Below are 71,818 nucleotides of genomic sequence, written 5' to 3' on the forward strand. Positions count from 1 at the left end.
AGTTACACAATCGGTAGTTAGAATCGTCTTGCTCAGTGTTATTAAAAGTATTATAAGAACGTGCCCTTCCAGTAGCTTTCGATCGAGTTGTGGCACTCCACGGTACCACAAACTTAGAACAACATTGTACAGCATGATAAACAGCACCACGAGAAAGTACTGCTCAGTAGCTTTCATTTGAATGATCACACTTTAGGATTTCATCCGCTGTCTCAAAAGTTAGAACCACCTTGTACAGCATACTAAACAGCATCACAGGAAAGTAAGGTAGCTTTCATTTGAATATCACAGTCGTGATTTCTTCAACAAATGTTATGAAGTGCAAATAGTTGTGTTCATGTAATAATCATTGTCTTTTTCTTTCAGTTTTCAAAGAGGCGATCTTTTTCGTCCCCACACTCCAGCTAGCTATGTGCCGCCCTTTCGGTCATACTCAGGTCCCCCTCAGAATTATCCCAGGCATGGTTACCCTGCTCATCAACGATCCAATTCGGGCACTCCTTTATCGTCACGTGATTATAATGATGCGAGGCGACCAAACTATGACAGAAGTCGCGCTCCACAGTACAACTCTGGCGGTTACCAAGGAAACCGACCACAGCACCACTCGGGTGGTTACCAGGGCAACCGACCAAGTGCCTGGTCTCATACTTCGCCCTCCTCTCGGGGACCTGGGTCAAGTCAATCCCAGTACTCGCGCGGTAACTATCAACACTCGTCACGTGACCAATGGCATCAGCAGCCCAATCGACAGCAAGGACCACCCGCGAGAGTAAGTCAACATTGACTAATATCTAATTCCACCTTACAGTATCAATTCAATCTCAAACAGGCGGGTAAAGAGAATTCACAAATTTATCAGCAGTGGAGCAGTCTCGATTTAACGCCAAAACAGTGCGAGGCAGTTTTGTAGACGTGTAAAGAAGCTTTGTTCATTATGGGGTCCAGGGGTCCGTTTCTCAAGACTTTCCAAGAGCCAAGAACTTCTTTTCAAATCTTATTTTTATCTATTTGCGGTAGATGCAAACTAGCCCAAAATACTTTTTAATATTGTATCTTTTCTGTATTTCAGCTTTCAAAAATGATTGCAAATCAAATTTCTGGCAAAAAACATGTAAAATAGTTTTTAAAATGGATTCAAGGGCCCGAAGTTCCAAGAAAATCACGCCTGATTACAAACACAACACAAGAGTTGTGCTCTAGTCACCAAACCACCGCGTTCCCAATCTCGTTCCCAGGTTCTCTCCTCTTCCCGTAGAAAGGGACGGAAGAGGAGGATCGTGGGAACGAGGCTGCCTCGTTTCCACTGTTTTAGAATCATCTGATGGCATTTGTTCGACTTTTCGATTTCAGGATGATCGTCGCCATTCGTACCCGCTTTCGAACTACCGCTACAGGCCTTACTAAGAGATCAGAGCCACATTCACTTCTAACGAACCACTTGATGTACCGCGACAGAACAGCAAATACCACAGTCCTTCATCTTCAAGGAAAGAGAACTGTACGAGGAGTGAAATTCACGAAGATGTCGCGTGTTCTCGTTAAGCTGTCTTTATGGTTTAAGACTGTTAAATGGGTTCCATGAATGTAGCCACGTGACCGTTAGACTTATCGACTGATCAGTTGATATCGTTTTTATGTTTGACCTGGAGTCAAGTATTTGTCCTTTTCGAAGAAAGATATTAGCATACATGGGCCAAGACTCAAGAATTGCTGGACAATTTGTTTTGAAAGTGAAGAATATCCCTTTGACCACAATGTTTGTATGAACTCCGAGGAGTAAGAAATGACAATTGGACAAATGTTCTAACCTCTCCATTTCTAAACAAAAAATCCCAAAAAGGAAACCACGCACACACAAACAAACACAGGAAAGTAGTGCAGATTCACACAATATTCAAATCAGGGTTTAAGAGTCATTAGAATTGTTGAACTTCCGAGCAATTCGGAAGAGTAATTATGGAAAAGATTTGAATCAACGAAAACTGCGTGTAAGATTTGAGAACACGCGCGAGATTCAAGAACGCGCGCGCGAAGGGTGGTTAGGAAAAGGTCATCCCCGCGCGCTCAAAACTCCTTTCATAAATTTGTTCTTTCGCCTTTTCTCTATCGCGAAATAATGATCATGTTTGACAGAAATTCCAGAATCGTGAAACCAGTTTTGTTCTGTTTTTTTCGACTTATAACCAATTTATTTTATTAAATTGTTTGGGCGGTATTTTTAGTCCAGAAAATTGTATTACAAGTGTAATTGGCGGGAATAAGAGTAACTTACATGAAAGCTATTCCACCTTTTTGCTTTGGGATAGTCGAGCGAGAACAACACGTGAGCACACGCAAAAGTTGTCTCACGCGTGGAGACTTATCCACGCGATCACGTGTTCTTCTCCATCGGGACTTGACATCCCTGAACGAAGAGAGGCATTTTTCGACGTCTAGATTTCGAGTTTCTTTGTAAATTATTTATCGTCAGGTTTATCTGCTGCTTTATCGTTCGTAATAAAACACTCTATTCTTCTTTACGTAATAAAACTGTGTTGTCTAACTGTAGTTAAGCGGGAGAGCGTTCTTGCACTTTAGCTAATATGACCACAGACAGCCCAACTGAGTAGGTAACTGTGGTATGAAATATCCAAGGCTCAAAAATGAACTTTTTGACGTTTTGCGTTCCGTTTACACTGAAACGTCGTTTTTCGTCACCGGAAAGGAACGTTTGACAATTTCCTTGCCAAAAAACTTTTTGGTTTGTTTAAGATCGCTATTTGCTAGGTATGATGTGTACGACTTGATGGGGGAAAAGTGAGCTTTTCGAAAACGCTGACGCCATTTGGTACTATCGATCCTTTCGACGGAAAACGCCCTTTAAGTGTGGAGGAAAGGTTAGAACGGGCAAAAAAAGTTGTTGGCAAATCTCTTCTCTTGGCAAGGCGAAAATGAATCGCAAACGCTAGTGTTGACAATCAATTTGCAAAGTGTTTGTTGAGAAGAAACTCTGTTCTTAAAAATTTCTTGATTAGTGTGGACGGGATTCTAATACATCACAGGGTCACCAACGGTATTTTGTAAGGGTTTCTTCAAGAGTCCACAGGATACCCATTTACGCGCCTGCCCCCATTTGTTCAAAGAGCGGGTTGCTTTATTCAGTGACTCAGCGGAGCTAATGAACTCCTACATAATCTCTTGACTCCCACCAATGGATTTGGAAAGATTTTTGCACAGCCTTATAATTAGTCGCGTTCGGAGAACACCATCCTAATTTCGTGTTTGTTGCCCTCTATCTTTTAAACAACAACAAAAAAATTAAATTAAACTTTTGGTGTCGGGAGCCGCCCCTATTGCTTTTTTGAAGGGCTCATTCAGGGGTTTTGTTTCTGCCGGAACTGGAACATCTTCGTGGCCTTGTTTTCGTGAAGGAAAAACAACCTCCGAACGCGTCTCAATAATCCCCTTTTACTATACTACAAGTATAGTTCGCATATGTATACATCGTTTTATTCAAGATTCGTTGTGCTTCACGAAAAATATTCCACACACTTCCCGAATAGGGACTTATCCAGGGGATAACATTATTCGCTCTCTTAACAACCAAGGCTTAGGGTTGGAGAACGAATTAAGTCTCTGCGACTGGCTTTTTGGCTAGACAAACTGGCTCAGTGAAGGCGCACAATTCACAAAGACATAACGCCAGGGGAAAGAGGGAAACGTGGTTTTCAGCTGACAGCGTGAAGCAAACGTTTCAGCAAGCTCAGAATTCGCGACCGCGATTGAGCTTCAGTTGCTGTTGGAACCATGTTGAGTTCCTGGTTTGAGGGGCATTTAGAAATCGTCGCAATTTTGAAATTCCGGCGTTTAGTACGGCTAACCAATAGCTATTCAGCTCCATTCCTGCGCCACCATTTTAAATTCACCTAACTTCCTTCCGTCGAATGTTCCTTCCGCTATCCCTCCCGTCCCATCTTTCCTTCTTTTCCTCCCTCCCTCCCAGCTTCCTTCTTTCCTTCCCTCGTTCGTTCCCTCCCTCGTCCTTCCCCCTTCCCTCCCCTCCCTCATTTCTTTCTTTCTTTTCACAAGCAGGGGGATACAGGAACAGAATTGTCCAAAACTTGATCTAAAAGAAAAATTCCAAGCGACCTGGCTCTATTTTCATTTCACAGGTTGATTGAACAACTGACACTGCATAAAATTATCGGTATATGGTCCCTTACTCAGGTGATACACAGTCTGCACACAGAATCGAATATGGAAAGATTTGGCATGAAGTATAAGGTCTGTATAATGATAACACTGCACGAAAAAACGCCTCTGCGCAACATTAAGGTGGGGGTAAACGTGAATTTGAATGGGATTTTTAGAGGTTTGAAGAAGAGATAAAAGAAAGAAAATGATTTTTAAAACACCAACAGACAGTCGATAACCACGCAAGAGCACCCCAGGTTGCTAGTGGACTAACTGGGTATCCGTCTATTAATTATTAACTACAAATTCTAATTTTAAAACCTCACTAAATCTTCAATATTTCTTATTTCTCTTAATTTTACCAATCCTTCAAGAAAAACTATCTCCTCCCAAATATACCCAAAATTCACCTAAAAATTCACAAAACACCCAACAACATAGATTTACGGGATAAGCGGAGAGTTTTTGGATTGCTTGAAACGTGAACGAGATATTTCCATGAAACCGATTTTAATCGGCATGAAAACGGCTTTAAGGTTTACCCCCGCCTTAAGACGAACATTTTCAAGAAATTCTTTGATGTAATCGACATCAACCTAAAAGATGTCAAGAAATCCACGAGTTTAGGACTTCTATCAGAGTTGGGAACGAAAACAGTAATTCTATGACGTTATAGGACGAAAATAAGCTTCGCACCAAAACGAGGCCATGCCTCGTGCACGTCTAGGAAAATGTGTCCCACATGGGAGGGAAAGACGCTGTCGCGTCTTATATAATGTTTTCAGCATCATCAGGCTATTGGAGCTCCCTCGGCGGGTGGACCGGTGAGGGTGGGACTCTGCAGAGACTCTGCGCCCAGTAACTCTACCCCAATGAGGGGGTAGGGGGGAGCAGAGACGGGGGAGCATTTTGCTCAAATTATTTTTCATTTTTTTTATTGTTATATTAACATGTTAAAAGGCGCGTTTTCACTTGTAACTACTTCAAATGGATGTATCTGGCACTATAAATTCGATTTAAATGTTAAGAAAGCTATGTTCTTGTCTTCCTTTAAGGTGGGGGTAAACGTGAATTTGAATGGGATTTTTAGAGGTTTGAAGAAGAGATAAAAGAAAGAAAATGATTTTTAAAACACCAACAGACAGTCGATAACCACGCAAGAGCACCCCAGGTTGCTAGTGGACTAACTGGGTATCCGTCTATTAATTATTAACTACAAATTCTAATTTTAAAACCTCACTAAATCTTCAATATTTCTTATTTCTCTTAATTTTACCAATCCTTCAAGAAAAACTATCTCCTCCCAAATATACCCAAAATTCACCTAAAAATTCACAAAACACCCAACAACATAGATTTACGGGATAAGCAGAGAGTTTTTGGATTGCTTGAAACGTGAACGAGATATTTCCATGAAACCGATTTTAATCGGCATGAAAACGGCTTTAAGGTTTACCCCCGCCTTAAGACGAACATTTTCAAGAAATTCTTTGATGTAATCGACATCAACCTAAAAGATGTCAAGAAATCCACGAGTTTAGGACTTCTATCAGAGTTGGGAACGAAAACAGTAATTCTATGACGTTATAGGACGAAAATAAGCTTCGCACCAAAACGAGGCCATGCCTCGTGCACGTCTAGGAAAATGTGTCCCACATGGGAGGGAAAGACGCTGTCGCGTCTTATATAATGTTTTCAGCATCATCAGGCTATTGGAGCTCCCTCGGCGGGTGGACCGGTGAGGGTGGGACTCTGCAGAGACTCTGCGCCCAGTAACTCTACCCCAATGAGGGGGTAGGGGGGAGCAGAGACGGGGGAGCATTTTGCTCAAATTATTTTTCATTTTTTTTATTGTTATATTAACATGTTAAAAGGCGCGTTTTCACTTGTAACTACTTCAAATGGATGTATCTGGCACTATAAATTCGATTTAAATGTTAAGAAAGCTATGTTCTTGTCTTCCTTTAAGGTGGGGGTAAACGTGAATTTGAATGGGATTTTTAGAGGTTTGAAGAAGAGATAAAAGAAAGAAAATGATTTTTAAAACACCAACAGACAGTCGATAACCACGCAAGAGCACCCCAGGTTGCTAGTGGACTAACTGGGTATCCGTCTATTAATTATTAACTACAAATTCTAATTTTAAAACCTCACTAAATCTTCAATATTTCTTATTTCTCTTAATTTTACCAATCCTTCAAGAAAAACTATCTCCTCCCAAATATACCCAAAATTCACCTAAAAATTCACAAAACACCCAACAACATAGATTTACGGGATAAGCGGAGAGTTTTTGGATTGCTTGAAACGTGAACGAGATATTTCCATGAAACCGATTTTAATCGGCATGAAAACGGCTTTAAGGTTTACCCCCGCCTTAAGACGAACATTTTCAAGAAATTCTTTGATGTAATCGACATCAACCTAAAAGATGTCAAGAAATCCACGAGTTTAGGACTTCTATCAGAGTTGGGAACGAAAACAGTAATTCTATGACGTTATAGGACGAAAATAAGCTTCGCACCAAAACGAGGCCATGCCTCGTGCACGTCTAGGAAAATGTGTCCCACATGGGAGGGAAAGACGCTGTCGCGTCTTATATAATGTTTTCAGCATCATCAGGCTATTGGAGCTCCCTCGGCGGGTGGACCGGTGAGGGTGGGACTCTGCAGAGACTCTGCGCCCAGTAACTCTACCCCAATGAGGGGGTAGGGGGGAGCAGAGACGGGGGAGCATTTTGCTCAAATTATTTTTCATTTTTTTTATTGTTATATTAACATGTTAAAAGGCGCGTTTTCACTTGTAACTACTTCAAATGGATGTATCTGGCACTATAAATTCGATTTAAATGTTAAGAAAGCTATGTTCTTGTCTTCCTTTAAGGTGGGGGTAAACGTGAATTTGAATGGGATTTTTAGAGGTTTGAAGAAGAGATAAAAGAAAGAAAATGATTTTTAAAACACCAACAGACAGTCGATAACCACGCAAGAGCACCCCAGGTTGCTAGTGGACTAACTGGGTATCCGTCTATTAATTATTAACTACAAATTCTAATTTTAAAACCTCACTAAATCTTCAATATTTCTTATTTCTCTTAATTTTACCAATCCTTCAAGAAAAACTATCTCCTCCCAAATATACCCAAAATTCACCTAAAAATTCACAAAACACCCAACAACATAGATTTACGGGATAAGCGGAGAGTTTTTGGATTGCTTGAAACGTGAACGAGATATTTCCATGAAACCGATTTTAATCGGCATGAAAACGGCTTTAAGGTTTACCCCCGCCTTAAGACGAACATTTTCAAGAAATTCTTTGATGTAATCGACATCAACCTAAAAGATGTCAAGAAATCCACGAGTTTAGGACTTCTATCAGAGTTGGGAACGAAAACAGTAATTCTATGACGTTATAGGACGAAAATAAGCTTCGCACCAAAACGAGGCCATGCCTCGTGCACGTCTAGGAAAATGTGTCCCACATGGGAGGGAAAGACGCTGTCGCGTCTTATATAATGTTTTCAGCATCATCAGGCTATTGGAGCTCCCTCGGCGGGTGGACCGGTGAGGGTGGGACTCTGCAGAGACTCTGCGCCCAGTAACTCTACCCCAATGAGGGGGTAGGGGGGAGCAGAGACGGGGGAGCATTTTGCTCAAATTATTTTTCATTTTTTTTATTGTTATATTAACATGTTAAAAGGCGCGTTTTCACTTGTAACTACTTCAAATGGATGTATCTGGCACTATAAATTCGATTTAAATGTTAAGAAAGCTATGTTCTTGTCTTCCTTTAAGGTGGGGGTAAACGTGAATTTGAATGGGATTTTTAGAGGTTTGAAGAAGAGATAAAAGAAAGAAAATGATTTTTAAAACACCAACAGACAGTCGATAACCACGCAAGAGCACCCCAGGTTGCTAGTGGACTAACTGGGTATCCGTCTATTAATTATTAACTACAAATTCTAATTTTAAAACCTCACTAAATCTTCAATATTTCTTATTTCTCTTAATTTTACCAATCCTTCAAGAAAAACTATCTCCTCCCAAATATACCCAAAATTCACCTAAAAATTCACAAAACACCCAACAACATAGATTTACGGGATAAGCGGAGAGTTTTTGGATTGCTTGAAACGTGAACGAGATATTTCCATGAAACCGATTTTAATCGGCATGAAAACGGCTTTAAGGTTTACCCCCGCCTTAAGACGAACATTTTCAAGAAATTCTTTGATGTAATCGACATCAACCTAAAAGATGTCAAGAAATCCACGAGTTTAGGACTTCTATCAGAGTTGGGAACGAAAACAGTAATTCTATGACGTTATAGGACGAAAATAAGCTTCGCACCAAAACGAGGCCATGCCTCGTGCACGTCTAGGAAAATGTGTCCCACATGGGAGGGAAAGACGCTGTCGCGTCTTATATAATGTTTTCAGCATCATCAGGCTATTGGAGCTCCCTCGGCGGGTGGACCGGTGAGGGTGGGACTCTGCAGAGACTCTGCGCCCAGTAACTCTACCCCAATGAGGGGGTAGGGGGGAGCAGAGACGGGGGAGCATTTTGCTCAAATTATTTTTCATTTTTTTTATTGTTATATTAACATGTTAAAAGGCGCGTTTTCACTTGTAACTACTTCAAATGGATGTATCTGGCACTATAAATTCGATTTAAATGTTAAGAAAGCTATGTTCTTGTCTTCCTTTAAGGTGGGGGTAAACGTGAATTTGAATGGGATTTTTAGAGGTTTGAAGAAGAGATAAAAGAAAGAAAATGATTTTTAAAACACCAACAGACAGTCGATAACCACGCAAGAGCACCCCAGGTTGCTAGTGGACTAACTGGGTATCCGTCTATTAATTATTAACTACAAATTCTAATTTTAAAACCTCACTAAATCTTCAATATTTCTTATTTCTCTTAATTTTACCAATCCTTCAAGAAAAACTATCTCCTCCCAAATATACCCAAAATTCACCTAAAAATTCACAAAACACCCAACAACATAGATTTACGGGATAAGCGGAGAGTTTTTGGATTGCTTGAAACGTGAACGAGATATTTCCATGAAACCGATTTTAATCGGCATGAAAACGGCTTTAAGGTTTACCCCCGCCTTAAGACGAACATTTTCAAGAAATTCTTTGATGTAATCGACATCAACCTAAAAGATGTCAAGAAATCCACGAGTTTAGGACTTCTATCAGAGTTGGGAACGAAAACAGTAATTCTATGACGTTATAGGACGAAAATAAGCTTCGCACCAAAACGAGGCCATGCCTCGTGCACGTCTAGGAAAATGTGTCCCACATGGGAGGGAAAGACGCTGTCGCGTCTTATATAATGTTTTCAGCATCATCAGGCTATTGGAGCTCCCTCGGCGGGTGGACCGGTGAGGGTGGGACTCTGCAGAGACTCTGCGCCCAGTAACTCTACCCCAATGAGGGGGTAGGGGGGAGCAGAGACGGGGGAGCATTTTGCTCAAATTATTTTTCATTTTTTTTATTGTTATATTAACATGTTAAAAGGCGCGTTTTCACTTGTAACTACTTCAAATGGATGTATCTGGCACTATAAATTCGATTTAAATGTTAAGAAAGCTATGTTCTTGTCTTCCTTTAAGGTGGGGGTAAACGTGAATTTGAATGGGATTTTTAGAGGTTTGAAGAAGAGATAAAAGAAAGAAAATGATTTTTAAAACACCAACAGACAGTCGATAACCACGCAAGAGCACCCCAGGTTGCTAGTGGACTAACTGGGTATCCGTCTATTAATTATTAACTACAAATTCTAATTTTAAAACCTCACTAAATCTTCAATATTTCTTATTTCTCTTAATTTTACCAATCTTTCAAGAAAAACTATCTCCTCCCAAATATACCCAAAATTCACCTAAAAATTCACAAAACACCCAACAACATAGATTTACGGGATAAGCAGAGAGTTTTTGGATTGCTTGAAACGTGAACGAGATATTTCCATGAAACCGATTTTAATCGGCATGAAAACGGCTTTAAGGTTTACCCCCGCCTTAAGACGAACATTTTCAAGAAATTCTTTGATGTAATCGACATCAACCTAAAAGATGTCAAGAAATCCACGAGTTTAGGACTTCTATCAGAGTTGGGAACGAAAACAGTAATTCTATGACGTTATAGGACGAAAATAAGCTTCGCACCAAAACGAGGCCATGCCTCGTGCACGTCTAGGAAAATGTGTCCCACATGGGAGGGAAAGACGCTGTCGCGTCTTATATAATGTTTTCAGCATCATCAGGCTATTGGAGCTCCCTCGGCGGGTGGACCGGTGAGGGTGGGACTCTGCAGAGACTCTGCGCCCAGTAACTCTACCCCAATGAGGGGGTAGGGGGGAGCAGAGACGGGGGAGCATTTTGCTCAAATTATTTTTCATTTTTTTTATTGTTATATTAACATGTTAAAAGGCGCGTTTTCACTTGTAACTACTTCAAATGGATGTATCTGGCACTATAAATTCGATTTAAATGTTAAGAAAGCTATGTTCTTGTCTTCCTTTAAGGTGGGGGTAAACGTGAATTTGAATGGGATTTTTAGAGGTTTGAAGAAGAGATAAAAGAAAGAAAATGATTTTTAAAACACCAACAGACAGTCGATAACCACGCAAGAGCACCCCAGGTTGCTAGTGGACTAACTGGGTATCCGTCTATTAATTATTAACTACAAATTCTAATTTTAAAACCTCACTAAATCTTCAATATTTCTTATTTCTCTTAATTTTACCAATCCTTCAAGAAAAACTATCTCCTCCCAAATATACCCAAAATTCACCTAAAAATTCACAAAACACCCAACAACATAGATTTACGGGATAAGCGGAGAGTTTTTGGATTGCTTGAAACGTGAACGAGATATTTCCATGAAACCGATTTTAATCGGCATGAAAACGGCTTTAAGGTTTACCCCCGCCTTAAGACGAACATTTTCAAGAAATTCTTTGATGTAATCGACATCAACCTAAAAGATGTCAAGAAATCCACGAGTTTAGGACTTCTATCAGAGTTGGGAACGAAAACAGTAATTCTATGACGTTATAGGACGAAAATAAGCTTCGCACCAAAACGAGGCCATGCCTCGTGCACGTCTAGGAAAATGTGTCCCACATGGGAGGGAAAGACGCTGTCGCGTCTTATATAATGTTTTCAGCATCATCAGGCTATTGGAGCTCCCTCGGCGGGTGGACCGGTGAGGGTGGGACTCTGCAGAGACTCTGCGCCCAGTAACTCTACCCCAATGAGGGGGTAGGGGGGAGCAGAGACGGGGGAGCATTTTGCTCAAATTATTTTTCATTTTTTTTATTGTTATATTAACATGTTAAAAGGCGCGTTTTCACTTGTAACTACTTCAAATGGATGTATCTGGCACTATAAATTCGATTTAAATGTTAAGAAAGCTATGTTCTTGTCTTCCTTTAAGGTGGGGGTAAACGTGAATTTGAATGGGATTTTTAGAGGTTTGAAGAAGAGATAAAAGAAAGAAAATGATTTTTAAAACACCAACAGACAGTCGATAACCACGCAAGAGCACCCCAGGTTGCTAGTGGACTAACTGGGTATCCGTCTATTAATTATTAACTACAAATTCTAATTTTAAAACCTCACTAAATCTTCAATATTTCTTATTTCTCTTAATTTTACCAATCCTTCAAGAAAAACTATCTCCTCCCAAATATACCCAAAATTCACCTAAAAATTCACAAAACACCCAACAACATAGATTTACGGGATAAGCGGAGAGTTTTTGGATTGCTTGAAACGTGAACGAGATATTTCCATGAAACCGATTTTAATCGGCATGAAAACGGCTTTAAGGTTTACCCCCGCCTTAAGACGAACATTTTCAAGAAATTCTTTGATGTAATCGACATCAACCTAAAAGATGTCAAGAAATCCACGAGTTTAGGACTTCTATCAGAGTTGGGAACGAAAACAGTAATTCTATGACGTTATAGGACGAAAATAAGCTTCGCACCAAAACGAGGCCATGCCTCGTGCACGTCTAGGAAAATGTGTCCCACATGGGAGGGAAAGACGCTGTCGCGTCTTATATAATGTTTTCAGCATCATCAGGCTATTGGAGCTCCCTCGGCGGGTGGACCGGTGAGGGTGGGACTCTGCAGAGACTCTGCGCCCAGTAACTCTACCCCAATGAGGGGGTAGGGGGGAGCAGAGACGGGGGAGCATTTTGCTCAAATTATTTTTCATTTTTTTTATTGTTATATTAACATGTTAAAAGGCGCGTTTTCACTTGTAACTACTTCAAATGGATGTATCTGGCACTATAAATTCGATTTAAATGTTAAGAAAGCTATGTTCTTGTCTTCCTTTAAGGTGGGGGTAAACGTGAATTTGAATGGGATTTTTAGAGGTTTGAAGAAGAGATAAAAGAAAGAAAATGATTTTTAAAACACCAACAGACAGTCGATAACCACGCAAGAGCACCCCAGGTTGCTAGTGGACTAACTGGGTATCCGTCTATTAATTATTAACTACAAATTCTAATTTTAAAACCTCACTAAATCTTCAATATTTCTTATTTCTCTTAATTTTACCAATCCTTCAAGAAAAACTATCTCCTCCCAAATATACCCAAAATTCACCTAAAAATTCACAAAACACCCAACAACATAGATTTACGGGATAAGCGGAGAGTTTTTGGATTGCTTGAAACGTGAACGAGATATTTCCATGAAACCGATTTTAATCGGCATGAAAACGGCTTTAAGGTTTACCCCCGCCTTAAGACGAACATTTTCAAGAAATTCTTTGATGTAATCGACATCAACCTAAAAGATGTCAAGAAATCCACGAGTTTAGGACTTCTATCAGAGTTGGGAACGAAAACAGTAATTCTATGACGTTATAGGACGAAAATAAGCTTCGCACCAAAACGAGGCCATGCCTCGTGCACGTCTAGGAAAATGTGTCCCACATGGGAGGGAAAGACGCTGTCGCGTCTTATATAATGTTTTCAGCATCATCAGGCTATTGGAGCTCCCTCGGCGGGTGGACCGGTGAGGGTGGGACTCTGCAGAGACTCTGCGCCCAGTAACTCTACCCCAATGAGGGGGTAGGGGGGAGCAGAGACGGGGGAGCATTTTGCTCAAATTATTTTTCATTTTTTTTATTGTTATATTAACATGTTAAAAGGCGCGTTTTCACTTGTAACTACTTCAAATGGATGTATCTGGCACTATAAATTCGATTTAAATGTTAAGAAAGCTATGTTCTTGTCTTCCTTTAAGGTGGGGGTAAACGTGAATTTGAATGGGATTTTTAGAGGTTTGAAGAAGAGATAAAAGAAAGAAAATGATTTTTAAAACACCAACAGACAGTCGATAACCACGCAAGAGCACCCCAGGTTGCTAGTGGACTAACTGGGTATCCGTCTATTAATTATTAACTACAAATTCTAATTTTAAAACCTCACTAAATCTTCAATATTTCTTATTTCTCTTAATTTTACCAATCCTTCAAGAAAAACTATCTCCTCCCAAATATACCCAAAATTCACCTAAAAATTCACAAAACACCCAACAACATAGATTTACGGGATAAGCGGAGAGTTTTTGGATTGCTTGAAACGTGAACGAGATATTTCCATGAAACCGATTTTAATCGGCATGAAAACGGCTTTAAGGTTTACCCCCGCCTTAAGACGAACATTTTCAAGAAATTCTTTGATGTAATCGACATCAACCTAAAAGATGTCAAGAAATCCACGAGTTTAGGACTTCTATCAGAGTTGGGAACGAAAACAGTAATTCTATGACGTTATAGGACGAAAATAAGCTTCGCACCAAAACGAGGCCATGCCTCGTGCACGTCTAGGAAAATGTGTCCCACATGGGAGGGAAAGACGCTGTCGCGTCTTATATAATGTTTTCAGCATCATCAGGCTATTGGAGCTCCCTCGGCGGGTGGACCGGTGAGGGTGGGACTCTGCAGAGACTCTGCGCCCAGTAACTCTACCCCAATGAGGGGGTAGGGGGGAGCAGAGACGGGGGAGCATTTTGCTCAAATTATTTTTCATTTTTTTTATTGTTATATTAACATGTTAAAAGGCGCGTTTTCACTTGTAACTACTTCAAATGGATGTATCTGGCACTATAAATTCGATTTAAATGTTAAGAAAGCTATGTTCTTGTCTTCCTTTAAGGTGGGGGTAAACGTGAATTTGAATGGGATTTTTAGAGGTTTGAAGAAGAGATAAAAGAAAGAAAATGATTTTTAAAACACCAACAGACAGTCGATAACCACGCAAGAGCACCCCAGGTTGCTAGTGGACTAACTGGGTATCCGTCTATTAATTATTAACTACAAATTCTAATTTTAAAACCTCACTAAATCTTCAATATTTCTTATTTCTCTTAATTTTACCAATCCTTCAAGAAAAACTATCTCCTCCCAAATATACCCAAAATTCACCTAAAAATTCACAAAACACCCAACAACATAGATTTACGGGATAAGCGGAGAGTTTTTGGATTGCTTGAAACGTGAACGAGATATTTCCATGAAACCGATTTTAATCGGCATGAAAACGGCTTTAAGGTTTACCCCCGCCTTAAGACGAACATTTTCAAGAAATTCTTTGATGTAATCGACATCAACCTAAAAGATGTCAAGAAATCCACGAGTTTAGGACTTCTATCAGAGTTGGGAACGAAAACAGTAATTCTATGACGTTATAGGACGAAAATAAGCTTCGCACCAAAACGAGGCCATGCCTCGTGCACGTCTAGGAAAATGTGTCCCACATGGGAGGGAAAGACGCTGTCGCGTCTTATATAATGTTTTCAGCATCATCAGGCTATTGGAGCTCCCTCGGCGGGTGGACCGGTGAGGGTGGGACTCTGCAGAGACTCTGCGCCCAGTAACTCTACCCCAATGAGGGGGTAGGGGGGAGCAGAGACGGGGGAGCATTTTGCTCAAATTATTTTTCATTTTTTTTATTGTTATATTAACATGTTAAAAGGCGCGTTTTCACTTGTAACTACTTCAAATGGATGTATCTGGCACTATAAATTCGATTTAAATGTTAAGAAAGCTATGTTCTTGTCTTCCTTTAAGGTGGGGGTAAACGTGAATTTGAATGGGATTTTTAGAGGTTTGAAGAAGAGATAAAAGAAAGAAAATGATTTTTAAAACACCAACAGACAGTCGATAACCACGCAAGAGCACCCCAGGTTGCTAGTGGACTAACTGGGTATCCGTCTATTAATTATTAACTACAAATTCTAATTTTAAAACCTCACTAAATCTTCAATATTTCTTATTTCTCTTAATTTTACCAATCCTTCAAGAAAAACTATCTCCTCCCAAATATACCCAAAATTCACCTAAAAATTCACAAAACACCCAACAACATAGATTTACGGGATAAGCGGAGAGTTTTTGGATTGCTTGAAACGTGAACGAGATATTTCCATGAAACCGATTTTAATCGGCATGAAAACGGCTTTAAGGTTTACCCCCGCCTTAAGACGAACATTTTCAAGAAATTCTTTGATGTAATCGACATCAACCTAAAAGATGTCAAGAAATCCACGAGTTTAGGACTTCTATCAGAGTTGGGAACGAAAACAGTAATTCTATGACGTTATAGGACGAAAATAAGCTTCGCACCAAAACGAGGCCATGCCTCGTGCACGTCTAGGAAAATGTGTCCCACATGGGAGGGAAAGACGCTGTCGCGTCTTATATAATGTTTTCAGCATCATCAGGCTATTGGAGCTCCCTCGGCGGGTGGACCGGTGAGGGTGGGACTCTGCAGAGACTCTGCGCCCAGTAACTCTACCCCAATGAGGGGGTAGGGGGGAGCAGAGACGGGGGAGCATTTTGCTCAAATTATTTTTCATTTTTTTTATTGTTATATTAACATGTTAAAAGGCGCGTTTTCACTTGTAACTACTTCAAATGGATGTATCTGGCACTATAAATTCGATTTAAATGTTAAGAAAGCTATGTTCTTGTCTTCCTTTAAGGTGGGGGTAAACGTGAATTTGAATGGGATTTTTAGAGGTTTGAAGAAGAGATAAAAGAAAGAAAATGATTTTTAAAACACCAACAGACAGTCGATAACCACGCAAGAGCACCCCAGGTTGCTAGTGGACTAACTGGGTATCCGTCTATTAATTATTAACTACAAATTCTAATTTTAAAACCTCACTAAATCTTCAATATTTCTTATTTCTCTTAATTTTACCAATCCTTCAAGAAAAACTATCTCCTCCCAAATATACCCAAAATTCACCTAAAAATTCACAAAACACCCAACAACATAGATTTACGGGATAAGCGGAGAGTTTTTGGATTGCTTGAAACGTGAACGAGATATTTCCATGAAACCGATTTTAATCGGCATGAAAACGGCTTTAAGGTTTACCCCCGCCTTAAGACGAACATTTTCAAGAAATTCTTTGATGTAATCGACATCAACCTAAAAGATGTCAAGAAATCCACGAGTTTAGGACTTCTATCAGAGTTGGGAACGAAAACAGTAATTCTATGACGTTATAGGACGAAAATAAGCTTCGCACCAAAACGAGGCCATGCCTCGTGCACGTCTAGGAAAATGTGTCCCACATGGGAGGGAAAGACGCTGTCGCGTCTTATATAATGTTTTCAGCATCATCAGGCTATTGGAGCTCCCTCGGCGGGTGGACCGGTGAGGGTGGGACTCTGCAGAGACTCTGCGCCCAGTAACTCTACCCCAATGAGGGGGTAGGGGGGAGCAGAGACGGGGGAGCATTTTGCTCAAATTATTTTTCATTTTTTTTATTGTTATATTAACATGTTAAAAGGCGCGTTTTCACTTGTAACTACTTCAAATGGATGTATCTGGCACTATAAATTCGATTTAAATGTTAAGAAAGCTATGTTCTTGTCTTCCTTTAAGGTGGGGGTAAACGTGAATTTGAATGGGATTTTTAGAGGTTTGAAGAAGAGATAAAAGAAAGAAAATGATTTTTAAAACACCAACAGACAGTCGATAACCACGCAAGAGCACCCCAGGTTGCTAGTGGACTAACTGGGTATCCGTCTATTAATTATTAACTACAAATTCTAATTTTAAAACCTCACTAAATCTTCAATATTTCTTATTTCTCTTAATTTTACCAATCCTTCAAGAAAAACTATCTCCTCCCAAATATACCCAAAATTCACCTAAAAATTCACAAAACACCCAACAACATAGATTTACGGGATAAGCAGAGAGTTTTTGGATTGCTTGAAACGTGAACGAGATATTTCCATGAAACCGATTTTAATCGGCATGAAAACGGCTTTAAGGTTTACCCCCGCCTTAAGACGAACATTTTCAAGAAATTCTTTGATGTAATCGACATCAACCTAAAAGATGTCAAGAAATCCACGAGTTTAGGACTTCTATCAGAGTTGGGAACGAAAACAGTAATTCTATGACGTTATAGGACGAAAATAAGCTTCGCACCAAAACGAGGCCATGCCTCGTGCACGTCTAGGAAAATGTGTCCCACATGGGAGGGAAAGACGCTGTCGCGTCTTATATAATGTTTTCAGCATCATCAGGCTATTGGAGCTCCCTCGGCGGGTGGACCGGTGAGGGTGGGACTCTGCAGAGACTCTGCGCCCAGTAACTCTACCCCAATGAGGGGGTAGGGGGGAGCAGAGACGGGGGAGCATTTTGCTCAAATTATTTTTCATTTTTTTTATTGTTATATTAACATGTTAAAAGGCGCGTTTTCACTTGTAACTACTTCAAATGGATGTATCTGGCACTATAAATTCGATTTAAATGTTAAGAAAGCTATGTTCTTGTCTTCCTTTAAGGTGGGGGTAAACGTGAATTTGAATGGGATTTTTAGAGGTTTGAAGAAGAGATAAAAGAAAGAAAATGATTTTTAAAACACCAACAGACAGTCGATAACCACGCAAGAGCACCCCAGGTTGCTAGTGGACTAACTGGGTATCCGTCTATTAATTATTAACTACAAATTCTAATTTTAAAACCTCACTAAATCTTCAATATTTCTTATTTCTCTTAATTTTACCAATCCTTCAAGAAAAACTATCTCCTCCCAAATATACCCAAAATTCACCTAAAAATTCACAAAACACCCAACAACATAGATTTACGGGATAAGCGGAGAGTTTTTGGATTGCTTGAAACGTGAACGAGATATTTCCATGAAACCGATTTTAATCGGCATGAAAACGGCTTTAAGGTTTACCCCCGCCTTAAATGTGTGGTGAAAGAATTTCAAAGGTCACCTTTGATTCGAATCACAGGTGACAAAGGCCGCATTTGATTCACGCGCGTCAAAGGTGGAGTCAAATTTGATTCGAATCAAAGATATTTGTAAAGATATCACATATTTAATCCACCTTTGATGCGCGTCATAGGCGGAGTTAAAGTTGTACTACATTTGACATCACCTGTTTGATTTCAATTTGACGCGCGTCAAAGGTAGGGTCAAAGTTGTTAATACATTTGAACTCACTTTTGATTCGAGTCAAAGGTATATGCAAAGGCATCACATATTTGACATATTTTTGATGCGCATCAAATGTGTTGTCAAAAATATCATATTTGACCTCATCTTTGATACGAATCAAAAGAAGAGCAAATTCAATTTTTCGTGAAGTGTAAGAATACGTCAGGGTATGCCAAGAAATAAAATATACGGATATTATACACTTGTACCAGGATTCTGTATAGATAAGTATAAGGACTCAAACATATACTGGTCAAACATACACTGGTCATCACACAGTCCTTATACGCCGGCGTCCTTAGACGTAAAAATTTTTGCTCGTTCTCATTGGACAAAACATGTCACATGGTACATAATCAGACAATAACAGTCGTCCGATTAGACAACAGTTGTGGGATTTTTTCACAAATAAAACAAAGAAAAAGAGTCATAGTTTAAGTCTTATCAATCACAGTTTAATAAAATGTAGTAGGCTAGTCAGCTTGCATCAGATTTCACCCAACGGGGCCATTATTGGCTGTTTTGTCTTTTCCAAAGTAAATCGTACGCGTTAATAATAATAATAATAATAATAATAATAATAATAATAATAATAATAATAATAATAATAATAAATAATAATTATAATAGTATGTAGTGTTTTCTTATTTGTCATTTTGAATTGAGTTTAACTGTATTTCTTGCATAATCTCAGGTCATATATAAATTATTGCCAATGTTCACCGCACTGGCAAAATAAATATATTAATAATAATAATAATAATAATAATAATAATTTGATTTACCATCATGTTACTAAGTATTAAAACTTGGCTGTTCTTGTGGTTGTGGGGTTTTTTTGGTTCGATTCGTCGAGACTAGAAGCGTTGGATTTTTTCAGTTTTTCTCAGATTTTTCAGACATATTCTTGAAGGCTTGTTAGCATACTTGATAAGCATATCAATTAAGGCATTCCTGTCAAAACATGCGCTACTGCCGGTTTTAACAGTTGTTGATTGGTTCATGAGCATCTAATTCATATTCATTACGTCTTCGTGATTTCGCCTCAAACCAACGAACTTGCCGACGAGTGAAGACGTGTGAGGAGAAACTCTGCCCTTGAAAACCGATTCCTAAAATGCAAGGAACAGCTTAGACGTTTTAGGATGTCTTCGCATCAAACAAAAATGGTGAGTACATGTTTTGAGAGTACTTCAATCCTTAAACGTTCGAGTAAGCAAGCTATCCAGGAATTTGGTCTGCTTGAGTAGATTCAGTTCATCGTGTTTTCCGAAATGCATTTATATCAGTGTTCGCAAACGTTCAAATTGCCACCACAACAAAATTCTATACGAAGCTTAAGACAAAGAAAGAGAGAAAAAGATTTGCGAGGAAGTTGGTTTTTCGCTGTTCAATATGCTAGCAATTTTTTGCCTATACAAATCGTTCAAAGAAGCACGTGGTTTGACGTGGCACCTTCGGTCCTTTCAAGGACTTCGCTCCGATGAAAATATTTCGTATTTTAGTTTCTCCGACATTCTGAAAGCTTGAAAATATACTCCAAAAATCTTTGTTTGTGTTAATTTAAAAGTTTTCATGAAAATTTAGCTGTCAATGTACCTCTAGTGCAAACTAAAATTCTAAGAAATCTTGGAAGGAGAGGTTCACTTTATACGTTAGATTAAGATACGATCACGGGCATATATATGTTGAATTTTCTACACAAGAGCTTATGCATTTTTTTGTTTCTTTCTTAAGGGAAGTCATCAAGGATAAACGAGAAAATTAAGAGCAAGGACTAGACTGCGGGAAACTGGACTACAGATAAGCTAATAATATTGATTTTTTGCTTAAAAATACCTCCAATGGACGATGGTAGTATATGGCCAAGCTAAATGAAGGTTTTGGTTTAATTAAATGGCACTTTTTTATGTTAAATTTTGTTTTTCTTTTGAACGTGGTAGATCCTGATCCGGGAGGTTTGGTCCATGAAGGAAATTAAAGTCAAACATTTGTGTAGTTCAGCCAAAATGGTAGCCGGTTTTTTGTTGATGTTGCTGTTGTTTGTTTTGTTAAACTATTGAAAATGTGGGTTGCGTTTTTTGTTGTTGTTGCTGTTGTTTGTTTTGTTAAACTATTGAAAATGTGGGTTGCGATTTTTCTCACTCTTGTCAAAATATACTGACAATCGTCCATGAAGAGGTATTTTTTTGATTGAGAAACTTAACGTCAACTTTGAGCGATCCTTCAATTCTACATTTTAATATTTCAAGTTTTGATTTGATTTGTTGAATATGAATTTACTACTCCACGTAAATCTTTCGATTTGAGAGAACTTGAAGTTGCGTTGAACTTTTTCATCAGGTACTAGGTTAATCTTTGCTGATTTTAAGGCTTAAAACGAAAGTTTAATTAATAAGTATTTACAGCGATCGCTCAGAGTTACGTTACGTTGTTCATCACACGGTTGTGTATTACAAGGTGAAACTGCCAGTCGCCATGGTTATGAAAACGGAAATATTATTGTCATATCCGGATGTAACAGGGCAGTGAGGTTTATCATGGGGTGGGGGTTGGGTGGCACCCCTCCCCCTTTTATAAGTCATTGGGTTCCCCCTGATGAAAAAACATCAGGATCTGTCATTGACAACTAAGGTTACGTGAAGGATAGTTGTTTGTCACTCGAAATTCATCCGAACAAAAGGATCAAGAAATGACAGAATTAAGAAATGATTTCAAAAACTTGGAAACGGTTCGAAATGCTACACTGAATATCTATTTGTCTAGTCTTGCTATCAAAATTGGAGGGAAATAAATGGTTTCAAGGCTTATCTTTCATTCAAGTAACAACAACAATTTGGCTACTAGGTCTCACTCCAAAGAAAAACGATTCACGCATAACTCTAGCTAGAACTGGCTGAATATTTCGTGTCACAAAAACTGTGTAGAAGTTAGGTTACCATGACCACGGGGGAGGGGAGGGGCAGTCTTCGCTACCCAGTTTAAATTGGTTTTACAAGCCTGTTCTCAATTTGGCCAGTTGTGCAAGATACTGCCTCGTTGTACTTTCAAAAATTGGATTGTTTTGATTTGGGGTGATCACTTATGCATAACGACGTTTCCTTAAAGGTTTTGACGCGGACATTTTGTGTGATCTTTAGTTTCAACTTTTCTTGGGGGCTTTATTAGGGGTAGAAGACAACGAATGTACTGTAAAAATCTATTCCCTATTTTTTTGAATGGTTTCTGAAAGACCATTAGTCATGATGCTTGGCAGTTCTACCTTGTAAGTGTTTCTAGTTGCCGAGAAAACATAAGGCTCCAAAGGGAATCCTTATCCAAAGAAAAGGGAAAACTCATTTACCAAATTGCCGTAGAAAGCTAACTCGCACGAGAATTTCTTCCTACATTTATCATTCTACAAAAGAACGTATAAATTGTATCGCAGACAAGTTTAAAATAAGAAATTAATTGAAGCGATTTTACCAAATCATCTCTACAACAACAACAACAACAACGTATTTACAGATTTAGATTATATAAAGGGCTTGTCCCGAAATAGCCACAAAGCTAGTCGAGGCGGGACAAGCCAAAAAAAAAAAAAAAAAATTACAGCAAATTACAAACTTTCTGGAAAAACGGAAAACTTAACTTTACATAATAACGCAGATTTAGATAAGGCTATATATCAAAATTCAAGCAAACAATTTCGGGAAATAGGGACAATCAAAAGCTTCTTTAATCCCTTGTATTCTCTCGACATATTATAAAAGACTAAACTATTGTCTGGTTGAAGTGATGTGGACACAAACGCCTTAAAACGTCTTAAGCATTCGAATTAAGCAGGGAAAAAGAGTTAACGACTGCAAGCCACTATTAAACCCAAGTGCTGTATTTCCTCAAAACATATTCACGCCAATTGGAGCATTTTAATCGTTCAACTCTTCAAAAGTGAACTTTTTTGACGTTCACTATTTTGTTCCTTTATTTACTGTGATTTGCCAGGAGAGCTAGAGGCCAAGTAATACCGGTAATATTTCCTTGCAAATTGTCGCGCTACAAATATTGCGTTACAAGTTGCGATTGTTTTTTCCCCGAATTACCAGCGCCGCGCGCAACAAATTTTCACGTTGCAGATAGTAAACGCTGTTTCTACTTTTTGCAACATAAAATTTGTTGCGCGCGAAGGTTGTAATACGGGGAACAAACAATCACAACTTGCAACGCAACATTTGTAGCGCGACTCTTTGCAAGGAAATGTGGCCTCGTATTACTTGGACAAAAGGAACGAAATTTTGAGCAAAATTGACTGTCGCACAAGTAGAATTCAAGATTACTCCTTTATTCGTAATTATATTCTCGAAGCATTTACTGGAAAGAAATTTTAAGAGATCTAGTCTACGGCCAAGCGAATGCAAAATTTGAAACCTGAAGTTTTCCAATTGATCCACATTTGAATTTTCTCGCTTTGTGAAAGGAATATTTACTGCAGATTTTGTTTTAAAATTTTCGGAGAAGAAACTAATTGAAGGAGCTGGGTTTAAAATGTTTTGTTGACATCGATTGCTAATTTCTCGGCATAAATAAATCCTTCAGGGGCAGTCAAAGTGTGCTACTGATTAATTAATAAATGCAAATCAGTTTGAATATTTGCTGCTTTTATTCATTCAAAAATTCATGTCAAAATGTTATTTGAAGGAAAGTGACACAGGATTCTACTCCAGAAATGTTTTTCAAAAATACCAAATTGAATTCATACCAGCGATTTTCTGGTTGCGTAGTGAAATTTGTATTTTTTTACTAAAACTTTTTGTGAATTTGTAAACAAGTTGTTCGTTGGAATCTCAGTTGATATAGCAAGGAATTTACACAAGGTTCTATAAAAAATTATTTTGTTGGAATTCGCGCTATGAAGCGATAAAAACGCTAAATTAAAAGTAACTTGGCACAAAATGAGAAATCAATCTTCGCGTGGATGAAAATGAAATCTTTGCACGCAAAAAATATTGAACTTTTCGGTTGCATGCAAAGTTCTTTTTGATGTTCAAAAGATTTTCTGCTTGTTATTGTTTCGAAAATCTACGAAATAAACAGCAAATTCTATGTGTATCAACACTCTTAATATCTTGTACAAAAATGTTTGGAAACTTGATTAGTTGCGTTGGCGCGCGCGCATTTGTCCTCTTTCCGTCTAGTCGTTACTTTTTATGTTTGAATTGTTTGCATTATCTCAACCAGACATTAGTTTAAGTAGTGTACTTGATGTTTATGACCTTGTTCAAGTATATTAGTGTTACACTGGACAAAGGAAACGAGTGAAAGCTGAATTTTTGATTTTCAATAAGGATTGGCAAAGAAACGAATGGAAAAAGGCGCCAAAAAGGAATTGCCTTGATATATAGTTGGATACCAAATTAACTTAGAACTGGCGACAAATCAAATAAAAAATCACTTAGCAACGGTGTTGAAATTTGAATAGAACAACAGAATGGATTTAGCAATGATCAATGATTCTTCTGATGGATAGCTGAAAAGCAAATTTCAGAGCCACAGATTGACCAACAAACTTACAAAAAACGTGTCGATTTTCTCGATAAGTGAAACTTAAATCGCCTGAACTAGAGATTAGTTGCCAAGGAACGAAAGATCATTTTTAAAATATTTTGACCAAAAAGGGTTAGAACTTCAGAAGGAATGAATTAAACGATTTATATCAATGGAAATTGTTTTCATCGATCGCAAAACGTAAACAAAAAAGAATAGAATATTAGTTAGGCCGAATAACCTTGCTACTCGCAAATCAGAGTAGCTTTCACATTTAGTTTATAAAAAAGCGATAGATTGTATCGTTTTTAGATGCTTTCACTGTCGTTGTCTTGTCCTGTACAACACTATTTACTTAAAGTGGAGTTCAATACTCTGCCGGTTGAACAAGGTCACAAAAAGCGACATGGCAAGTTACATAATTTTGCAATAGTTTGAAGAAAAAGACATTGAAAGATTAATTTATTTTTGTTGTAATCAAACATTCAGAAACGTCTTAGATGTATCAGTTCGTAAAAATCCAAAAAACATTTCTTCCTCCGTTGCAAAATTTTGTCTTGAATTGTCATGTCGATGTTTTTATTTCTAAAGTCAGCCTTGTGAAGGTGACTTAACATTGTTAAAGCATAAACCATCTCGCAAATGAAACTTTCACCAAAACGAACGCTTCTGCGAAAATTCTAAACTTTCGCCTTTTCAAAACATTGAACAAGAATTAAGCTAAAGGCCAAGTAATACCGGTAATATTTCCCTGCAAATTGTCGCGCTACAAATATTGCGTTACAAGTTGCGATTGTTTTTTCTCCGAATTACCACCTCCGCGCGCAACAAATTTTCACGTTGCAGATAGTAAACGCTGTTCCTACTTTTTGCAACATAAAATTTGTTGCGCGCGGAGGTTGTAATACGGGAAACAAACAATCACAACTTGCAACGCAACATTTGTAGCGCGACTCTTTGCAAGGAAATCAGAATAGCTTTCGCATTTAGTTTACAAAAACGCATTCGATTGTATCGTTATTAGATGCTTTCACTGTAGTTGCCTTGTCCTGTGTAACACTGTTTACTTAAGTGGAGTTTAATACTCTGCCGGTTGAACTGAGGCACAAAAAGCGACATGGCAAGGTACATAATTTTGCAACAGTTTGAAGAAAAAGACATTGAAAGATTAATTTATTTTAGATGTATCAGTTCGTAAAAATCCAAAAACATTTCTTCCTCTGTTGCAAAATTTTGTATTGAATTGTCATGTCGCTTTTTTATTTCTAAAGTCAGTCTTGTGAAGGTGACTTAACATTGTTAAGCATGAACCATCTCGCAAATGAAACTTTCACCAAAACGAACGCTTCTGCGAAAATTCTAAACTTTCGCCTTTTCAAAACATTGAACAAGAATTGACAATTTAGCAAAAAACTTTTACTAACACGAAATTTTCGTCAAAAAATTGACAATTGCTTTCAAGTTTCATTGCGAGATGGTTTATGTTTTTTTTTTTGGCGGGTTAAAATTTGTGAGGACACTCTTAAATTTGGCAAAAAAAAATTAACGAGATACTCTGAACATTTTTTGTGAGCGAAAAATGTTCAAAGAGTACCTCGTTAATTTTTTTGCCAAATTCGTTGCCAGGGGAAACGCTGTGCAAATGTCTCCAAATTTTCCCGCCAAAAGACTTAGTATATATAGGAAGAAAAATTTTGTCACACCTTTCAATTAACTGAAGGATTTTTACTTAATTAATTAACTAAAAGCATTCATTTGTAAGACAAACAAAATAAAGGACACAAAAATTGAAACAACTGTTTGAGAGTATTACTTTATCGTTGAAATTAAGATGTTAAATAATATTATTGCTTGGCTTACTTTACTCAATAATATAGTTGAATGCATAATGTAAAATTTAGCTTTGAAAAAAATAAAAAAAAAAAACGGCGCATGCGTATTTTGGGCGCCCGTATTTTTTCTAAGTTTTTTGGCGGGAAAATTGAAAATTTTCAAACAGATGTTGACAATATGGAAAAATTAAAAAAAACGGCGCATGCGTATTTTACTCGCCTGTACAACATTAAACAGCTGTTAACTACAACAAACGAGAGCCAAAATCAAAACATTCAAGTTGCACAAACATTTATTAATTTTGAGCAAGCGTTAGTGAATCAAATTTGATTACATCTTGAATGATTCTGGCATCTTAAACTTTTACTGAAAATTTCCATTCAAAAATAGCTAATTTTGCCAAAAAATGTTTGCAGTTTGTTCAAAAGAAAATTTTAGTTTTCTGAAGTTCCTAAATGCAACTTGAAGAAGAAGACGCACTACAAAATTGGGCTTTCCATGAAAAACCTGTTGTCGTTAATAAATTTGTCGTAACGAGTACGTCAAAACTATATTGGCGATGATTTACTCAAAAACTCCAATCTGAAATTTCACTTGAAAATGTTCTAGTTGTAAATAAAAAAGTGGATTGACTGAATATAATCACCTATGAGTACAACTCGTCACGATTTCTCTCATCAAACATGATTGTACAATAAAATTGGAAATTAAACTTTACAACTCTACAGTTGCGAGAAAATCCGAATCCAGTTGCCCCTGACATGCAGAGTTTTGCTAACGGCCTATCTCGCATGAATTTGTCTTCTATATCTCAAGTCATTGTACAAATGCATTTTGAATCACAATTGCTTTCAAAACCCGACAAGATTTAGAGAAGTTCACCAAAATAGTAAACAATGTCCTCGCTGCCTTCTGCTAGGAAATTTTATAAACAATGTGGCTTGTTGAAGTTTTAAAATTTCATGAAAACAATAAAAAAAAAAAAAACCACGTGCAAACCTAAATGCTAATCGAGGCCCTTTGATATAGTGCGCCTTCGTGTTTACCAAAAAATTCACCGAAGGAAATAAAATACAATCTTAGTCGGCTTTTGGAAAATACTTAATACTAGGTTCTACCTTGACTAAAAAGTGCTTGACTTGCTCTTGTTTCCATGCTTGTGTTTTCAAGGCTTGTCATCTTCAAAGCGTCCTGAAAAATAAGAAAAATCTGCAATTAGAAATTTACATTTTCGTCACAACTTTGTTTAAATCGGTTTAATCTACAAGGTCAATCACTTTAGGTTTAAAATACTTAGCTTTCACGACGAAAATATTAAAAATAACTTGTCTCTTGGACAAGCCATTTACTTTTTGCTGAACAAGGATGCAACTGAATGCATCAGACACTGGATTTAATTACAACCTTCGCCGGGTATGCGCACAGCCAAATAACATTTGAAAAATTAATTGTCCTAGCTTAAAGGTGATACTACAGTACATGTACATGTACACAACGCAAAATTATAAACAATAATTATTATAACACGAAATACTCTCGCAAACGTTTCCATATTTTCTAACCAAATTCGGAACTTATTCTCGACTGATTTCAACGAGCTTTTCGAGGATGGCAACAAACAAGTAAGTAAGCAAACAAATGTATCCCCAAAACATTACGTTCACACAAGTTAATTGAGCCAGTGGCACCAGCTAGTTGCTGAATTTGAACTTGCTAATAGAGTGTTTTCACATGACGTCACGGCGGCCATGTTGGTGTCCCAAACCAAAGAAATGGCGGCCATGTTGGTGTCCCAAACTAAACCTCTGGGAATTGAACTCTATTTTTATGCAAATACTCTCTTTTGTTTCAGTAAACCAATATGGCCGGCAGTCACGTGAATGAAAACGCTTTATATGTTGCCTAAAATTATAACGAGTTTAAAATCAACCCTTAAGAATCGATTAATAATGAATCATTGATGAGAGACATTGAACAGGTAAATAGTTTTCGGACCAGGAAAGTCTCCGGGGCTTTCAGGAAACGGGCTCGTTGGTTAATTAGACTTCCTTAATGTGGCTGAAGCCCATTACTTTCCAGCACATGAACGTTGACGGATCGATACTACCACTCTTTATCAGTTGATGCAACAATAATGATACCCAAAAAAGTATTATTCTTGGTGAACAAGTTACGGTCATTTTCTCCACATAATGGGTCACCAAAGCGACAGTATGAACTGTTAAAAACGGTCCCAGTTTCTGATTTAAGTGGTTATATAACTCAAAAAGCGAGCTCGGTGACCACCATTTTTTGTTATGAAACTGTAATCAATATATTTCATATTATTTCATAAAATATGAAAAAAATTGGTCATCACTTCGGGGCAAATTGGGTTCAGTTTCGAACTGGGGATCATTTTAACGTCGGGATGATTTTGAGTGCTGTACAGACCCCCTTTGTTAAGATCAAATAGTAATCAACATTGTAAGACGCAACTTTTTGCAAAGTTTAAAAACATCTGTAGGATGGAGTTTAGAGCCACCTACTGTTCTCACTGAAAATTTCAGCCTAGCAAACAAAAAAGTTACAAATAGCCAGGTAGTCCTTAAAATGACTGTTGTTTAGTAAATTGTTTGCACCCAGGAGTATCAGTAGTCTGTCTAATGTGATTGTCTTGGAGAGTGTAGTCCTTCTTCAGAGTCAGTTAAATCAACAGGTGTGTGTTCAGTTATATGTACAATGGAAAGCAAGCGATAGCAGGACCTAACTGATAGCATATTGGCCTGAGTGGTCGATCATGCACAAGCACACATAATTATATAAACAATACTGGTTGTACATGTAAAACAGGATTCATATAAAGATCAATCACTCAAATTTTGCAAAGATACTAAAAATGTAGTTAGTAACAATTACAACACACTTTCTCAGCACAAAAATTTTCACTTTTCCAAATAAAAATTTGAACATGAATATTCAGCCCTTTTAAAAACTTCAAGGACTTTGAAAACCTTTTAAGGCTTCTTCAGGCCTTTCAAGCAGCAACAATACTGTGCAAAGACTAAAGTATGATTGGTTGATCATTATCTGCATCCGATGCGATTCATTCATTTGTTTTTACAGGTTGATGTAAGTTGTCAAAAGTCACTAGTATTGTTTTTGAATTTTGTAGTGTAAGCTTTTCAAGATTTCTTTGTCCTTTCTAATACATGTAATTCAATACATTTAATGAACAGAACCACGCCGATTTCCAGAGTACCGGGTAGTGCATCTATGGTGACAGAAGTAATTAAGGTTATCATTAACTTTTGCTAACATCAGTTAGGATGAGTATTTTTGTTGGTGTCAAGTTTTGCAGTCAAAAGTCTCAGCTGTAGTTATTCTGATTTCAGCCTTTGCTAAATTTATTTATTACCTGTAATATTATTAATACCTATTGTATTATGTTGACTTAGTTCAGATACACAATTTGCAGTTGTTTAGTTTAGCTTTCATTCCCCATCTGCTACATTTCTGTATCTGATAGTATACAATAAAACTTTGCTTCTGAACTTTATTCACCATTTACTGAAATATCTTTCTTGAGTTACACCATACAGTATCTTGATCAAAGGTTTCTTTAACTAATTTGGGAATGAATACAAAGTAATCTGAATGCGCGCATGCGCATGAACGAGTTATAGCGATGGCTGACTGTTGTCTTGGTTGGTTGGTTGGTTGGTTGGTTGGTTGGTTGGTTGGTTGGTCGGTTCTGTCGTTAACTTTCGGGCGTGCGCAGTGAATGAGTTTTAAATTCAATTAGTGGAAAAACAACATTTTTTGTTCACAGCGCGTCAGGATATTCTTGTTCAATATGTAGAGAATAATTTGAAGATCATTTAGTGCAAGAATGGAGATATTTCGTCAAATCTGAGCAAAGTTACAAGTTTTTTCAGTTTTTCAGGAAGTCCGGGGTCGTAAACTCAATTCTTAAAAAAAAAAGTGAAACTTTTTTCACGACGCATCAGAACTCTCTTATTCATTCTGTAGAGAATAATTTGAAAATCATTTTAGTGTAAGAATGGAGATTTTTCGTTGAATCTGAGCAAAGTTATAGGTTTTTCGTTTTTTTCCACAAAGTGCGGTGTCTTTTAACAATTAAAAATAATTTAATTTAGAAATAATGTAATTAAAAATAATTGACATTGTGATTTCATACCGTGTTTACATGAAGGGATACTTTTTGTCGACCGACGTGATTTTGGCGCCATATTGAATTGAATATCGAAGACTGCTCAAGCGCGCATTGGATTGGCCTTATTCTGGAAATAGGAATACACACTTTGATCACGAAAAATCTCTATGAGATGTTTCTGGAGTTAATGGAATACAAACTTGCTCTTGAATACATGCATGTACATTTATTTATTAAGTTCAAGCAAAAGTTTGCTACAAGTAAACGTCTGCAGATCTATACACTGTGCATCTCCAAAATTTTGCCCCATGTAAACACAAAATCTACAGGCTATTACATTTATTCTTTTCCTGGAATACGGTGAATTAAATGTGACCTACATGTAATTAGTAAAATAAGTTCCCCCTACCTTTAATTTATTGTAATGTGGATGCTCTTTACTTTTCCGCTTGCGTAATTCTGGCATCTAAAGGTTCCTTGTATCCTGCACAAAAATAAAGAATGTGCAGTCAAGTTTTGGACATTGAACATTCAGAACTGATGCAATAATGGAATCAGCTGTTTTAATTAAGGAGGCTTACAACCATTTCCAAGCTTTTTGGAGGGGGGGGCATAAGGGTAAGGGAGAGAAAAGCCTAAAAAAAGTGCTTTGATTCAATTCCCCCCCCCCCCCCCCCCACACTACAAAATATGCAACCATGAAAATTGTGACCAATCAAAATCACTTTCAGTTATGCCAAGTGTCAGCATGAGCTGTGGTATTCGGTTGCTAAATTTATACTGCCATTCTCCAGGTCACGAACAGCAAGAGTAAGAATGATTTGAACAGATAATCGGACAAAAAAAGAAAACATGTTTAAATGGTTTTAATCTCTCCCTTGCCTGTAGTGGTAGTGTTAACAGCTTTTTGGCTCCAAAGAAGGCCTATAAATCGTAAAAACATGATACTTACTGGCCAACTTGCTAAATAAAAATGCAACCTTGCTTATTAATTGATGTTAATTCCTATCATTATGGTAAAATGCTTTTTAAGTTGCCCAGGGGCATGAGCTTCGAGTATTTGGTTGTAGTTTGACATTTTCACAGCAGAAAAGAGCCGTCAACCACACTAAAGCGGCGGGGTAATGCATTCTGTTTCATATGAGCTAACAAAATAAATAAATGTATTTTAATTTATAGTGGAAATGCACTCAGCTACGCAAAGCTAGTTTACAGGCATTTCACTCAGAAATAACCGGAAACAAATAACAATCAAATTAAACATACAGGTTAATTTAGAATTTGGAAGCCCTGCGTGCCTGCTGTATTCTGCTGCACTCCACATTTAACCCAAATAATGATAATTTGAAATACAGCTTACCAGTACATTGATCTGGCTTGAAAAATCAGCACAAAATAAGTTGAACTGCATCAGAATGAAGAGCTTGTCTCCACTAAATTCAAACACTAAAAGTAAGAGCAACTTGAGTGTTTGAACTCACCTCTTTAATCATTGATGGCCAAGGTTGATGCTGTCTCTGCACTCGAGATACAAGGTAATTACCTAGCAAATCGCAGTAGATAAGATTTAGCTTAAGACCTCAGTGACTCTCAGAGTCAAACAAAGAGTCATCATGATTTTTTTTTAAAGAGTCCCAGGAACAAGGTTAGCATGAATCTTCAGTCTACAGCTAGCTTTGAGTAGAACAGGTACAAGTTTGCACTCTGTTATTTTCAGATTGTAAAAATCTCACTCAACATTGCATTTTATAGGCAATAGAATATTTTCATCATCAAAGAAGTGGTTCCAGTAGGAGCTGGGACCATGCATGCTGTTTGTGCTTATGTCCATTGGGGGTGCAGGGAGCATGGTACAGTGGTGCTCCCACCAGTGTGGTCTGGGTTCAGTTCCCAGGATTAATACAGTGTATGGGTTGAGTTTGTTGTTGGTTCATATCCCTGTCCTGAGGGTTTTTCTCTGGGTTCTCCGTTTTCCTCCCTCCACACTTTCAAATTCCAATTGGACCAGGAAACAGTGGATGAAGTTAGTCAGAGCTATTCTGTGGATGTGCCATTGAAATTCCCATTTTATTTAATTTTTTATTTATTATGGATCTTGAAATTGAATTTGCTCTAGATAAGCACTATTGGCACAGAGACTGGTTATCATCCAGGCAAGAAATTTGGTTTTAATTAGTATAATTTAGTTTTTGAGCAATTATAAACAAGGAATTAGCTTATCATTCCTTTTTTTTCTCAGAGTTAAATGCAAGCAACTTAGAGACATAAAAGTGAGGAGCCCCGCCACTCTTGACTGCTTTCTTCTGTGTGCAAAACTAGACCAACTCAAGCGAAGCATTACTTTGAGAAAGCTTTACAGTGTAAGGAATTTCAATTGATAAATCCATTATTTATTAATTTGTAGAGTCACAAAATTTGAATGCATCTCACTCCTCACTAGCATTGCTCTGTTTTTCAAATCCTAACTTCTCATGGGAGAATGATCATGATTTGTAAGCAAGTATTTTCAACTTTTCCATGAACGATCCACTGTTTACTATCTTTGGACCTCACTAAATTTTTATCAAAATTCCTGCTACTTTCTGCTGCCAAAATTTAGGCAGCTCATTTCTGATTGGTTGATGGTCCAAACCATGTCCCCAGCTGCAACACACATTGCCTGAGATTGGCAGGAAAAGCAGAAAATTAATGCCACATTTGATGATCTTTTGCTAAACATGTTTGCTGATATCTTCTGTAATTTTAATAGAAACTTAAAACAGACCATACATTGTATACACAGCCGGTTAACGTCACACAAAAAAAGTGTACACTCACCTCCTGATTCATTTGCTATTCCACATGTAACATTACATGATCCTGGGTTAGTGAGGGTTAATGAGACATTTGTAAATTAACATTTAAACTCATCAACAATACAGATGAGTAGATGAGATCTCGGGAACTGGCGTCTGGTTGGTGGAGCTGGGCAGATATCAGGCACCAGGAAAGGGATATCTATGTCAACCCTGAGAGCAGCCACCACCAAAGGCACCATCACACTGAATAAAGGAGTGGGATACCTACTGGACCGGATAATTGCCAAAGGGAGGGCAGAGAGTGAAAAAAGTTTGGAAAGCAAAATTACCTTGCTCACAGGACAGCAAGTAAGCAAATGCAAATGCAAGTCACAAGGACCCCCTGCAGTGGGCTCAAGCTCTCCCCTGAGCCACATCAATAGAGGAGCAACTGCTGACTGGCGTTGCCTCTATGATGTATATTGTATAATCACCGAATGAGGCCGTCAACTCAGTCTCAAATGTAGGTAATCAGGTTTTTTTTTATTTGCTACAATACTGAACTTATCGTTAAAAGGAAATGAGAGTGCATGCTATGTTGTAAAATCATGAGGCTGTCAAATGCCCCCCCGGGGGAGGGGGTGTAGGTGCGGTTTGGTGCGCTCACTCACAAATGTGTTGAATTGATGGTCTTTCCCAAAACCAGATAATCTGCTGGAAGATACTTTGGTACTTACATTACTTATGGAGTGTATCAAATCTCAGCCCTTGTGTCCTAAAAGCCGCTCAGTCCTCTCAAACCGACGCTGGGAAGCTTATTTCGCCCAAAACACTTCGCTTGCAAGCGGCCATTTTCCTGCAACGCACGTGGCACTTTGGAGAGCTCATAACAACTTTAAATTGAAGAAAACCCATCGCTTGAGTCAATAAAATTACGTACCAAAAGTGGATACAACACAGTCAACACATTGTTGAAAGTTTTATAGACTAAACTTACCGTTTATGGAGGTTATTCTGTGGAAATTATTAAAGGCTTCAATTTTCGCGGTCAAAACATCGACTTGTGAGCAATTCAATTCCAGCAAGCATTGCGGGTGAATCTCATGCCCAGGGTCTGTGTTCAAAATGGTGGAGAGCGCGATGGGCCCTGGGCCTTGGGTAACATGGTTTCCCCGCTTTGATTCATCAAGCACGTTTTAATTTATTAAAAAAAAAAAATAAACAACAACAACAATCACAGGAATCTTCGAATTTGAAGGACGTGAGTTCTTTGGATGAAGCAGATAAACCAAGAAATATTGCTAGATCTTGATGATTTCATTTTGCAAGAAGAACAGAAGACGATTCAATCAGTAACACCATTAACATGTGAACTGATTCCGTAATATTACAACAACAAGAACCACAAGAAAACTTTATTACATTACAAAAAAAAATAATAATAATACAAAAATCTTTACACTTAATTATAAGCTTATAGGCTTAATTACAATCATTAGCTCTGCTGTAATAAGTAGGGTAACTCTAATGTTAAAGATTATGGGAGCAAAAACTGAGTATCCGAGTACTTTCCGTTGCCGTACATTTTGTTCTAGATTATCAGGCGCCACTAACATGTGACGATCCAAACAGACTTTAAAAGTCACATTGCACCCAAATGATTTTAATAGCTAAAATTTCAATGGCTGACTACAACGAATCTTTTTTGGTGCTGGGGCTACAAAGAAGAGAGGAAAAGGTCGGGAATAAACGGGGAGTCGGAACCAGGAGAAAAATGTCAAGTTTAGATGACGCGAGACCAGGAAAGAGGGCCAGGAAAGATACCCAGTATATGTCAGAGCAATTCCGAAAGACATGAAAGAAGAAGCTAATTGGCGAGAGGTGTTGATTGATTCGAAAAATTCCATTTCTTTCCTTCGTCAGGTTCTCGCGCATTACACATCCACAGCTACGCAGACTTAACTAAGGTATAAAAATGCTCGACACACTGATTTAGGATTTCAATTTCGACTCAAAGGCAGAACTACCTTGTCTGACAAACAAAAAACCAGGACTGAATTTATACAGACCTTTTAAAGTCTATTCAGTTCAGACATAAAACGCTCATGTTCTGGGCCGTAAGAAGTCGGCTTTTCATCCAGAATGAAAACGATACTTTCTAGAGAATTCTATTAACGTTTTGACGTCATCATTTAGGAAAACCTCCGATTTCTGTTATTTTTGCTGTCGGGCCCTACACGATGAATCTTTATTTTTTAAAAAAATCTCCACTCAGAGCAGCGTTTTAGCAAATCTTTTTTTTTTTTTTTAAGTGTCTTCGCTCGTTTACGTGCAGACAGAAGAGCAAACCGGACAAATTATTACCGAAAAACGAACAAATCGGATACATGTCGAGTTTTTCTGTCGAGTTGACAAATGGTGAGCATGCGCGGTCAAATCATGAACATCCTCAGCCGCCCACCGGCCGCAAGGATTTCCCACTTTTAAATTTCAAAGTAACCTTGGCAACAACCCCGGTAGATCGAAACGGAGGTTTCGAGAGAACGACAGAAAAACGTAAGAAAAAAAATAAGCTTGTTAATATTTTGCGAGTCCACAAATTTGAAAATATATATATTGTAAGATTCAGAAAAAACAAGTTTGAATTTTTTTTTGTAAAGCGAACTGAATGTAGACTAAGGTAAACCTAGAAAAAGGATAAAAAGTAAAATTCGATAGAAACTGAAAGTGAGCTACCACTACATACAACACGAAAATAGCTGGAAAAAGGAAAGATTGAATAAAATTCAATCTCTTTCTTGTTTACGTTTGGCTGGCTCAAAATGACTCGACGTCCCACGAAATCAGCTGCTTAGAATGTATCCTGGAATAATCAATTGTGCCATCTTTTGTAAATGATATTTATCGAGTTGTTTACAAGCTTAACGGTGAAATCCATTTGACTTTCGGTGATCATTCCCTAGTGTAAAGCCTGCAAGAGTGGAAACCTTTTCTATCTTTCGCGGTGGGTGAAATAAAAGCTGGAGAAGTCCTCTATGCTTGCAGGTTACCTAGTGTACTGCGTTCTCAGAGGAAGTGTTCTAAAGGCGCTTTGTTGCTGCTGTTTTTGTTGTTGAATAAATTATCATAAGAAAGTAATTTATTTAATGTCAATAACACGGGAAGTGCTGGCGCAATCTCCCGAGCCAGACGCTCATGTTACAAATGTTTGAAGATATAAATAGTATGCTAAGAATATCTTAAAATAAATTAAGAGTAAGTTACATAGTAAAAAATAAATGAATACCACTTAATAATAATAATCTTAGTAACTTAATAACTTAATAATCAGGATCTAAGAAGCATTTAGAAGGCATTTGAGATTATATTGGTAATATGGTATTTGAAGAATTGAACTGCGGATGCCGAAAAGATTTCAAAGAAGAGTAACTGACAGTTATGCATTCAGGAAACGTCAGGAGCTGCACAAAAACAAACCTGAAAAAAAGAGAAAACAAAAACAAAACAAAATAGGCTCGAACGGGATTGAAATCAATGACCTCTAGGTTAGCAATCGGCAGTGCTATACCAACTGAGGAATCAAACCAACAGGAACTGATCATTTTGTGAATTCGTAATCTGATATACCCGTAGAGGTGAAGCCCGATGAAAGTGAAATATATCAAAATCATATGTTTGAACAGCTGATGAAAGAATTAATAAAATGAGATATCATGTCAGTTATCCACGCAACTTTAAAAGCAGTTGCAAAAAGAAAGGCTGCAGAAACATGATTTCATATTCCATCTTACCCACTCCTTCTGGGATACCGTTGAAAGTTGTTAATAGACGATGGATAAATGAGAGTGTCATAAAAATGAAATACCTCATATTTATTTGAACAGCGGATGAAATGTTTAATACATCAAAGCTCATCTCAGTTATGTACGCAACTTAGCAGTTGTGAAAAGTAAGTCTGTGTTAACACAATCTAGGCTTGATCATGACCCATGACCTCTTTGATAGTAATATTCCCAATGGAGCTTTTCGGCAATCTGGCGGCCATCTTGAATTGCAATGCATTGTGGGGCGCCAATGATCAGACAGAGAGAATTTGTAAGAGATTCTGTGAACGTTGCGGTGAGGGAAAAGGCGGTTAGTTAATCTTAATGATGGGAAAGTGGAAACAATTCTAGGTCTTCCTGATAAGGAATAAGAAAATAAAAAAGAGGTGACTTTTGGTTAGAGTTTTGGCAGGGCTTATTTTGTCACCGTTCTTGGCAAAGACCCTTTACTCTGTCGTAACATCGCCATACTATCTCGGGCACCGTCTGCGGTCGGATTTCATTGTTTACTTTAATCTTCCAACTTGAAGCTGAACATTCATCACTCACCTGGTTCAAATGATTTCTTTTTCGTAAAACAAGTCATTTTTCTAACTTTGGAATTATTACTTATCAAGGTTAAAATCGAAATTAACGACGCAAGGACCAAATTAATTTAATCTTGTTTTCCGTTTGGTTGTGCGAGCCACTCAGACTTTTTCGTCAGGGCTGCTCGCAAACATTAATGTTTTCAAACGGCGTCTTAAGCCGGTACTAAATATTAAGATCTTTAGTTTTACACAAAGCTTTTAGCTGTGGAAATGCTGTCTGGTTTTTTTTTTTTTTTTTTTTTCCTTTTTTAGTTCACTGAGTGGCACATGAATCTTTATGTCAATTGAGCTTGTTTTGCGTATGGGCACGTGATCTCAACGTATTTTTTTCTGGCTTTGCATTAAACTTTGAATCTCACTCAGGTGACCAGTTTAGCTAATTTGATTGGCTTAAACTTACGAATAATTTATGACTCAGAATGACAATCTATCAGTTCTTTAAAAAACACAAACCTAGCAGAAAAACCATAGTATAACTTTTGGCAGCAAGCAAGTGAAATTAGTAAATGTCGGAACAATAACATGGCGTCTCGTTATGACAATCGCTCAGAAAAGGAAGTTGGCTTCGTCAAGCAGCCTTCTGAAGAAGATACCATCACAGAGAAATGGAAGACCGAGCAAAAGGAGAAAGCAACTACGGGAACCCAAGGCACTGGAGCTACGTATGCGTCATTGTATGAATCATTGGCCTCCCAAGAATCCCAAAAACAAGAGCCTTTTTTCAACCGCACGATGGTTTTCACGAGTTTTCTTCTTGTGCTGATCTTTTTGACAGCTGCGGCCAACCTGGTTTTAAATTTGAGACAATTAAACTTATCACCAGGTATGTTTTCTTAACGTATTTGTAATGTCTATAGGCCTCGTAGCATTCGTAGAAAGTGAAATGAAATTATATCGGGCAATATCATGACTTATGTGGAAAGAAAATAGGAGTGCCGTGAACAAACGAAAAACTCTATGACCTCGGTGAGACGAACTCAGGCATATGGACTAGATCAATCTGTGTTCAAACCGACTGAGTTAAGAGATCAGTCGGGAGCAGGTCGAGAGAATTAAGCTATTTAAACGCAGCAATGGAGGTTTGTGTACAATGTCTGTAGGTCCCGTAGCACTCGTAGGAAGTTACTACGTGAATATGTGCTGTGAAGGATGAAAGCCAGGGTCGTGAAGGGGTTAAAATAAAGGGAACTGGGAAAATTTTTTACCATGGCGTGGGGAATTTGACCAATTAGAATAGGTTTAAAATATTTGGGTACTGGGAAGGGGATCTAGAGCAAAATTGGGCTGAAAGCTGAGATTTGAACAAAATTTTGCCCCCCACCCTTTCCCCCAAAATAGCCCACTTCATTGAGGACCCCCCTTAAAAACTCTTAAGAACTTTAAACAGTCCCGATAAATCGATAGAAAGGAAACGGAGATTCTGATTCTGAGAACCAAAGGTAAACTTCTTCTTCTTCTTCTTCTTCTTCTTCTTCCAAGAAACCCCACCTCCTTCAAAGGTGAAGATTCTTGTAAGGGGTCGTTTAAAGTAAATAAAAAAATAAATAAATTGGCTAACAATATAGAAATTGCAAATAGAAAACCAAGGAAACTCAATGAACTCTGCGAGTTTTGGTCTCACTCCCTCTGGATTAGATCATCACTCAGGGAGCACTGCACATTCTGATTTTATTTCACTTTGTACGATTTCCGTGTGGCCTATTCACGCTATTATGTAGAATTAGCATTACTTTAATTCAAGAACCTTAATATATTTACCATTGAAGTCTAAAACTTAGATTTGAGGATTATTGGCTAGTTAAGTTGTAACACAATCCTACAAGCTATTGCCTTGAAATCCAATCGTGTATAAGTAAATGTTATAGCATGGTATGGTTTGTTATTTTATGGTTTGGTATGGTATGTTGTTCGTATCTCCGTGGGCGCAACTATTTTGCTTGAAAAGGCCACTTGGGTCACGTCCTCGTATTTCCTAAAATGAAATTGTGATGTTTTACACCCAAAAAGGATCTGGAGGCAATGTTCTAAATATAAAAATAGTAGTTGCATTTAAAAAATTTGGCACTGGGAGAAATGCGGAAATATTACTAATTTTAATTAGAAGAAATGAGGTGTCCTATTTTAAGGCTGGTGAATAAATATAGATGCATTTTTCAGCTAGAGGATACAAGCATACTCGGACTATCCTGTCATGCACCGACTGAAAGAATTCATCTATCATTTCTAATTTTGTATCTGGGCACCGTTAGATGTAACCACAAAAATTTCTAGGTATGAATATATATAAATGCAACCGTTTAACATTCGCTTTGGTATTGTTCACAAAACGTTTGAGCATACCGTATGACCAACATTTGGCAGAGCAACAGTAACTTTGAGTTTGGCCGCCATACAAAGCTCGATATTTTCTTGGAAACTCAAATTAACTTCCATGAAAAAAACTTTCTGTTACCTTCGCCTATTTTGCTTTCAAATTTCGGAGATACGTTAACTTTGGTGCCATCTTTCTGTTTCTAGTGTATTACTATTTCAAGTCATTGCTTAAGAGGGTTAAGTCCCAGATATACATAGATACATACAAACATACTTTATTTGATAAAGCAGGTTAAGTAAAGCCGGCGACACACTAGGCGATTTAATTCGCGAACCGCAGCGAATTTGATCGCCAGCGATTGATACGGACACACTTATGGCGATTTTTTTCGCCAATCGCGGCAAAGTGGCACTTCAAGCTTGTTCCCAGTTTCCATCTTAGCGATGCTATCCACCATTTTGAAAAGTAACCGTGATAAATTATCCCATCCTGATTGATTGGCGATTCGCAGCGATGAGAGTAGAAATCGCGGGAACGGGCACACTTGGCGAATGCCGGCAAATTTAATCGCCCATATCTGACATGCCAGGTATAGGCGATTTTATACGCCGATCGCGGCGATCGGCGTATAAAATCGCCAGGTGTGTCGCCGGCTTAAGAGAAATGGTAGCCATTGCTGATGTGGACCTGCTATAATCACAAATACATGACTATGTTAATAAAAACAAAATCATAAATAATAAAAATAATAAATAAAGCAATAAATAAAGCAATAGTTAAGTAACAAGAAGGTATTTACAAATATAGCACATTAAGATTTCAAAAATATAAGAAGTGATCAGCGTTATTGCATGCTTGTTGCCGCGGAGTTGGAACCAAATGAAATTTGATCTTTTGACTTAGCAAACTTCCCAAGGTTAGTCTTGAATAATAAATTAACGAATAACTTGGCGTGGCTTTTAACTGGGTTGGTAAACAGTTCCAGATAACACTAGCACAGTGAGACAATGAGTCATGAAGTGCTTTAGATGTGGAATAAATAAGTTCAAATCTTAAGTTGTCACTTAGGTTGTTCTGTGACGTCTCATTGCAAGGGGAATATTTATTCTATTACGTGTCCCTGGATGTCCTGTGACGCACGGTCTTATTGTAAGGGGACTATTTATATCGTTACGTGTCTCTGGTTTCCCTGTGACGTCTTATTGCCAGGGGAATATTTTTATCATTACGTGCTCCTGGTTGTCCTGTGACGTCTTATTGCAAGAGGACTATTTATATCATTACTAGGAGCCCATTACTTCTGTCATTACGTGTTTCTGGTTGTCCTGTGACGTCTTATTGGAGACTATTTATATCATAACGTGTTCCTGGTTATCCTGTGACGTCTTATTGCAACAACAACAACTTTGTTACCTTTTTATTTTAAACAAATGTTCACAAGCGTGATGAAAAAGATAACGAGAACTGATGAAATTTACTCAGAATAACTTAAGAGCTAATCTCGCTGAATAACAAAATTGAAGATTTAGACTTTTGAACGGTTGTTGGCAAAAAGGCGTTAAAATGAGAAAAAGAATAAGAAAAAGAGTATTTATATGGTAATGAATTAATATAACTAAAAGGTCCGGAAGTTAATAGGTACCAGTTGAAAGCTTAGATATTCGATTACGAAATAAAGTATTTGTTTTATTTATACATAGGCCTGTGTGAGATTCAGTTTCATTTTTTTTTGATGATTTTAAACGATTTTATAAAACGATAAATGATTTTTAAAAGGGGAATTAAGCCAAACGTCGTGAGTTCAAATTTCGACGGGGTCAGAGATTTTTTTCCTTTTTCTTCCTTTCGTTATCCCAATTTCCTTGGCTGTAAGTTCAAGAGAAGTTGCAGGAGTTTCATCCTTAGTCCCATAGTATTTTAAATAATTTTTTTTTTCATGCATGCTTCCATCCAAACTTATACCTCAGAATGTGTGGTTCTACGATTCGACTGAACTGATCGTGACCCTGAATTTCATTGGTTCTGCTGCAAAACATAAGTTTATATTTCAGCTATCATTGGTTGAAAGTGAGGTTCGGAGGGATATATTACTTGTTCACAGACATAAGTGAATTAAACAGATTATTTCACTTTGTACCGCCATTCAAGATTTTGAATCAGTTTGCCAGGGAAAGACGACGTAGGGGAGCCGGGGAACAAGGTTTTCGGAATTGTTAGGAAAGCTTGCACCTTTCCATTGTCTACACAGATACCTGAGTACACTGTTTTAACCCACTTCACTCTAACTTTACACCTTTGATGCCCTCAACCTGCCAAGTATCCTCTTTAAAAAGGTGTTCACCCAAGAGAAAGTCACGCGACTAGGAAGGACACTGCTTAGTTTTACTAAAAAGTTTGTTTCCATTAAAAGGGAGTTAACTAAAGTATACATTTTGTTGTAGATCGTGGCTGTGAAGAGATCAAAGCAAAGAACAAAGGCTTAAAAGAGGCACTGAACATCACTCGTGTACAATTGATGGAGCTCAAGGAGCGAGTGGAAGAAATTGATGCAAACGTCATTCTGAAGGAACTTAAACAGCAAAAGAACGCAATAGCTAACCTGACCACACTGGTAAGAATGATTGATAAGTTGATAAATAATAATACGAAAATTGCTCTGTAACTCTTTATAATTAAAGACCAACAGGCTGGGTCGATAATGGTATGAGTAATGTAAATCTCATTTGTTTTATGCACGACCAACCAGCTCTGCTGATTTCTCTTATCGTGATGAAATAAATTCTTGATTGATTGATTGATTGATTGACTGATTGGTTGATTGATTGATTGATTGGTTGATTTACTGATTGATGGATTGATTGATTGATTGATTGATTGATTGATTGATTGATTGATTGATTGATTGAGGGGAAAATGTGAACGTCAATCAAAATTACCCGAAGAAGGAAAATCGAAACTTAGATGGATTATGCTTTTAATTTTATTAGGCTCAGACTGCGGTGAGGCAAAGTTTTGTCTTTCATATATATAATTTTTGCTTGGTGTATTTTTTGGTTCTTATCTCTTTGATTTTAGTGAAATAGTAGTTGATACGTTGTGGAGACGAACAAGATGCAAAAATCCGCAATTGTATTGACGCTACGAGTTTCGCTTGCTGTACGTTTCTCAAAACTAAAATGTCTTTCTTTCAAAAACTGAGAAACAAACAACACCTAGAAAATAAGTGTTTAATTTGTTTTACAGTTAAATTTTCAATAGTTACTTAAATTCACGGAACAAGAATTTAAAAACGTTTGCACACATGCATGGGGTAAGTGATATGCAAATAAAGCACCAACCTTCCCCTCCCTCCTGTCTTTTCAACAGTTGTGCATCTGTTTCCTTTTAAGGTCAGTAACAAGCAAAGTGGTACTCCGATCCCCCCAAGAAACGACTTAAAGAGCTTAAAAGGTAAGCAAGGCTTTTAGTTAAAACAGTTCTGTCCTCTGAAGTAAAACGAGAAATCGGAACAATGAAGGGAAATTAAACTGAATCTGTTAGAGCAGAAAAGGTTTAGAACAGTAGCACGCTTTCAGATAGGTTTTCGTGACACTTTTAGTGGTGTGAACAGAGAATCGAACCGAAACGGAAGTCAACAACGAGGAGCGAGGATTAAATTCTAGTGGAAAAATATGGCGGCGGTTTTGGGCCACTTCTGTTCACACCAGACCGGAGTATTTTTCACAGTGGCATAAAATGCAATCCAGCATGCTGTAGACATAGCCTTAATTAAACGAGTTAAAAATGAGTTTGTAGTGCCGAAATTCTGCGAGTTAAAACCAATTACGTTTTATTTTATCGCTGTGATCAATCCTTGCCAAGTCTTTGCTGTTGCGTCTCCCCCATTGTGGAATACTGTCACTACACGTAAATCATGAACCCTAGGAATATACTAAATCGTCTCTTAAAACTTATCTTTTTAAATTAGCTTTTAAGAGCGGTACCTCCTTTAGTTACTGCGCAAACGTTCAACGCATCTCTCTGAGATGGTACGAAGAACTTCGTGCCTACTAATACAAAGGTATTTTGCACGCACGCAAGATTTCCGCCAAGACACCAATGAAACCTATCAGTAACCTTAATACAACGGTATTAATTACGCGTAAAAGCAGATCTTAGCAAGGGCCGTTGGAACCCCAAAAGAAAACTGGGGGTAACCACGCATTTGTCAGAGATAACTAAGTTCAAATTAAGACAGAAAATGCCATACATATTGTTCAATATTTTAAAGACTTGATTATCTCTGAAAAACCGGGTATGTTTATTGTTCAATAATTTCAGTTTTTAACAACTGCGCTGAAGCTTACAAGTCCGGTAACAGGATCAGTGGAGTGTATAAAATCGATCCTGATGGTTTGGGTGAATTTGAAGCTTTCTGTGATCAGAAAACAGCCGGTGGAGGTTGGACGGTGTTTCAGAAGAGACAGGACGGCTCTGTAGATTTCTTCCGCGGTTGGGCTGACTACAAACGAGGTTTTGGTAATCTTACTGGTGAGTTTTGGCTTGGACTGGACAAGATTAACCGCCTGACTGTTAGCAGCAGCAACAAGCTTCGCGTCGACTTGGAAGACTTTAAAACTGAAACAGCATTTGTAGAGTACAGTTCATTTCTTGTGTCAGACGAGGATAAGAAATACAAGCTGAGTCTGGGAACGTATAACGGTACGCATATTATACCGCTGTAAAAATTAAAAACTGCGCTTCGCACAAAGCTCCCAAAGAGATTTCGAGATGCCGGTCATTTCTTGTACAAACTAACTCAATGTGTGTCTTAATCGAGTTCAGAAAACTTAAAATGCTTTTGCTTTCAAAATTATCAAAACTTGAATTTCTAGTAATGAATTTTGTGTACCTAAGATAGTTCCTTGGGTCCGAAGTCTTTTCCGGGGGGTTTGAGAATCGCAAGCCAGGCCCAGTATGTCAAAAGAATTCTTGCTGAACACTTATATTCTCACAGTAGGGATCAGAATATAACACAGCGGAAACAACTTTACTCTTAGGAGTAATATCCATACCTACTATGAAGTCATGGGATACATTGGGAACTCCCTCAAGGGAGCCATTTCCAGCGCAGCTTATAATTGGCTTTTTCATACACAATAACTTAGCGCCGATTGGCTCTATAGCAGTTTTCACGTGGACTCCGGCTGATCTTTGCTAACAATAGGAAAGCAATGCGCCCCTCGTTTCAGCAGACGTCTCGTTGGGGAGGAAAGATTGCTTGACGAGCCAAAAGGGCGTCTGCGAGGGAGACTAATGTAAGAGAAAAATATGAGCTTTTCGTCGAGACAAACGTGGCAACTGTGCGAAATAAGCGGGTGTCCATAAATCGGGATTCTACTGTTAAGTAATTCATCTTGTGTTATCTTTTATCAGGGACTGCTGGGGATTCTCTAGGATATCACAATGGTTTGCCATTTTCCACCAAAGATAATGATAACGACCAAAGAAAAAACAGCAACTGTGCCTCGCTTAATAAAGGTGCGTGGTGGTACAACATGTGCTTGACTTCCAATCTGAATGGTCCGTTCCCCCAAGGTGAAATCAAATCGAAGCCAGGAATGACATGGGAGTTGTGGGAAAATAACAACTACTCTATAAAAAGATCGGAGATGAAGATACGTCCAAATGACGTTTGAGATTGTGTGCCTTGCAGCTCAGCAGTAAAACATGTGACTGAGGGCATTTTAAAAAAAGCTTGTAAATACTGCGATGCAAGGAAGCGTTGTGCGACATACTCTATAGCGCTCCAGACCTAAATTAATAGGTAAGTGTCATGGGAATTTGGTGTCATTACAACAACCCCACAACGTTGATTTTTTCCATCAGAATTTCCTAAAAATTAATCCCCAGTTTACTAAACCGGTCGATGAGCGTCACTGACCACATATCGACTTGGTTTTAATACACTGAAACTCAAAAAACAATTAAGTGAGGCTACCTTTTTTGAAAGCAATCTCGCGTATGCTCATTTTCGCTCCCACTAGAATGGATCATGAGGTGTTCATTTCAAGAATTCAGTTGATTTTAATTAGCTCTCTCATTTTTCTAGAATCATTCAGTTTAAAATAACTAAGTGAAGTTATTGCTCTACCACATTGAAAAAAAAAGGGTCAAAATCCTAGTGACACTTGCTCTTTGATATATAATTGAAAATTCACTTTTTTTTGTCTACTCTGGAATCAGTTTTGTAATCTCACAAGGGAACGTTTACACTCGGCAGTATATACACTTGGTGGCACAACATTGAGGAATTTTATGTTAGCAAGAAGTCAGTTTAATTTTGGAAAAGTGGAAGTTTGTTGTGAGGAAATTTCATTTATTAGACAGATATTATGCAGATATTCCAGCTTTCATTGGTGTTAATTAGTCGCCACTGCCGTTCTATCGAACAATAGACCATTTTATTGTCTTTATTGTAAATGGTTTGAACCTAGGAGTCATGTCATAAGTACGTTAATTATGATCATCCGGGTGAGTGTAGCCCTGAGAAGGACTGTTTGAGGTGACATTGACTGACGTTTCAACAACCTGAGCGAAAGTCATCTTCAGAGTCAAGTAAATTGTGGAAAGTCAGTAGATGGTATAAATGTCTCTATACACGCACTACACTCACTCGGATTATCATAATTTACGTACCTGAGCCATTTTATTCTCTTGATGGCGTCCACTACCTACCAGAATTCAAAGCAAAGAACAATACCTCTAATTTAGCATGGGAAAAGAAAATTAAGGATTCTGGTGGACTAGTTGTAGCCAAATGAAGTCAGAGTGAAAATGTCCTATTCAGCAGTGAAAATATACCAATGTTGCCTGCTGGGATGGTAAATAAATACAGCCGACTTTTTAATTAAACAAACAGCTGTAGTGTCCAGAATAAAATCGCCTTTCAAGTCGATTTTTTTCTGTAAGAGGAAAGCCTAGTTAAAGTCTTAGGTAATGAAAATCGCTTTCCTTTGTTTTCCGAAAATTGTGTATGTGTTACCACCCTATTTGACCAGACCATTAAATAGTTACTCTATTTTAGACCGAGAAAATCTTCCAAATCTTCCTGTGTCTAGAAACAGTCTTAGTGAGAGATTTCGGCCGTTAATTTAATAGTAGGGTCATGTAAATTTGCTTGTTGGATGAAAGTTTCGATATCTGGTTTACTTAAGGTTACCGGATACCTTCGAGAGACGTTTTTTTGCCAAAAACAATTTGGAGGCCAAATTAAACCTTACTAGTCTCGCTTCATTTTCAAAAAAAATATATATTACAAACCTTGAGGCGTGCGCGAATTATCAGCAAGAAAGTTTCTTCAAATGAAATTCTATCATCCGCCAGAGTGCTATAAGCCAATTAAAATGTGTCAGCGTCAGGGCTTCCCGTGATGTTTTTCGCGGTAAAACATCCGGAGTCGTTCATTTCATGTCGCCTCTCTTCCTTTTGTTTACGTTTGCAACTTGTGATTAATTCACACCAAGTTTTCGCTTGTGTTCGTTTTGCGTATCGTGTATGGCAAAAAATATGAAAGAAAAGAGTCCTTAGTTGAAAAACTAAGAAGAAAACTGATCCTAAGAAAAAGAAGAAAGTTTGTGATGAAGGATGGCGAAAAACTCTTGCCGAAACCGCATAAGCGCGTAGCGCATAAGCCCAGGTACAATGATCGATATATGGAGTTCTTTGAGGCCCTTTCCCTCCCCACATATTGCGCTCAACGCTGGCCTCCAGGTTGCGGGTGAAAATATTTCCATCAAACCTGCAAAGCAGAAAAACTGGGATATTGAACTGCAAGCTTGCGACGGCAATTCATTCGCATGGATAATGGTATATATAAATAGTCCTTCAACGTGCCCCAGTGACCGAATTTCTGCCCGCAGCTGTTCTTTCGGATCGATGGGGCTCACCGTCGAGGCAACTGCAGTTTTCCTTTTATTCGAAGAAATTTTTTTTGCCCGGCATTTCGCAAGGAAATCAGAGAAATTCTGACTGGTAATAGAACTGCAGTCTGCAGTCACGCATTCAACTATTTTCCGGCGCGACACCAGTAAACTCAGGGGACTCAGCCGTAGGTCTCTTGTAAATCTATTGGCTTTCGACATCGGCGGCATCTGCAGTGTTGAAATATGCCGCAGCAAGGGCGTGAAATGTTTGTGAACCTTTAGAAGCGAAAAAAACCTACTTCGTTTTTACGCGAGTGTGCTTTCTTTAAAGTAATTTATACGGCACAAGTATTTGACGGATTGCCTTGAAATTTGGCCCGAAGATTTCCAAGACACTGAGCAAAAAAAAATGTATGAGGGTTTTCCGTTTTGTAAAATTGATTTTCCGCAATGGTCTTCTTCGTAAAACGTATCGGTGAGTTTTTGATCATCAAAATTGACAGTAAAATTGCGAAGCAACCAATAGGAATATCGAAAAAGCCTCACACAGTTTAATGAGATTAATGCCTTGTGATTGATATGATGCAGTAGTTTTGATTCTGCGGTCGAATTCCATACCCGATAAATTCGCTCAAAAAAAACATCAGTCACCGTTGGCGTTTTGGGCTTTTGGGACGCACTCTCCTTACGGCTAGGAAAAATCAAAGCGAAATAATTTTTACCGGATAGTACATTTCATTAGCTTTGTACTGATATATAGTTTATGGTTGTTGCATTTCAGACAGCGCGCAAAAAATTTTTTTGCGAAGGACACCCACGAAGGTATCCGGTAACCTTAAGTCCACAGGGAAAATATGTCGTCAATGTAGCGCTTCCAATGTGTTGTTCATGTGAAATTCAGAAAACGTTTACAATCAAAGGTTAGACGAGACATTTACCCCCTTTGAGCAAGGATGTGGTCAAAGGGATTTCAAAATTGTTTCACTGCGCGTCAGTTTGATCATGGGCGTTTAAGGATCACTATTAAAACCGTTTCGTTTCCCAGCCCGGGTGCTCTTTAATTTGTGTACGGATCGAGTGGTAGAGAGGTTTATTAGACATACTGACTTGTAATTCTTCCTCTTAATAAATTTCTCTCTGTGCCAAAGACGAATTGTGTATTCTTTGTGTTGGGAGTTTAGTTGGGGAATTATACGTGACATATTTTAATCTACTGGGTGCCAGCAATTTCATCTGCGTGCGATTTAAGAAAATGCCACATGAGAATGATGCAAAATTCTCAAAAATTTTCCGGAAGTCAGTTAGTCACGTTCTGTAAGATGTGGGCCGTACGATAGCATTTTGGGACAAGAAAATTCTTGTTCTCAAAAGACCTCATAAACTATTTCTTTTAGTGCTGAAATCATTCACCGCATGAAGAATTTGATCGGCTGGGCCCAGTTGCTCGAAGCATGGTTAGCGCTAACCCGGGTTAAATGCCATGACAACCTATAGGTTTTAATACCTCTTAACCAATGGTTAGTGCTAACTATGCTTCGAGCAACTCAGCCCTGTTTGTTAAAAGCATCTGCATACGATGGGACTTTTTCTCAAAACTGTCAAAACTCAAATCCTGACATACTTTAATCTACAAAATGCTAGAAATTTAATCAGCGTATGAATTAAGGAAATATTATCTGAATATGACATGAGAATCATGCGAAATTCTCATGAACTCTGCGGAAGTCAGTTGGTCACGTTCTGTAAGATGCGGACCCATTTGATTGGCGACAAAATTGCCATACGTCGATAGAATTGGGGGACAAGAAAAATCTTGTTCCCAAAAGACCTCATAAGCTTACTTTGGTCAGTGCTGAAATCATTCGCTGTTTAGGGCATCGGCACAGGATGAGGACTTTTTTCAAAACTGTTTTCTTCGCTGTTTTCCTAGCGATCGTCTTTGCTAAACCCTCGCATGCTGTGGCCGGTCGTGACGAGAGCAAGAAAGCTCATTGTTCTGTCAACAATTACGTCTACCCCGGAACAAGCAACAAAGAAATCGAACAACACTTCGAGGAAATAAAAAATGAAATCAGAGCACTGAAAGGAAACCAAACAAGTTGTTCAGGAAGCAATGGCTCGTCTTCTGAGGTAAAACAACAGCTCGCCGAAATGAAACAAGAAATCATTGCACTGAAAGAAAATCAAAGTAACGTTCCAGACAGCAGTGCTGTGTGTTCTGAAGTAAAACAAATGCTGTTGGAAATAAAACAGGAAATCAGAGCACTGAAGGAAAATCAAATTGAATCTTCCAGCGGAAAAGGTTTGTAGGAAAACGGTCTCTCTATGACCTCATTCTTCTAAAATGCATCGAGTAGTAAATTCTACCTGGGCTGTCTTTCGGCACGGCATTCTAGACTCTTAATTAATTATTATTATCTCTGATCGCTTTTCTATCTTATTTTTTTGTTAGTAAATACACTAAATAGTATTTTTATAACATTTCTAATTGTAAGTAAACGTTTAGTTGGTTTATGTCTAAAGCTTTTATTTTATAGAGGGCCACTGGGTTATCAGTTTCCTTACTGTCATGTGCTACCCTCTTAAAATAAAGTCCACTGTATTGTATTGTATTGTATTGTATTGTTTTGTATTGTATTGTATTGTATTGTATGTAAGTGCTGACTTCCGGCAACAGCTTTTGCATAATTGACCCCTCTCTGTTTCGAGATAAAGCTCTTGAAGTATAATTATTTCACAGTTTATTTCTCGTTGGTTTCATATGAAATATAGGCTAAAATTATATCTTGTATTCATCATACATTAGAGGAAATAATCTCGACAACTTAATTTCACAATTTAAAGAGAAACGTTTAAGGGAGATGTTGTGCCAGATTTCCGAAATTTGATATTATTATTCGATAATTTCAGTTTACAAGAACTGCACCGAAGCTTATAAGTCTGGTAACAAGGTCAGTGGAGTGTACAAAATCGATCCTGATGGTTTGGGTGGATTTGAAGTTTTTTGTGATCAGAAAACAGCCGGTGGAGGTTGGACGGTGTTTCAGAAGAGACAGGACGGCTCTGTAGATTTCTTCCGTGGTTGGGATGACTACAAACGGGGTTTCGGAAATCTTACTGGTGAGTTTTGGCTCGGACTCGACAAGATTCGTCGCTTGACTTCTAGCAGCAGTCACAAGCTTCGTATCGACTTAGCAGACCTTGAGGGTAACAAACCGTTTGCAGAATACAGTTCCTTTGCTTTGGCAAGCGAGAGGGCCAAATACCAGCTGATTTTGGGAAAGTATTCAGGTACGTTTATTATAACTCTCTATTGCGACAAGCTGTGACATATACTGATTTGTTTACAGTTTTACAAAGCAATCACTCTGGTCAATCACAACAGATGTAAGCAAAGCATTACGAAAAAAATGTATTTTTATTGTGGAAATGCACTTAGCTACCCAAAGCTAATTAACATGCAGGCATTCCACTCAGAAATAATGAAACAAATAATCAAATTAAACATGACAAGTTAAAGGGAGGGGTTCACATTTCAGCCCATGTGCATGAATTTAATAAATGCTTTTTTCTCTTTCTTATCATCTTTATAGCCTTAAAAATCCCACTCACATGTACTTCAGTAATCCCATTCTATAATTAGTCCAAGCAAAATGACTGATGACCATAATTCACAGAAAATGCTAGTGGATTGTACCCATATTGTCGATATTGAATTGAGCGTTGACCCGTAGGATATACTCCACGGTTGATGTGTTTACAGTTATTTGCGTGTGAAATAACGCAATCATATGAAAAAAATTACCACCCGAGTTACTTATTCCCTTCCGAATGATTCATAAACAACGATTTAAATTAAGCAGGCTTGGGTCATAGCGAGCAAAGGCATAAAAGTATTTTGATTCATGGGCATGCGCAGAACCGTGAACCCCTCCCTCAAACCAGCAGGCTATATAAGCTGATATACAAGCGTGGCCAAGGACGGGGCTTGAACCCGGATAAGAGTCGATTGGTTTGGATTTTATGTCTCATTGGTTGAGAGAGTGGTGCAAATTTTGTTGACCAATCATGATTAAACGTAGTACTGCAAAGCCAAAGCAAACACGAAATTGCCTTAGGATCTCTTTTCATTTCTGGAGCATGTATACAAATAATTTTATTATGGTCAATTAATTTTAGCAAAGATAGAGTCTGTTTTGCAAATCTGGCCTGCGCGAGTGACTGATTGCGTATGTGAGTGAGTGAGTGAGTGAGTGAGTGAGTGAGTGAGTGAGTGAATGAATGAGTGAGTTTATATTTAGTAAAATAGTATTTTACAATAACTGTCAAAATTCCACCTTAAAGGCCCGTTTAAACGGTTTCAACATTTGCCCAACATTTGCTCAACAAAAGTTGAACGGATGTTGGGCAAATTAATGTTGGACAAATATTGAACCGAATGTTCAAACGGCCTCAACACCATTCAACATTTTCAAGAACAAAAGAAATGTTGTATGAAGTCATGCTGGATGAAAGTTTAAATCGATTTAAGTTTGATTCAACATGCTCTCAACATTTTTTACGTTTTCAACAATGTTAAACAACCTGTTCAAATGCCCCCAACATTTGGTTCAACAAAGCGTTGAACGCATGTTGAAGCAAATATTGAAACCGTTTCAACGGGACTTTAGAGGGTAGACCATAGAAAGCTGCCGTCGATTTGTTAAATAGAACAAATAAAACGAAAACAGACGAATTGATAGAGCGTAAGTTTTGGTAAAGATACCCACTTCATTTTGAAGATCGATGTATGTTTTGCTTTCTTTTGCCAGGCACCGCTGGAGACTCCCTTCGGTCTCACCGTGGTTTAGCGTTCACCACCAAGGATCGTGACAATGACCAATGGTCATCAGGCAACTGTGCTGTGCTTAAAAACGGCGCCTGGTGGTACAATAGCTGCTACGATTCCAATTTGAATGGTCTGTACCAACCTGGCAACACCAACAACGATTTCGGAATGGTATGGAATCACTGGAAAAATAAGTACTTTGTGAAGGAATCGGAAATGAAGATACGTCCGACGAGCTTTAAGATTTAGCGTCGTACACTCGGTTTCTTTTCACTTAAGACCAAGGGGATTAAAAACTTAGGTGTTGTTTTCATGGAGGGAGGAAGATCCTTAAAGTGAAACAACTTTTCGTTTGGTTGACATGCAAAAATTTCGACCCGGGTGGCTACCAAGTTGAGAAGGAAAAAAATACGAAATTTTCAGCCCTTAGCAGCTGAACGCCCTGCCACCGCCATGTTTGTTTTTCTTGTCCCTGGCACTAGGATTTTCCAAGCGAAGGAAGTTTAGATGGTGCTAGGATCTTCCTATCTCTCAACTAGGAAGATCCTAGTGCTAGGACCAAGTACAACCTTTTGCATGTAAACTGAATACAGAAAACATGCGTATGGCGCTAGGATAATCCGCCTTCAAGGATCTTCCTACCGCAGTGGAACTTCGTTTTAGCGAAGTGCTAAGGGACTAGGGGCATTGATTCGTTATATCAAGGTTCTGTTCCATACATTTTAAAAGGCCAGGCTGGAGAATATCATTAATTATTCCGAGGACTTCGTTGTATAGAGGTTCGTTAAATCGAGGTTCCGCTGTGCTAGGATCTTCCTCTCCGCATGTAAACAGCCCCTTATAAGGGTGTAACAAAAAGATTAGTTTACTCTGCTCTCATTTTCTTAGGGCCTCCACAGACGAAGCAAATTGTTATCGACGACATTTTTAATCGAGAACTTAATTGAATCGACAACTATTAGTGTTCGGAAATACGTTTCCACTCAAGCTGAGAGTTAAGTTGTCGATAACCTGCATGTTTAATTTGAGGGAGCCTGGAAACTTGCTTGTAATGCCATGTGTACTGATTGTGCAGAAAATAGCGGACGTTTTTTTTCTTTTAGTAATCGATGACCAACTCACAGACGAGAGAAAGTAAGTTTCCGATAACAAAACTGCCGCGTTTGTTATCGACAATTAAAGTAGTTTTCCTTTTGAAAAGAAACTTATTTGTTGTGGACGATTTTGTTTTTCACCATTTGTAGCCGGTGACGTGATTCACATACGAGATGTTTTGTCGTCGATAACTTTTATTTTTGACATTCAACGAACAATTTATCGATAACAATTTGCCTGGTCAGTGGAGGCCCTTATATTCGTGGTGTTTCAAGCTCGATAAAAGATGATCTTTGCAAAATATTTGGAACTCCATAGCGCACTGATGGGTGATTTTACATGAACTCGAAAAGGCGTTTTTTGTATAAATAGAAGTGATTATGTGAAGGTTTGAAACAAGAAATTTCGTTAATGTTCGGGAAATAAGGTATCTTATATTCTCTTTAATTAGCTTTCAGTGCTCGTCTGTCTATTTAACAGTGAGAATATCAACATCAGCAGTTGGGATAGGAAAAGCGGTTTCAAGCAAAACTGAAGGAAAAGAAAAGTTGACGGCAGGAGTCAGTACTAGAGGTTTTTTTAATTAAAAGGGATGCTTTAATAAACATCAGGGAATTTCAGGGAATTTATCTGTGCTCTCTCCCGTTGTCTTTTACTGAGTTTTGTCTTTTCACGCTTTCTTTCTAGCCCTGACCAACTTCTTTCCAAGTTAACTGGTGTGGGTCAACTTCCTTGTCTACAGAGCCTATGATCTTTTGGTTAGCGGCTGATTCGATTCGTAGGTCTTGGAAACAGCCGTTACCGGATGTCGTTTAATTCACGACATCTGGTAGCCCATAGCCTGTGAACAGGCTCCCAAGTGGGGTATAGGGCAAAAAGAAAACTGGCGAGCCGGGCTCGAGTTTTGTCTTCGCCCTATACGCCACTTGGGAGCCTGTTCATAGGCTAGCTAGCCCATAGACCTTATGCAAAAATGGTTGACATTTTAACAGTCTTTTGTCTACATTCAAATTAGCCTCACTAGCCTCGTTCAAGATAACATATTCTTTTGATTTTTAAACTCAAGAACGAGGTTAGTAAAGCTTAAATTGAATGTGAATTAAAATGTCAGCCATTCTTTTTTGCATAGAGTTTAACCCTTTAAGCCCTAACAGTGATCAGCATCAAAGTTCTTCTTGGTAATATTAATGCTTATTCAACCCCTGAGGTCATGAGAGTTAAGGATATTGATCACCTGATTGTAATAGAAACGCTGGAAGAGCTTCATTAAAGCTGTCATGTAACGAGTTAAGTCCATCACAATGAAGCGAACTTACTATCTACCATGTTTTCAGCCGCTGACCAGTTCGTTTATTGGCTCAAAAAACTGGGAAAAGAAAAAAGAAACATGATGACTCCCGATGACAGTGAATTCGTTTCAATGTGATGGACTTATCTCGTCACATGACAGCCTTAATGAACTCTGCCAGCGTTTTCATTACAATCACACGGGGAAGTCTTGGTTCGTGGAGAAGTTTCAAGGCGACAGTTTTAATTGTTTTTGAAAGTAAAGCACGTCGTACGTCTCCGTTGAAACGCCCCTTCAATTGGTCACACACACAAAAAAAAAAACAACTTTTCTCTGTGCCAAAGACGAATTGTGTATTGTTTGTGTAGGGGGTTTAGTTGGGGGATTATACCTGATATACTTTAACCTACAAGATGCTACAAATTTCATCTGCGGACGATTTAAGGAAATCGTACGAAATGGCGATAATCCCGATGAATTTTGAATAACTCAGTTGCTCACATTCTCTAAGATGTTGACCTAATGCATTTAATTGGTGACAAAGGTGCCCTACAAGAGCAGTTTGGGACAAGGAAAGTCTTGTTCCCAAAAGACCTCATGAACATATTTAAGTGCTGAAATCATTCACCCTCTGAAGCATGTGATCGGCTGTTTGTTAAAAGCATCTGCATTTGATGGAACTTTTTCTCAAAACTGTTCTTGTCAAAACTCAAATCCTGATGTACTTTAATCTACAAAATGCGAGAAATTTAACCAGTGTATGAATTAAGGAAATATCACCAGAATATGACATGAGAATCATACGAAATTCTCATGAATTCTGCGGAAGTCAGTTGGTCACGTTCAGTAAGATGCGGACCCATTTGATTGGCGACAAAATTGCCTTACGATAGCATTTTGGGACAAGAAAAGTCTTGTTCCCAAAAGACCTCATAAGCTTATTTCAGTACTGAAATCATCCACTCTCTCAAGCATTTAATCGGCTGTTTGTTAAATGAAGCATTTGATTTGCATTTGATGGAACTTTTTCCCAAAACTGTTTTTGTCAAAACTTAAATCCTGATATACTTTAATTTACAAAATGCTAGGAATTTAATCAGGGTATGAATTAAGGAAATGTCATCTGAATATGACATGAGAATCATACGAAATTCTCATGAATTCTGCGGAAGTTAGGTGGTCATGTTCTGTAAAATGCGGACCCATTTGATTGGCGATAAAAGTGCCCTCAAGAGCATTTTGGGACAAGAAAAGTCTTGTTCCCAAACGACCTCACAAGCTTATTTCAGTACTGAAATCATCCACTCTCTCAAGCATTTAATCGGCTGTTTGTTAACGGAAGCATTTGATGGAACTTTTTCCCAAAACAGTTTTTGTCAAAACTCAAATCCTGATATACTTTAATTTACAAAATGCTAGAAATTTAATCAGGGTATGAATTAAGGAAATATCATCTGAATATGACATGAGAATCATGCGAAATTCTCATAAATTCTGCGGCAATAAGTTAGTAGTCACCTTCTGTAAGAGACGGACCCATTTGATTGGTGACAGGAGTGCCCTACAACAGCATTTTGGGACAAAAAATTTCTTGTTCCCAAAAGACTTCATAAACTATTTGTTTTAGTACTGAAATCGTCCGCTCTCTAAAGCATTGGATCGACTGTTTGTTAAAAGCATCTGCATATGATGAAACGTTTTTTCAAAACTGTTTTCTTCGCTGTTTTCGTGGCGATCATCCTTGCTAAATCGCACTCAAAACTGACAGTTCTGGTCTAATCAATGTTCTTCAAAATAACTCGCAATTCGCTTCCATCACTTGCAATTTACACGTCGATGCAGCATTTCATCAGCAGATTGAAAAGGTAGAAATATCTTCGACAGCATAATAGGAAAACACCTCCAGCAGCTTAATTTAAAATGCTACAATGCGTCTAGAATTCACCCACATCTTTAAAACGTAGACTTTTAACCGGGCTTCGATATTTGTCAGTTTACGAAAGAAAGCGTAAAATAACAAAGCTGACCAAAACAGATTAACTCAGTCTGCTCTTCACTCAACTGAAGGAATTTTAATGATATGGTTAGTGATTTATGACTGTTGCCAGGAGTTTTGACTTGAAACAAAACATGTTTATAGTCTCCCAAATGATAATACTGTCGACAAACCGGTAATGTAAGCTGGTTTAAGTTGATTGAAGAATTCCTTTTTGACTGCAAAAATGTAGGAAATTGCTTGCTTCAAAGCTTCATCCTAAGCAATTAAAAAAGAAAAAGGTTCTTATCGTTGGTGATTCTGTTCCAATTGACGTGTGACTGTCCCGCCAGTCCATGATATCAGCAGTAACTAGGCGGGTTATATGAAAATGAATGTTATGGGGGGTACTTTCGGGATTTATTAGGGGCCATGAATTTTAAATGTTGCTTTTTGGGATCGTTAATTTCGTAATTTTACGGTATTTAAACGAAACTTTAACCACACAAAAGCCTCCTTATACTCATGCAAGCCTGTAATTCTCTCCTTCACTTGTTACACTTCAGGGTAAATGAACTGAATATACAACACAGAATTTTAAAAGTTCTTTGGCCGTATCTTCATCTCTGACCTTTTCACAGAGTAGTGGTTGCCTTTCCAGCGGTACCACGACATTCCACTGCTATCAATCTTCCCGTGGAGGTACAGACCATTCAGGTTAGAATAATGGCAACTGTTGTACCACCAACCTCCTTTATAACTCAAGGCACAGTTGCTTGAGTGCCCGTCATTATCCCTATCCTTGGTGGAAAATGCAAAACCACGATGATGATCAAGGGAATCACCAGCAGTACCTTAGAAACGAAAACAAAAAGCGTGCAGAATTTTACCTCCGTGAAAGAATTAATAAGAAATCCCTACAAAAACGGGCTAAAAGAGAGCTTTTGATACGACATTTGAGATTGTAAATCGGAAAATTTTCGTAGATAAAGTCACTATATTTGAAGTTTGGATTACATTGACAACCTGTTGCATTCCTGAACTATACATTAAAATATTAAGCGGGAATTAGGTTATAAGAAGCGAGAAAAGTTTACATTTTCAATTTGAGATTAAAACATCAGGTTAACAATCAATTTATAGGCACAAAACAGCCAACTAACAACTCTAACTGTCTACTGAATAAGATTGTTATTACTTTCTCATTTCTTTCCTGCATCACTAGTTCAATCTGATCGAATCAATTTAAAGTTTACCTGAGTAACTACCCAAGCTCAGCTGGTATTTGGCCCTCTCGCTTGTCACAGCAAATGAACTGTATTCTGCAAATGCTGTGTTACCATGAAGGTCTTCCAAGTCGACGCGAAGCTTGTTCCTGCTGCTAACAGTCAGGCGGTGAATCTTGTCCAGTCCGAGCCAAAACTCGCCGTTCAGATTGCCGAAGCCTCGTTTGTAGTCATTCCAACCGCGCAAGAAATCTACAGAGCCGTCACGTCTCTTCTGAAACACCGTCCAACCTCCACCGGCTGTTTTCTGATCACAAAAAACTTCAAATTCACCCAAACCATCAGGATCGATTTTATACACTCCACTGATCTGTTTGCCGAACTGGTAAACTTCGGCGCAGTTCTTGTAAACTGAAATTGTGACAAAATGTAAACACATTTCCTTCACATTTCTTTCATAATTTCGTTTGGAGTACTATAACTTTTAGTCGACTTTAATTTTTGATTTCCTTTGGAAGCAAACGAACGTACATTAGAGGAAAATAAACTGCTTTCGCTTCATAAAATTTAATTTTAAGATCATGCGAACACATTAGGCAAACCTTGAAGTAAAGAGCTAACTGAAGGTGAAAGTATTTTCACCCCCAACAGGGGCGGATCTAGCATTTTTTGAAAGTGGGGGGCGAACAGGAATACTAATCAGCGCGCGTTAGCGCGCCTCAGTAGCGCCTTAGGCGCTACTTTCTAGGGGTGTCTGGGGGCATGCCCCCCCCCCCCCCCCAGAAAATTGTGAAAATTTGGGTACTCTTACATACAACCTGTGCAATCTGGAAAGTAAAATATGGGGATTCCATATTTAATAAAATTATAAGTTGTGGTTATAATGATGCATGGTTTGTGACTCTTCGCTCCAACAGCCTTGGAAGAAACGAATGAAGAAACGATATCTAACCATAATATGGGAGCTAATCAAACGTGATGGACTGAATGCAATTGCACTATAATTGAAGGCTGTGGCATTACTTTACCAAGGTTAGGGTTAGGGTTAGCCTAACCCTAACCCTAACCTGATACCCTCAAAAACTATTATAACCACAAGATGAGGCGACAGAGCTGCAAAGCTTTACGTATTCCCGTTTAATATTACGGAAATACATTCTACACATAAGGACGTACGTGTCACAATGTTATTCTCATTGGACCTAACCAAAATATATATAATCATATATGGAGACATTAAGATTTTACTTTTCTTCATCATTTCAAAAGAATAAAATTAACGCCTGTGACGTTGAAAGCTTTTCCGCACAACTTTGGTCATACTATTAACGAAAAATCATGCTTTAGCTAAAAAAAATCAAAAGCTCCAACAGACTGCTTACAAAATGACAAAATTATTGTATATTTTGACCAAAAAAAAAAAATCTCCGACGAACTGAAAGGGGAGGCCGCGGCCCCCTCGGCCCCCCCCCCCCCTCCCCTCCCTAAATCCGCCCCTGCCAAACGTGAAATTAAAACGACTTATTTGAATAGAGAAAGATGACTGCAATAATCTTGGAACAATTTGGAAAGAAAAAAATTTAACGCGCTCATTTATCAGTTTTCATTTCATTCTTGGCGAGAATGTAGGCAGTAAAAGCTTGCTGATTTACAGAAATATCCATGTCTTTCAGCAAATCCTGTTACAAACCTTTTCTGTCCGAGCCGCCAGTTTGGTTTCTCTTCAGTGCTCTGATTTCTTCTCTTATTTCGGCCAACTGTTGTTCGATCTTCTTGGTGTTTGGTCCGGCGTAAAAGTAATTATTCACATTACAAAGAGCCTTCTTTCCGTCGTTGTCACTTTTTGTAATATTTCAGAAGCAAGATTTTTCTCGTGCTCTATTTATGAGCACTTTCATCCAATCAAATAACTCCACAAGCGTGACTCACATGTTCAGTGCATGCTGCGAACTTCCTTGACATGTTGGGTGATGTCGTGCAGCGCTGAAACTGTTTGTACACAGTATCTTTCAGAATAATCAGGTATCCAGGTATGCTGGTGTATCGACTGGCCAAAAGTAAAAGTTAACACAATTGACTCAAGATTAATATCTTTGGATAAAAAGCGAGGAAAGATAGCACATTTCCAACGATACATTGTTATGACCTTTGAACGGTATTTGGGTCAATGCTTTGAATTAAGATCGATGTAGCCTGCGAGTAAGCTCTCTATTAGGTCAGCTGGGAAAATATAAAAGCATGAGCGGCAAGCCAAGCGACCAGCGAGAGGAATGGGGCGGGGGCGGGAGGAAAGCTTGCAACGGTGACTATAATGAGCCTATATCTATCTAGATCAAAGCGCATCTTGAACAGCAATGTAAAAAGTGAGTAACTGAAAGAACAAATCCTTTACCTTTACCAAATGCAAAATGGAGCCATCATCCAAATCAGCTGTTAATCCCCTTCGTTAACAACACAAATATATGACTGTAAAAATATGTGAGCTTAGTTAAAACATGTATAGAGTGTTTTCACATGACGTCACGGCGGCCATGTTGGTGTCCCAAAACAAAGAAATGGCAGCCATTTTGGTGTCTCAAACTAAAACCTCTGGGAATTGAACTCTATTTTTATGCAAATACTTTCTTTTGTTTCAGTAAACCAATATGGCTGGTAGTCACGTGAATGAAAACACTCTATAGCAGTGTTATAGCAAATGTTGTTAAATTCAATATTGAGTCTTCAGGCTTACGCTAAATATCCTTTTGGAAACTTATTATATATATTACAAGCAACTGGAATAAAAAAAATTAGCTTAAGAAATAAGTAAGCCAATTGAGTTTCAGGTTAACCAGAATTTCCTAGAATTTTAAGCAAACGCGAAATGGATGTCTAGCATTGCACCACAAGTTTCAGTCAGTGTGCGGTGCACTTCAAATCAAGTAAAGATGTTAAAATTAACTGTCAAACGTTTCAGAGATATATAGAGCAAGTCACTGCCTACCTTCTAAATTAAAATAGCTTCACTTACCTACGAAACTTACGTAAACCACACTACCATAGAACCACACGACATGACCGGCAAACCTTGACTCGGTAAGGCTTGATTACTGCAGAAAAAGTTTGTGAGCCGATACAAAAACTATGGCAAAAAAAACTTATATTCAGCTATTTTAAGACCGTGAGGTAAAGAGCTATTCAAAGCAAGCGAAATTCTTCTCTCAGTCGACAAGAGTTCCATAAGAGGAAGAATCCTTGAAACGGGCGCCGGAAATACGAAAAGCTTGCCGGGAATGGCCATGTTTGCACATGCTTGATTCTTACCCAAGTCCTCTCGGTCATAATGGCAAGGTCAAGTGGTGGCGGGATGCGAGTGTGCTACTGCCGCGGGAAAGGCGGGAAAAACACATCACATTGCATCATAGTTATTAAGGCTATTCCGCAGTTTTCTAGTTTCTACTCTTAATTTTAGGAAAATCACAACATTGTTTTACAGCAGCCTTTTAAGCTATATACATCATTTCGAAGGCATAATTGTTTCAACTTAAACAAGAAAGTTCAATGTACATTCCGCGCCCTGTCAAGTTCTGATAGCTATTCGATCTGCTGACAGTCATACACCAAGCTGGTAAACTGCATCATTCTCGGGTGTAGGCCTTCGAACAAATTGACTATCTCGTCAAGATTGACAGGCATATCAAAAACGTGTATCGTTGACTTACCGCTTTTGTGATGGGAATTCTCAGGCGAACTTGTACGTAATTGCGCGTGAAACTTGAGCTTGAACACTTGCGCGTGAACTATTAAGTTTGAAGTGAATCTCCTTTCAGAACAACGCCGCATTCAGAGAACAAAACGTATCGCAAAGCATGCTTTTATATGGCTTTTTCGGGCGGATGCGGTTTTACCGCAAAAAATGAAACGTCATTAAAATTTTGAATCTCCAAGGGTTCTTGACAATTTTTATTTTTACTGAGGATAAGACATATTAAGGCCTAAAGAACGGGTTTATGTCTATTTTTCTTTGGTTGATGTATTTCGACCACAGCAACTTTATTTAAAAGTTTTTCTTCTGCCATTATTTATCTTCAAAGGGGGTTCGTTCAAACCCCTCGAACCCCCCCCCCCCCCCCCCTCCTACGCGCCTGCAACAAGGCGTCTATCAGGCCGGCTGTGGGCATTTATGTCATTTTTCGACTTTTTTGTGTTTCCTCAAATATGCACTGAACTTTCTCGGAAATGGTTTATGAGAGTTTCTGTTAATCTATCTGAACAGAACGTTCCGTTTTTGGTTTTGATTTTGTACAAACTCCACTATGCAGATACATATTTTTATAGACTTGTTCTTCGTAATTCAAAACGTGCTAAGTTCTGGTCTAATAATGCGCTTCAAAATAACTCGCAATTCGCTTGCATCACTTGCGTGTTGCACTTGATATTGATTCAGCATTTTATCCACAGACTGAAAAGATAGAACCACCTTGTACAGCATAATAAACAGCACTACAGGGAAGTACAGCTCAATAACTTTCATTTGATTGGTCACACTTTAGAGTCTCATACACAAACTCAAACGTTAGAGCCACCTTGTAAAGCATAATAAACAGCGCTACAAGAAAGTACTGCTCAGTAGCTTTCATTTGAATGGTCACACTTTAGGATTTCATCAACAGACTCAAAAGTTAGAATCACCTTGTACAGCATAATAGATACACCACAGAGAAAAAAGCCTCCAGCGGTTTCATTGAAATACTACAGTGCGTCAATAATTCACCCACATCTTTAAAACGTAGACTTTTAACTCGGCTTCGATATTTTTACAGTTTACCGTAACGAAGCGTGACACTGACAGAACTGATTAAACCACAGCAGGAGGGGTATAGAATGGTAAAATCCGAGACGCCGAGACCTTCGTTTAAAATCCGAGACTGAGACTTAACTACTTCTTCTAAATCCGAGCCACAGATGTCGCGATACAAAACGTGTTTTTTACTAACACTGCCGAAAAGCGTAGTACGGCAATTTATGAGCAGAATTTATCCAAGCTTACATGTTTCGAAGAAGCTGCAGAAGCGATTGCGATGTTGAGCCGTTTTTCAAGATGTTTATTGTTTGTTGTCAGTTTAGGACGGTTAATTCATTTTCGCTTGGTTTGCGAGACTCCGGATTCAAATTTCAAAATGCGAGATTCCGAGACCCGCTTTATTTTTTCGAGCTCGAGATTCCGAGACTCCAGTTTGAGACGCCGAGATTTCGAGACCCGCCGAAAATTTGCCGAGACCCATTATTTTTCAAAGACCATTCTATACCCCTAGCAGGAAATAACATGTTAAATTCCGCTATCATCTAAGGCGCTTATTAAAATAGTCCCCTTACAGAACATCCTCTTGACTCAACTGAAGGCATTTTAGTGACCGGAGTGTTGAAACATGTTTTTAGTCTCCTAGCAAATAATACTGGTATTCTCACTGTTGAATTGACAAATCACTAATGGCAGCTGATTTTTAAATCAGTTGCCATCAGTTGCCATTACCGATTTGTATCAACTTAAAAGTTGATACAACAATATCTTTTTAAATGCAAAATGGAGAAAATGTCTTGTTTTAAAAGCTAGCGCTTCACAAAAACACAATCAGCTAGTTATTTAAAATAAGAATCCTATCGTGTTTCTGTTCCAATTGACGTGTGACTGTTTCGCCTCTGCTATCTGTGAGCCAGTCCATGATACAAGAAGTAACAAAGATTAGTTAATTAATCAAGTTGCTGTCTGTTGTAGTATTAAAAACAAGAACACTTTTGTGCCAAGGCCGAGTGCATTTTTTGTCGAGTGCAAAAGTTCGCTTGTGAGATTACAAATACTACCTGCTTAGAGAAAATATATTTAAACATATTAATATAAAACCACAGCAAAAGTTCCTTTATACCCATCAGTGCAAGCCTTTAATTCTCTCGTTCACATGTTGCACTTCAGGGTAAATAAACTGAGTATGGCAACAAAGAATTTTAAAAGTCCTTTGGCCGTATCTTCATCTCAGACCTTTTCACTGAGTAGCTGTTATTTTTCCAGGGGTACCACACCATCCCTCTGCTATCAATCTTCCCGTGAAGATACAGACCATTCAGGTTAGAATTGTGGCAATTGCTGTACCACCACCCTCCTTTGTAATCCAATGCACAGTTGCTTGACACCTTGTCATTATCCCTGTCCTTGGTGGAAAATGCTAAACCACGATGATGACCGAGGGAATCACCAGCAGTACCTTAAAAACGAAAACAAAAAGCGTGCGATAATTTTATCTTTGTGAAATAATTTTTCAGTAAAGCCTATTAACAAATCGCTACCGAAACGGGCTGAAGCAAAGATTTGATACCACATTTGAGATTGCAAGTTTTTACGCATTCCTTTACTAACTTTCACACTCATTTTGAAGATCAAAGTGTAAGCGTTTTATCGTCAACACATTTTCAATTTTACATAATTTATGTAAAAATGCGTAAATAACTGCAATTTTAAGCATTTTACAACGGTTATATTCAAATTTTTAAAGACATGTAAGTTATCGCTTTCTTCTAACTGCGGGTTTTGAAATTTATTGGAGAAACATTGACGATTAAGTGACCAACCACGCTAAGAGTCAGTTTTCATACACTCGTTAATTAATCTGGTTTGGACAGTTTTTGTTCAAAATATTCTGTAGATTGTTTTGATCAACCTGAACTGTCTAGAAGGAACTGTGCCTGTTTAAAGAATCATTTTTATTTTTGATTTACACGTCGTCTATCCTATTTAAGAGAAAAACGTCCGAAATATGCCAAAACCCTAAATTTGTTGCCCGAAGATTAACGTACGAAAGTCGTAAGTCCGAGTATTTTCGTAGTTAAAGGTAAACGGTATTAAATATTTGAATTACATTCACAAAATATTGCTGAGTCTTGACATATAGCATTATTAAAAGCGGGTTACGGTTCATCATATATCTCTTCGAGATTATAAGAAGCGAGAAAAGGTTAGATTATATATTCGGGAAAAAATTTTCAACAATTATATATGGGTAGAGTTTATCATCAACTCTAAAAGTCAAATGAACAAATTAGAGTGTCAGCCCTCTCTCATTTCTTTCCCCTATCACAGAATTTAATTTTAATCCTTTTTAAGCCTACCTGAATACCTTCCCAAACTCATCTGGTATTTGGCCCTCTCGCTTGTCACAGCAAATGAACTGTATTCTGCAAATGCTGTGTTACCATGAAGATCTTCCAAGTCGACGCGAAGCTTGTTGCTGCTGCTAACAGTCAGGCGATGAATCTTGTCCAGTCCGAGCCAAAACTCGCCGTTCAGATTACCAAAACCCTGTTTGTAGTCAGCCCAAGCGCGAAAGAAATCTACAGAGCCATCCTGTCTCTTCTGAAACACCGTCCAACCTCCACCGGCTGTTTTCTGATCACAGAACACTTCAAATTCACCCAAACCATCAGGATCGATTTTGTACACTCCACTGATCTGTTTACCGAACTTATAAATTTCGGCGCAGTTCTTGTGAACTACAATTGATACAATTCAGTACTGTCATTAAATTTTGTGCGGAGTACGTTTAGTACATCAAGAATGTCCTTTGAAAACACATGAATATCCATCAAAAAAAATTAATTGCTTTGGCGTCATAAAATTCAACTTCAAAATGCGGACACATTAAGCGGACCTTTGATTAACGAGGTAACTGAAGGTGAAATTATTTTGATCCCCTACGCTATAACAAAACCTAATTGTAAAACGACTCATTTGAATAGAGAAAGATCACTGCAATAATGTTGGAACGACATGGGAAGAAAAAATTTCGACACGCGCATTTACCAGTTTTCTTTTCATTCCTAGCGAGAATATAGGGAAGGTTGCTAATCAGTATAGAAAAATTTTGTCTTTCAGCAAACCCTGTTACAAACCTTTTCCGTCTGAACCGCCAGTTTGGTTTCTCCTCAGTGCTCTAATTTCTTCTCTTATTTCGGCCAACTGCTGTTCGATCTTCTTGGTGTTTGGTCCGGCGTAAAAGTAATTGTTTACAATACACTGAGCCTTCTTTCCGTCGTCGTTACTTTTTGTGGGTTTCACGCTAGAGTTAGCAAGTGCCGCTACAAAAATAGGGAACAAAACGATAGCGAACAAATATTTCATTGCGTCCGTTGCAAATCAGTTCGTTCGTTACCAGTAAAATAACATCAAATGCCTTATAGAACGATACTTGCTCCCGAAGACTCAGCTCCAAAAAAGGTTATTTCGTCTTCAGAAGCAAGATATTTCTCGTCCTCTTAACTTTATTTTAGGCCGACTGTCATCCAATCAAATAACTCCACGCGCATGATTGACTTTTTGCGAACCTCCGTGACATGTGTGATGACACATCCCGTGTTGCTTTTCAAATGAAAAATGAAACTGTTTGCACAGAATTTTTTTAATTTTTTTAATTTTTTTTAATTTTAAAAAGATTTTGCAAAGATTTTTTAATTTTTTTTATTTGCCTTAAACGACACGATATTTACAATACTGAACACTACTAACAATTACTTTACAACACTCACAATATAAAATAAAAGTAATAATGTACAGCACAAAAACCTATATCAAGCCCCTCCCTTTCACCCACGCAGACATACAAAGGCCAAACAGCACACTAACAATAATAGAGTGTAAAAAATTCATATTAAAGAACAAAAAAGTTTGTGATGGCAGTTTACATTTAGTCCTACGGAACTCTGAGTTTTTGATTTTTTGGCCGGCTTGTTGAAAAAAAGAAAAAGGTATTTATTAAAAAAGTGAGGCAAAGGGTTCCCATTTATTTTTGTGCTTTAAAACGTTTTTCAAAAGGACGAATCTCTCGAGTATTAAGAGATTCTAATTTAATTGCAAATTTTATAAGTAGATCACCCTTATTTTACCTCTTACTTCGAAATTTATTAAATTTGCATTCCTCCAAAAGAAAAAACAAACTTACAAAACCTCCAACACAACACTAGGAACAACAGTTGACACTAAACAGGAATTTTGAACAAAAGACGGTTACCAGAGAAACTGTTGAGTTACCGTTGATTGAATCGAAGCGAGACATAAAAGGAAAAACAAAAGCAAAATCAAAAATAAAGACAAAAAAAGACAAAAAAAAAAAAAAAAAAAAAAACTGAATAAAAACAAATAAGCGAAGATTTCCAATTTGACTCCAAGTTTTCCAATCGCTCTCCAAAAAAAAAGTTTCGATTTCGTTTCCCTAGAATTAATAAAGAAAAAAATAATGAAATGGCTTAACATTAAACGTGAAAAATATCGTATCACAATTAGTTATTATAATAATTCATTTACAGAAGTTAGCGAGGGCATTAAACTCCATCAATGAACAGTTTGTCTGGTTCTGCACGGTTAAAATAAGCCCGCTTACCAGCTTTTCTCGCTTCAGATAACTTCTTTCCTTGCGCCTTTCTTCATTTCACGATTTCGCGGTGAGATCGTCAGATATGCCATACTCGGTGCCCTTCAAAAATTTTGCTTTAGAGAATATAAACTCTCTGTCTCCGTAGCGAAGGAAACGGGCTATAGTCGGACTTGGACGGCTGTCTTCTTTAGACTTCCCAATTCGATGAAGTCTTTGAAATTCGATTTCTGCGAATTCCTCCCACTTTATCCCCAAATGATGCTCCGTAAAGGTCTTCAACCGGGTGGTGCACGCTTCTTGATCTCCTTCTTCACAGATGCCATAGAACCGCAAATTCTCACGTCTTGAATAAACTTCTGGATACAAGACCTTGCCCTCAAGCTCTTTACATTTCTGTTCGCAGTCTGCTTTAAGTTTTTCTCTGGCAGCCTTTGCCTCATTTACTGTAGTGTCGAGGGCGTTGAGACCATCTTCAGTTCTATTTCCGCAACAGTTTTGCGCTGCTTGAAAGAGCATGCTCGAGCCCTTGAACTCTATTATCCAACATTCCAAGTTTGTTCTCAAGGCTCGTAATTTTGGACTCAATTTGAGTAAGTTTTTTTTATCCATCTCCGCTAATCTTGTGAGGACCGAAGGTCTATTTTGGATTCCAAGGTCTGCGCTATTTCTAAAGCTTCGTATAATTGGACTGCAGATTCGTCAACGGAACAGTCAAGCTAAGAGATTGAGCTCACCGATGATGTTTCCCGGACCCTTTTCTCGGCGAGGGATTTTGCATCTCTGTCAGGCAAACTAGAATCGCTTCCGCGAACTTTTCTTTTACCACTCATATCATGATTTAGCCATGTGATTTGGAAGAAACTAAAAAAATTGAAGAGCGACAAGAAACACGACTACTCGTTCCGCATACCTCGACCCAGTCTCTGTAAACATGGTTTTCATCCAGGAAGCAGTAATATTTGCTCAATTCCAGCGCAATATCCTATAGCCAACCCGTAGTGTTATCAGCTGTTCTATTCCAGTTTCCAGTTATAATTAATATTAAGTTACTGGTTTAAAAGAACAAGTCCGTCAACTCGGCACTGAAATAATCGAAAATCATAGTATTGCAGCCTATCAGCCAGCTTCAAAAGAAATTACTGGTCCAACAATGAGTCAGAAGAATTACGCCGTCTTGAAGAAGAAATCCCACTTTTAAAAGCTCCTCAGCGGGGCCGGCAGCAATTTCTTACAAACGCTTTGAAAATTACGGCAGAAATGACGGCTATCGGGAAATGAGATACGATTTATCACAAAGAATGGATGAGATACGCAGAATGCATGCAGTCACGCATACACAAATTTATGGGAACTTACGCTATCAAGAATAATCGCCAAGAACAGTTACGAGTCAGAAATTGTGAGGGTCACCCTCGTCTGCGGAAAACTTGGTCACGTTAAACAGAACTGTTGCTTGCTTAGGCAGGAAAATGAGAGCTGAATATGAATATATGAAACCAGTATAAAAATCAGAGCTATCAATAACAAGGATTTCAGAAAAATCAAAAGGAAGAGCCGCGTATTTCTGTTGTAGGAGCCAGCGAGCGGGCCGAAGAAAACGTCCTTGTCCTATTCGACCATCAAGAACAGCCTCAGCGAACATTACCCCAACTATGATAACCAACCAGCGAAAACAACCAGACAAGAAAAGTGCAAGCCCGGTCCTCTTCAGAAGTTCCTAGTATCATAGTAACTGGATGTAGGGCAACAGTTGTCTTAAAGAATCAGCCGCGATACTCCGGGAATACTACGAGCCGAACAAGCCACCAGAAATAGCTGAAAAAGTCTACTATGCCAGAAGGAGTCAACCAATCCCGTCCACTTCTGCAGTGATTACTGAAGTTCCCACCATTAGCACCACTGATGCTGACATAGAGAAGAGTGCCGCAACAAAAGTAGCAAGTGAGACGGAGCAAGTGAGACGGAGATTAAACCCTGTCCAGGTACAACTTAGTTCACAACAATGCGCTAAGATTACCCTTCCACCTGGATATGACAAAATAGCAATATAAGACAAGAAGGAGTTATATTTTATATTTTATATTTATAGACTTCGCTAGAGGAGAACCTCTGACAGGAGAGAACTCACCGAACGATAAGTTCCAATAACGAGACTCCTCCCACTACTAATCATGAAATAGCACAAAGACCAGACCAGCACACCGGGAACTCCATGCCCTACTCTTTTAGTGATCCGACTCGAGTTTTATACTGATAATAAGCCAAGTACTTGAGAAATAGCACTTACCGTTGATGGCATAGACGAGACTGTGAAATTAGTTCCAAGTGACCACCCCGGTCTGCATCAAATGAAGACAGCTCTACTAGATAAGATAAGAAACCTTTATTTCAATAGAGTGTGTGCACGGCGGCCATGTTGGAGGACTAAAACAATAGAAGATGTTTGCATAAAAATAGAATATATTTCCCAAAGGAAAATCATTGTATTGTTTTGGTCCTCCAACATGGCCGTCGTGCACACACTCTATAGAGTAACTCCTTCAGTTCTTGTACAAGATAAAAAGTGCTATCTATAGAGGACCTATATAATAAACTAAATTGGGTGTAAATAATAATGACAATTAAGTACAATAAAAATAGCTATAAATGTCATACAAAGTATGTTTTAAAATTCAGATTAAAAATTACACAGCCATGATAAAAAAGGCTTTTTCGTACATTCTAATTTTACAGAAGGGAGTCCAAGTTTATCACTGCTCCTTATCCATCTGGGGCCGGTTCCTGAAAGGTGTAATAACTCTATTCCAGAGATAAATGTGCCTTATTTCAGGAATACCTTTATCCCCGGAATAAATTCTGTATTCCTAGAATAGCAGATTTATCCCTGGAATAACTGTTATACCTGGTATTCCTCCTTCCAGGAACCGGCCCCTGGGCAATACATCCCTGTTATAATTAAAATAGTGCATAAAGAACTGTGGACAGCGATTGCTTAAACATTTCTTAAATAGATTGCGAACATAGCTCTCATCCCTTTTCTCCAGAGTTACGTAACCCAAGAAATTTAACGCTTTTAATTTCGCTGCTCCCCAGACGCATAACGATACGTGCTGCGCGCCTCTGCAACTTCTCCAACTTAGCAGTGTTAACATTCCCGAAGCAGCTCCACATAGTATCACAGTAATCAAGAATAGGGTAAACAAAGGACGTATAAACGGTACGTGCCGTGTACATGTTTATGTTTATTCTAATTCGGCCTAACATCGCTAATCGCTTAATAGCCTAACCGACCAAGTAATCAACGTGCGCATTCCACGTAAGCGACGCATCGAGAACAACGCCAACATATTTATACTCAGAAACGCGATTAAGTGTTTTTCCATCAATAGCTACCAGGAGAAACTCTTGAACAGCTACCAAAATACGTTCCAAACAAAAGAATCGAAGTCAATTCCCAATCAGGCAACCAAAAACAACGTTTTCTTAAACCAGAGAGACTCCACTGAGTATAGTGAACTTTTGTCAAAGATTGCCAAAACTGCACAAAATCCAAAACGACAGTATCCTTCTAGCGTCAAGCAGCAACGTAATGCCTTTGTCACTGGAAAGATACGTGGTTGGCTCACCGACTTCTTAGTTGCTATAGGAGCTTGTATCTCAGTAATATATGGTTCCTAGTACCGTATTCAGAAGTGGATACCGTTAGTGATGAGAAATATCAACCATCGGCCAGATCCACGTTTCGATGGCATTTAATAGAAGAGAATTTCCACTGTCAATTCCATGTAATACAAGACATGAGCCACTATGTTTTCCTTGGTCGAGATTTTCTGAAGGCTAATGATGCTTTAATTAACTTTGCTAGCAGAAGGTTAACATTTAGCAACGCCAAACCTATTGAGTTGTTCCTGGAAGCAGGAAACCCAAGACCTATAGTCACCAAACTTTCCACCAACCGAGACAAAAATTAGAAAACTGCATCAATGCCTACTAATCTCTGCCGCAACTATGGTTATTTTGTCCAACGATGTAAAAGAACATCTAACTTTTTTCTCAAGTTCCTCATTTTTCTCTTGCTGGTGTCATCTCACTACGAATCGAGATTTTTCAAGAATTTCAACCCTCTAAGTTTTAACACTGGCAACTATTCACAACGAGCCCAAATAAATCCCCATTTAAGCCTACAGTTTATGTTTCTACACAGCCCTGATCGTCTGAAGAATTCCAACACCAAAGCGCTGCCACCACACAGGTAATCGTACGAAACGATCCACGTTAACCTAACAAACGGTAACCAAGGAAATCAACACGTTTTACACCAGGCAAACAGCTCATACCAGAAAAACTAAGAAGATATACTGAACACTATTAAAGCTTCTAGAATATAAATTTCTT

At 38.3% G+C, this 71,818-nt stretch overlaps 4 protein-coding genes, 1 long non-coding RNA gene and 1 pseudogene across 6 annotated transcripts in view; 3 read left to right on the plus strand and 3 right to left on the minus strand.

Annotated features, from left to right (window-relative positions):
- The window catches only part of LOC146482028 (5'-3' exoribonuclease 2-like), a 34,156-nt gene extending 31,634 nt beyond the window's left edge, over positions 1–2,522 (plus strand). The window contains exons 35-36 of the mRNA XM_085108144.1: positions 367–772; positions 1,354–2,522. Of these exons, the coding sequence (XP_084964270.1) occupies positions 367–772; positions 1,354–1,407 (460 nt within the window). The 3' untranslated portion in view covers positions 1,408–2,522. The remainder of the gene's footprint in view (positions 1–366; positions 773–1,353) is intronic.
- Positions 2,523–26,277: 23,755 nt separating this feature from the next.
- Positions 26,278–31,811, minus strand: LOC146482029 (uncharacterized). Its single transcript, XR_014864236.1, has 3 exons — positions 31,686–31,811; positions 30,614–30,688; positions 26,278–27,239 (listed from the first exon to the last, which is right to left on the minus strand). It is a non-coding gene; the product is annotated as an uncharacterized LOC146482029 (long non-coding RNA).
- A 5,878-nt stretch (positions 31,812–37,689) lies between these two features.
- LOC146482030 (techylectin-5B-like) lies at positions 37,690–48,760 on the plus strand. Its single transcript, XM_085108145.1, has 5 exons — positions 37,690–38,218; positions 42,151–42,320; positions 43,099–43,159; positions 44,030–44,410; positions 45,125–48,760. Exons 1-5 carry the CDS (start codon positions 37,918–37,920, stop codon positions 45,385–45,387), a joined length of 1,176 nt encoding a protein of 391 aa, XP_084964271.1. The 5' UTR covers positions 37,690–37,917; the 3' UTR covers positions 45,388–48,760.
- A 700-nt stretch (positions 48,761–49,460) lies between these two features.
- Positions 49,461–54,161, plus strand: LOC146482031 (ficolin-2-like). Its single transcript, XM_085108159.1, has 3 exons — positions 49,461–49,915; positions 50,524–50,904; positions 52,425–54,161. The coding sequence occupies exons 1-3, from the start codon at positions 49,501–49,503 to the stop codon at positions 52,688–52,690; spliced, it is 1,062 nt and encodes a 353-aa protein (XP_084964285.1). The 5' UTR covers positions 49,461–49,500; the 3' UTR covers positions 52,691–54,161.
- Positions 54,162–57,313: 3,152 nt separating this feature from the next.
- LOC146482032 (ficolin-1-A pseudogene) lies at positions 57,314–59,875 on the minus strand (annotated as a pseudogene). Its single transcript, XR_014864404.1, has 3 exons — positions 59,716–59,875; positions 58,056–58,436; positions 57,314–57,653 (listed from the first exon to the last, which is right to left on the minus strand). The product of XR_014864404.1 is annotated as a ficolin-1-A pseudogene (transcript).
- Positions 59,876–62,518: 2,643 nt separating this feature from the next.
- LOC146482033 (ficolin-2-like) lies at positions 62,519–66,401 on the minus strand. Its single transcript, XM_085108175.1, has 3 exons — positions 65,946–66,401; positions 65,166–65,546; positions 62,519–64,264 (listed from the first exon to the last, which is right to left on the minus strand). The coding sequence occupies exons 1-3, from the start codon at positions 66,172–66,174 to the stop codon at positions 64,008–64,010; spliced, it is 867 nt and encodes a 288-aa protein (XP_084964301.1). The 5' UTR covers positions 66,175–66,401; the 3' UTR covers positions 62,519–64,007.
- Between the last annotated feature and the right edge of the window lie 5,417 nt (positions 66,402–71,818).

The sequence above is a fragment of the Pavona decussata genome, unplaced genomic scaffold (genome assembly GCF_977016875.1).
Source record: "Pavona decussata unplaced genomic scaffold, jaPavDecu1.1 SCAFFOLD_48, whole genome shotgun sequence".
Lineage (NCBI taxonomy): Eukaryota > Metazoa > Cnidaria > Anthozoa > Scleractinia > Agariciidae > Pavona > Pavona decussata.

What these genes read in the sequence shown, in the direction of transcription:
- LOC146482031 (XM_085108159.1), top strand. Translation starts at nt 49,501, where the DNA reads ATGAGGACTTTTTTCAAAACTGTTTTCTTCGCTGTTTTCCTAGCGATC. An exon ending in TGAATCTTCCAGCGGAAAAG is followed by an intron (nt 49,916 to 50,523) that starts GTTTGTAGGAAA and finishes CGATAATTTCAG; the next exon opens with TTTACAAGAACTGCACCGAA. An exon ending in GATTTTGGGAAAGTATTCAG is followed by an intron (nt 50,905 to 52,424) that starts GTACGTTTATTA and finishes TTCTTTTGCCAG; the next exon opens with GCACCGCTGGAGACTCCCTT.
- LOC146482030 (XM_085108145.1), top strand. Translation starts at nt 37,918, where the DNA reads ATGGCGTCTCGTTATGACAATCGCTCAGAAAAGGAAGTTGGCTTCGTC. An exon ending in TAGCTAACCTGACCACACTG is followed by an intron (nt 42,321 to 43,098) that starts GTAAGAATGATT and finishes TTTCCTTTTAAG; the next exon opens with GTCAGTAACAAGCAAAGTGG. An exon ending in CGACTTAAAGAGCTTAAAAG is followed by an intron (nt 43,160 to 44,029) that starts GTAAGCAAGGCT and finishes CAATAATTTCAG; the next exon opens with TTTTTAACAACTGCGCTGAA.
- LOC146482033 (XM_085108175.1), bottom strand. Translation starts at nt 66,174, where the DNA reads ATGAAATATTTGTTCGCTATCGTTTTGTTCCCTATTTTTGTAGCGGCA. An exon ending in TGGCGGTTCAGACGGAAAAG is followed by an intron (nt 65,547 to 65,945) that starts GTTTGTAACAGG and finishes TATCAATTGTAG; the next exon opens with TTCACAAGAACTGCGCCGAA. An exon ending in GAGTTTGGGAAGGTATTCAG is followed by an intron (nt 64,265 to 65,165) that starts GTAGGCTTAAAA and finishes TTCGTTTTTAAG; the next exon opens with GTACTGCTGGTGATTCCCTC.